The following is a 68106-nucleotide window of genomic DNA, read 5'->3' on the forward strand; positions in this document are numbered from 1 at the left end:
TACGCCAAAAGCTAAATAATTAACATTGTCCTTCATATAGTGATCAGCAATAACCAAAGTACGTAATTTCCAGGAAATAAATCAAGTTTCAAGCCATATTTCAATGGACACAAGCAGTAGCACCTGCAAAAAGTTGAGCAAACATATAAGGTGGTGTTCAGATTCGCATATTTGAAACATACAAGACATGATTTCGACTTGATTAAACTACAACGGATCACCAACAGATCGATAATAATAAAAAGTGATGTGAAAATAATGTTCTCTTGTTAGATATACGTTATTAGACATATACTTATATTATTGGATCGTAAATCAAAATTGCACTATTCAAATTATATTCAACTCAATCAATAGTTTAGATCTGTTATAGTTTGTCTAACAACTAATTTGAAATGACTTCATGATGCGACCATGGAGTTTTAGAATGACAAAATACTTGACTCCGTAAAAAAAAAAATTTCTTCGTATATACTGATTCTAATTTGATGACTATGTATACAATTTTATTTTTGTATTTTTCAAATATTACTTCAGTACAATCAGTATATGACTACATATTTAAGTAATTTAGATCCACTAGTTAAATTCTTTTGAATTGTTCAGTACACATCCAACCATTATACTTGCTGCAATCTATAATGTTTGCTATGACATCAAAAGATATGTAATATGTAGTGCTAGAAGATGAAGGTTGATGCAGTGCATAAGGAGTTTATTCAATGGGGCTTTTGGTATTTTGGTGTTTGGTCATTCCGTTAATTATTAATTTGATATTCATGTATCTTAGGCTATGATTTAATATTTGTAGTAATTTTGATGCATTGTAAGTTGTGTTTTAAATTAAGTGGCTAGGTGGAACAATTGTCATTTAATATGCTTTGGTGGCTTAGGGAGTTGTATCTGCATTGATGAAGATGTTTTGGCACACTAGTATATTAGGGAGGGAGTTTGATATGTTAAAGGAACACAATTGGAATTATAATTTTATGGTAATGAAGAATTGAGCATTGCTCTTCTATCATTTTTTCTATCAAGCCTTGTGTGTCTTTTGACATCTCCTCTATCTCTTTGTTGTTCTGCATTAAAGGTCCTTTCAGGCCATAAACTTAAGGAAAGTCATATTTAAAACATTCATTTTTACCTCTAACACACCCTTGTTAATTTTTGACCTTTGAGCTTCTTCAATTCACTCGATCCAATAGCCAAAAATTAAAAAAGACGTGTGAGAAGTAAAAATAAGTGTGGGATAGCACTACCCTAAAGTTAACACTCTGAAACCATATTTTACATGCATGATCATGCTGATGGATTAGATGATTTCACAATGATTGGATGAAGATTTGACAAATTAGCTCCTTATAGATACCCTTTAGTATTAGCAATTAGTGCTGGAATATAAAACAGATGTCAAGTGGCCACTTTCGAGAGCTATCCCTCTGGAGAACCCCTAGCGCCGCTCCCTCTCTCCCAAAGAAAACCCCAATCTTACCTTAGCCGCGGGTCCTTCCTTTTTGGTGGGGTCGGTGTCAACCCCATTTTTTCTTCCCTGATCCTCATTTTCTTCCTTTTCCTTTTCTCTAGTCTTTCGTAGTTTTGTTTGAGTTTGTCTCATTTTCCTTGAATTTTGCCTCAATTTTCTTGTGTTCTGTCTCAATTGTTGATAAATCTTGTCACTTATTAAAGTTTCATGTCTTTTTCTTTCCAAATTGTTGTTCCTAGCCGCAAGCTGCTGCCCACTTGGTTCGGCTATTCGACTCATCAAGTTATTCCTCCATAGACTTTAGTTTGGGGCGTGCCCTTAGTGTCAGTGGCTGCCAAAGTTCAATTCCTAATATTTGGTAGGGTAATGGGAACGCTTTTAGCATGAGTGGCTTCCCCACCCCCATTTTCATTCATCCTTTCGGTTTGTTGGTTCTTCTTCTTGGTGGCGGCTTGGCGATGGTGGTGCGGCTATTTTGGTAAAGGAGGCTAGTTCTTGTTCTCATATCTAAGTTTTCGGCTTAGGCACTATTACGGGCTTACTTTTTGGACTTGTTTATTTTACTTATGGGTTGCATTTTTACTTTAATGTTGTGAATTATCTTTGGACTTGCCTCACTTTATACTAGTGTGTTTTATTTTTAATGATAGTTGCTTTGACCAAAATAAAAATAACCTTTACTACTTAGTATTATGACATTATAACTATTATGATACTGAAAAGATAATTAGGCCTTTTTTATATTATCGACTTTGGATTATTGTAATTTTCAATGGTATGTAATTTAGTGAACAAAAATATGTGGAAACTTTTTTTTTTGTCCTTGAATTGAAGAGAGTACGCATATATATATATACCTTGAATTGGAAGCAAAGAAACTGAGTCAGAGGCATCACTTTCAACATTGGTGATGAGTTCTACTGCACAGGACTGCTTCAGGCCATCTGATTTGTGAACATTGACATCAAGCTCAGCTGGATGGATCTTCCTCTTCAACATCCTCCTCATCAGCTTTGGCGTTACAAACAATTAATTAGTTACGTTTTGGGGGGTTCCGGAATTACAAATTGTTCATTAAATCATTGAACTGGGAAAAGTAAGACCATTATTAACAGTTAAAAAGTAGTTGCTATAGTGAGTACCCTTTATGTGTATCTAGGACAAAAAATGTGCATCACAATTTCACTTGATAGGAAACAAATGACCCACCCAAGTTCAGTCCCCCTCTAGAGATAAATTCAGTGTAAAATATCACTTGTATAAAAAAATAAAAAATAAAAGAAGCGAAACATATGAACCAAATCATAAATAATCAAAAGAAATGACTCACTCGTTGCAGATTTTTTATTGGACTTGAATCCTCTTTGACGCGAGGAATGAGCTTCTTGGCAAATGCTAGGCCACTCTTTGTTCCCACATTCACCTTTTTCTGCATTTCTGGCTGGACTTTGCAGGAGTCAAGATTCAGTTGACCAACATCATGAACATGATCAGCCTGGAATAGGTCAGCTAGGGTTATTCTTTGACCTCTCTTCTTCCTTTGATCTTCATCGGTGATCTCGGAACAGTACAGATCAGGTGACGCAATACTGATTTCATAGTGGGACCCTTCAAATGGTGTAAGAGGAACACCACCAACGGTCAAGATGGCATGATCATCATCAGCTGGTTTCTCAATGGCATCAGAGTTTGACCCAACGTCCTCAAAACTGTGTCCAAATGTTTTAAACATTAAAGGATTCAGTTCTTCATCTCCAAAATTATCATCATAATGTTCATCATTGTCGTCATCATTATCACTGTGTGGAAATCCATTGTTTTCCTGATCGTCCTCTTCGCTCTCCAAAACAAAATATTCGTTCTGGTTGAAGGATTTTAGAGGATTGAAACCCAAGGTACCTATCGTTAAAATGCCCTCCCTCCAGCCGTCAAGCCCGTCAACATCAACAAGCCCGACTTGCTTGAGAAATGCTTGTGTGCCCTTGTCATTGGTTTCCATTTCCAGTTCAGTCTTTTTCACACTTCCAGAAAATCCATCTGAGGAAAACAAATTATTCTTCAGTTAGCACATAAAATAAATTCATAGAAAAATGATAAAAAAAATTTGTTAATAAAATAAATAAATAGGTACGATAATATATATATCAACTTAAGTGATAATACATATAACAAAAAAATCAAATTAAAGTAAGAAATTCAATTCCATATATAAAGAGAAAAGTTAAGAAATAAAACCTTTGTGATGAAGCCGCTTATGAACCCAGTTGAAGATCTACATACAGAGAAGGAAAGAAGACCAATTAGTGATATTGCACAATTAACTATATTGGTTATAATTAATAAATTCTGTATTAAGTTAAAACATGATATAATAATGTACATGGTTCTGCAACTAGTACGTACTAATTACCTTCATATTTTTCTGAGCAAAGTTGTCAATTATCAGAGCAAAGCCCCAGCGACTGAAACACAGACTGAAGAGGAATAATAATGAGTACCAGAATAAAAGGGCCGGGGCCAAGTGGGTTGCAGAGTATGAAAACGACACGCGTCCAGAGCGGGGCCCTAAACTGCACCTGTGTTTGTGGGTGCATTGGCTTCTTTGACGAGCCACGATGTTGGGTCTCTGTGGCATGATCGATGTGCCGAAATTCTTGATAAGATGTGTTTAATTAATGGGGTTTTTTGAAATAGATCCAAAGTAATTAAAAATTAGATCTATTTTAAAAGTTAAAAGTCACTAAAAATTGGACCTATTTCAAAAGGTAGTTTATAAAATTGGACCTATTTCAAATTTTCCCTTAATTTTAATTACCCTCTCTCTCTCTCTCTCTCTCTCTCTCTAACACGTCCACCGCCGCCTGTCAATGAAGTTCTAAGTTTGCGTAAGAGTAAACTTTCACAATAATCTCTAAAATTTTAGAGCTTTAATGAAAAGGAATTGAATTAACTTTAATTTAATCAAAAATCATCAAAAATTATTATTTAATTAAAAAAACTTAAAATTTAATCATAAAGACACAATTATTCATGTATCAAGCTCTACAAACATAACAATTCATGAACTGCATCAAAAGCCCATACCAACAATAAATATTTTTTTCCAAACTTGCTCCTAGCGGAATCCAACCAAACCAGTTATCTTATTCAAATCCAACTGTGATTGAAAATTAAATTCCTTTTGTTTTTTCCATGACATTAATGCTACCTTGGTTTTTACACCCTCTCTTTCTCTCTTTTTTTAGGTTTTCTTCTCCAACCCTCTCTTCTTCTCCATGAATCTGCATAAACTTGTCACCAATTTGTTTTCTTTTTTTGAAAATTATTACACAGATTTAGAGCAATTTTGTTTTTCATGCCCAACAATCTAGAGGTTGCATACAAGGATTATCATGTTGCTGGTTGTTTTTCGATATATGGAATTTGAAGCGTGGAATCTTGGTTAGTTTTCTGGGAAAAAAGTTAAGTTTGTAAATTTAACAAGGCAACCAAATTCATCTAGGCTTTTGAGATACTTCAAATTTTATCAAAACTTATCAAAATTTCCATCTGCTATGGTAGACGGAGAAGAGGAGAAAAAGAAAATGATAGAAGGAAGAGAAGGCATGAAAATAGAAGAAAACTAAGAAAAAGAAAGTTTGTCCGTTGATTACTTTCTTGGCAAACTTCTAAGGTTGAATTGATTTTTTATAAATATTAACATAACTAGAACTTTGATTGAATAAAAATCAATTCACTCCCTTTTCAATTTATAGGATCTTCAGTGTATAAAATATCTTTTAGGTAGAATTGATTCTCTGCATTTTTTTTAAGAAAAACTAATGAAAATAGTTTAAAATTTTTGAGTTTTAATGATACAAAATAAAGGGTAAAGTGAATAGTACCATGATTGACTTTTTAGTGTAAAAATATGATTTTTCATTAAAGTAAACAATACCGGAAGCTTTTCGTTAATGTTCATTTTTTTTTACCCGTATCGACCAAAAATAAGAATTGACTGACAGAGGCCAAAACAATTTAAATAAGATAATCAAATTTGAAATTAGTTGGAGTGGACATTTCAATACCACTAACATTGTGTTTGGGAGGGAAAAGAGATCAATCGATAATCTTTTAAAAGTCAGAGCCTATCATGTCAGTGGACTAAGGATCTTCTCCGGATCCTCTTTGTGAGGATTTCGAGATCCTCAAATTTTGTTCGTTCATCGTACATCGTGGAGCTATAAATTATTTTAAATACTTTTATTTAAAATTAAATATGTACGGTATCTAATGATTATTGGCCCTCATTCATGTTAGTGCATTCACCTTCTTTACCTAATATGAAAAGGTTAAAGTTTTACCCTTCTAGAATTTCCAAATTTCACTGTGAAACTTAATGTGCTCTCTTTGTAATTGAATCCAACATTGTACGTTCTATTTCCAAGAAAAGCAAATTCCACATCCAGCAGTAGTGTAGGTTATTTTGTTGTAGTTACAGAAATAATGTGGGTTATTTTGCTATAGTTTCAAAAATAGTGTAAGTTATTTTGGTTCAGTTTTCAGAAATAGTGTGTAATTTTGCTATAGTTCCAGAAATAGTAGGTTATTTTGGATCAATTTCAGAAATAGTGTATGTTATTTTGTTGTAGTTCCAGAAATAAGGATTATTTTGTTCTCTTTCATAAATAGTGTGAAATATTTTGGTTCAATCTTTAGAAATAATATGTAAGTTTGCATTAGTTTCAAACATAGTGTAAGTCATTTTGGCTATGTTTCAGAAATAATGTTTGTTATTTTGCTATAGTTTCAGAAATAGTGTAGGTTATTTTGATTTAGTTTCAGGAATAGTGTGAGTTATTTTGGCTATGTTTCAGAAATAATGTTGTTTATTTTGCTGTAGTTTCAGAAATAGTGTAGAATATTTTGGTTCGGTTTCAGAAATAGCATGTAATTTTGCTATAGTTTCATAAATAGTGTGATATCCATTAAACAAAAACACAATTTCAGGCACCCACAAATGCAACACATAGGTTTCATTCACAAATCCATATCTTTGTAATTTATCAAGTCCAAGAATAAAATTCCTACAAGAAAAATAACCAACCAGAAGTAATCAACTTTTGGATCAACCTATATAATCTTGTAAAGTTCTAAAGCAAATGTACATACATGATTCATGGTTTCATCTCACAATAATTTTTCTATGTAATTAGTTTAAAAGACGATTAGAATGTGATGATTCAATTCGAAATTAATTGAACGAAAGACTAAACTAGAGGGGTTTCATTACCTATTTTGTGTTTTAAATATTGCATGAAAACACTAAACTCACCACAAATTAACATATATGTGTCTTGAGCCAAATACTATAACTTTACGTTTGAATATGAGTATACAACCGACTATCAAAACTAATAGTAAAAAACCAACTAATCTTTTTTTTTTATCGGAAAAACCAACTAATCTAAACACAAAATATTGAATCACTGACATAACATATAGCCATCTATGTGACAAAAGTTTTTAACTTTTTTGCCTTTCGGTGAAGAATTCGCAAAAGCTTCAGTCACATCAAATAAAATTTCTCCAAAAAGGTTAATACATTGCACAAGATAATGAGAACGTGTGTCCTTAATTCCTGCTATTCTCCAAGGACCAAGGGCTCATGCTCAACAGCTTGGCAAAAGTTAATCAATAATAAAATGAAAAATCAAACTAGCAACTTTTTATTAATTTAAAAAAAAAAAAAAAGGAAGGAAAAAGACAAAATGAAAGGGAGCTTGTTGGAAGGAGGTTTTTGACAGCTTAATTAGGACGTCTCTACAATTGTCTGCAAGATTCAAGCCAAGGCTTGAACAATTGCGAGACGAGACTTTTCGAAACTACGGCGTCCATCATTGGAGGTCGTTGTTAAGAATCAGTGTTTCTTACGACAGAGGACGACGAGTCATGATTGCTATAGAAGAGAGGGGATTGAAGGAGGGTGACTAGAGAAGAGAATGACTGGTGTTGGGTTGCTAGCAACGATCTCTCATCTTCTCTCCTCTCCTTCTTAGGGAGGAGATCGTTTATCGTCAGTCATGATGAAATGGGGGAGACACAGCATAGATGAGATATCCATATCCATAATGAACAAAGGCTTGCCGTTAGGGACAAAACATGAAACTCATTGTTTGGGCCATTTTAATTAGACTTGTTTAGTGTTGGGCTTTGTCCTAACAATTAAATAAAGTTATTGCATGGTTTTTGGTTAACATTCAAAGTTTTCAAACTATTTTCATTAGTTTTCCTTAATTTTAATTCAATTGGAGCAATGATCTCTCTCTACCACGTCCATCGCAACCTGTTAATGAAGTTCCAAGTTTGCCTTTCGGTAAGAGTAAATTTTAGCAATGGTCCCTTACTTTTAATTCAATTGGAGCAATGATCTCTCAATTAAAAATTCATAACCATTGGTCCCTTAATTCATCAATGCACAATTATGATCCTTTTCGTCAATTCCATTAGAATTTATGTCAAAATTAGTCATGTGCAATGCACATGAGGCTGGGAAAATACGGTAAACCAAATGAAAAAAATTGTAAGAATGACCATTTAACTTTAATCCAATTGGAGAAATGATCCCTCAACAACCTAATTAGAGCAATGGTCTCTCAACTTTAAACCAATTGTAGCAATGGTCCTTTCAACATGACTCATTTTGACAGAGTTCTAACGAAGTTGACGAAAAAAACCATAGCTACATGTTTTGATGAGTTAAGAGACCAATGGTCATGGATTTTTAGTTGAAGGACCAATGGTCATGGATTTTTAGTTGAAGGACCATTACTACAATTGGGTTACAGCTGAGGGATCATTGCTACAATTTTCTCTTTCGGTAAAGAACCAAATACAAGTAAAATTTAGAATTGGTGCATCAACTTTCACCTTAATTTAGATTGGTCTTTAAAAAAAATTCTTAAGGTAAAATTGTACTTCATTCAAGCATCAATCCAAAACGTAACATAAGCGTACATGTAGGTATAAAGACGGCTTTTGAAAGAACCTTAGCCGAGTAAAACCCAATGGTAAAAATGCCAACTAAGGCAAAAGAGGTCACACATGCAAGACAAACTTAATTCCCATTTACAGACTCGGCATGGATACAATGCATTAGCCATGAAGGCCCCATATCCACCCAAACAATAATTCTCGACAATGCAAACTATACCGAGCTAAACGTTGAGCACCGCTATTAGCCTCCCTTGATACATGATTCAACACCACCTGATTAGTTTGTAATAATGCACGTATACCATCCACATAAACTCCTTCAGCAGCCAAACATCCTGAGTAAGCAGTTGGACGGCTCTCAAAGAATTAGTTTCAACGACAAAATGCACGAATCGTAAATCCAGTGCAAAATTCAAACATTTCTTGATTGCATGCAGCTCTACCGCTGGAACCGAGATTTATAGAGGTGCGGGCATAGAAACAACACCTTTAAAATCACCAACTGCGTCTTGCACTACCACTCCTATCCCGCGGATAGCCTCATTGACATCAAACCGACCATCAACGTTTAGTTTCAATTTGCCTTAATTTGCTATCATATTTGACATGAACACCTCCAGAAAGTATTGTTATGTTTTTTATGATCCGGATATAGATATTTAATGACGGAATTAATATCTTTTAAATTATAATGTGTCAATCGAACGAATATTTTTTTTTGCGTTGACAAAGATGGATATACCATATAATCAATGGGGAATCTATTACCCAGTGGCAAGGTTCTAAAAACGCTAGGCCCTAGTCGAGCAACGGGCTGAGGCCTAGCAGCTAGGCAAGGCCTGAAGTAAATATATTATAGTCATATAAATAAGTGTTTGATTATACTTAAAAAAATACATAATTTCATTGAAATACATAAATTCAAAATAGAATAATATAGAGATTATAAAGTATTAGAACATAATGAAAACATGGGGAACACACATATCGTGTGTATTCATCTAAGGATTAAACAAGTCTATTACAATTTATTGAATAAAAATAAAATGCAAAATGAAAGTTATATATTTTCTATCTAAGTGAGAGTCGCGATCTAAGCAAATATCTAGGCAGTCTGGGCAGGCTAGGCAGGTGCCTAGGGGCCCTTTCTTAATTTTCAAACGCTTAGGGATTAATTGGGGCAGTTGCCAACTGCTTAGCACCTAGGCGACGCTAGGCGGGGATTTTTAAAAAATGGGTATGATTATGAATAATCTCTTATGGTTAATTTGCGGTTACAAATATGGTTAGTTTTCATGAATATAGAGATGGATATGACATTTCCGTTCCCAAACTAAACTGTTATCATCCCTAGTACCCACTAGTGAATACCTATGTATTATCTTTTAATAAAAATATTTTTTATTGAATTCAAGAATAAAATTGAAAACTCAAAGGCCTAACGGTCAATACTATTAGCTAATTAAATCATAAGAAAATGGCAATTTGGAAACAAAAGATAATTCTTGTAATCAATTGACTCCTCAACTCATATATGGAAAGGTGCTGAGTGGAATATAACGTCAATGGACTGAGAGGGAACAATGATTGGTGGGGGTTGGCAATGGGCTGTGCGGTGGGTTTTCTTTTCTTCATTTTATTTTATGTGGAATTAGACAAGGTGAGGAGTTTAAATAGAAACTCTTGCCCAAATAGTTTTGGGTTGAATTAAATTTTTATACGAATAATCTATGAACGAAGATTTGAAAAATAGATGAATAAGAATTTTTTTTTTTTAATTTTTGTTATTATTAGAAAAGCAAGGTCGAGAGAGTTCGAAATTATTACAATAATTTAGGAAATGGGAAGTTTCAAACCCATGACACATGGGTAGAAACCCAACCCTATCCACTAAGATGTTGAACCACATGTAGATGAATATATTTGTTATAAAAGAATGCAAATTGACCTCACAAACAATCCGTATTTTTTAATAAAAATGGAGATCCCTCTTCTTAAACAACCTCTGTATCTAGCGAAGAAAAAGTTCCGGATCTTTGGTGAGGGGTGGGGGTGCGAAGGAGCGGCAGTGGACAACTCCGGTTGCTTTGATAATGATATATCTAGTTTTCTTGTTTTGTTTTTGTCATATTACTGGGAACTCAAAAAAAATTAGGTATGGGGAGAAGCTTTGCTTGTCCAAAAGCACCCTAACACAACACTAGGAACTAAAATCGGACGAAGAAGTGGGATAAGGTACTCTTCACAGAACTAAAAAGCAACAAGCTATTAATGATTACTACTAATTTAGAAATCAAACTATACTGATCTCTGATCTTATTGTTTACCACAAAAATTATGAGAAAAAATTCAATTGTTTGCATTCGACAACAAGCTATTCCAATGTTGAATTGAATAATGTAATTGGATCGATTTTGATCAAGTTAAATGTACTAACAAATATGGCAGATTAACAGATACGGTAATGAACTATGCATGGCCGGAATTAGGATTGAAAGGTTCAGCTCTCCAAGACTCTCTTTTTCAGTTCTTGTGATCGGTCATAGCGCCATATAATTCATAGGCGACTTTAATGGAATACCAGATCTCCTCCTCCCATGTGACAATCTATGACTGGGGATACCCTCCTACCATGCATTATTATTTTTATTTTTTTTCCTTTTTATGACCTTTCCTTTTCCAAACCAGAAAATTAAATTCTAATTAAACTTTTAATTAGATTCTTTTTTTCTTTTAGAAAATATTGTCGTTTATATAATATTCCTAATAGAGGAATGGTAGGGACATCAAATTTGTACAGTAAATTAACAAAATTCCTAATCCGTATTAATTCTCAAGCGCTAGTTAACGTTTTAATGAGAATAAATTGAAATATCAAGTACATAATGAAATATTCAGAAGAAAAAAAATAAAATCAATTTAAAATATTAGAAAAATAAGTAATCTAAAGAATATGGTTGTACTCCACAGCTGAATTTTTTGTAAAATTATGGATTTGAGAGTAATGAAAGTAACATTGAAAAATGCCATTTTTAGGGGCCCAAAAAGACTTATGCCTCTATTATTAATTTTTTTAGTATTTTGCTTTTTGGTAGTGTGAAAAAACTTTTGTTTTAATACATATGATATTGTCACTTAGTACTGGTCCAAGGGTATTCCTCTTCACTTGTAAGTGAGAGGTCTTAGGTTCGATTCTTGTTAAAGTCGAATTTGAACTACATTATTGTTAGCTTATTGTAAGGCTAAGTCTACCCCTCCCTCTTGATGTAGATAATATCGTTTATTAAAAAAAAATACATATGTAATTATCTACACTAAGATGTCAAGGATTGTGTTAAGCATCACAAACGGGTTATCCATAATAATTTGGTTTGAATTCGCCTTAGCGAGAATCAATACTAAAACATCTCACTTACAAGTGAAGATGAATACTACTAGACCGTAATATACTGAATAACAGTGTGAAAAAAACTTTAAATAACCCCATGGTTTTAATTGCATTCAAACCTTTTGTCTAGATCCCATAGCTCGAGACCCTCTTTAGAACGACTTGAGCCAATCTAGACATCTCTCGAGGAATATGGCAGCAAGCAAAAATATGACACTCGAGAAAAGAAAGATGAGAATTAGACAAATGATTTGAATGCAATTAAAACTATATGGTCAACTAAGTCTTTTTATCTATGATAAGCAATATTACTTACACAATGGAGAGGAGAAAATGTTTGAACCAGTGAAGCAGCGGATTGAAGAGAAATATCTACCCATCCCTTGTTACACAAGTAAAATATTCTATGAATCTTGAAAGAAACCATTAAAAGGGGACATTTTTTCAAATATGATTCTATAATGCTTGCCTTGTTTCAATTTTGCCTTTGCGTTTGCTTTTCTTTGTGTTTCATGTGGTCTCAAATGTATCCCTTTGGAGAATTAAAGTTGATGGGGGATTTGACCAAGTGTGCCTTTTCATTTGCTCAAGTATCACCAAGTTAAACTAATAAACTACAGGACTTGATTGACAAGGACTGGACTCAAATCGAAATCAAACTGCGGCTCAAAATTGTCATTTACTCTAAGATTTCATGCCTTCTATAATTTTATTTACTTTTAAGATTAGAGAAAAAATTAGGATAATTATACGTATGCATAGGATCTTTGTTCAGTTTGGCCTTCTGATTTATGTTTTCTTTGGTATGAGGAAGGAAATACAAGTTGGCCAGATAATTTATGGGGGCAAATAAGACATTCAAAATTGGAATGTTCTGGGGGATTGAAAAGCTTTAGCTGGAAGAGGTTTCCCAAAAGGGTCTGGCCAAAGGGAAACAAGGACATAGAAGAATCAGATGAGTTCTGTCTTGGCCATTTGCAAATTGTTTGCTTATTCCGAAGGCTAGCTAGAAGCCTAAAACCAATTTCGGATGCTAGCAAATTAAAAGAAAGAATAGGCTTTCTTGGTCTCTGAGTGCTCCTTAAAGCTGAATAAAATGCTTCGGATTCTTCTTAAAGCAACCTCTATCATGTTTTTATCTTTCGAATGTGGGGTTCAGACAAGGAAAGGTTAAGGAAAGGAAACCAAAAAATGTGGCTAATCTTCATATATAATAGAAATTCATGTTCCACTTCAAATCAATCTGACTTTTCTCATGTGCTATTTCCTACAAAATGTCCCACTGACGTATATCTATTAGGTTACTAATGCAACCTACTATTTGCTAAAGATTCATGACAGCAACTAACATTATGCACATGTGCTCGTCAAAAAACTACATAACTCATCTCATTGGAGAAAACTTTACGTACAGTTCGGAGGGTGAGAAACAATTTGTACAACACTCATATAACAGTTATTCTATCATGCCGGTACAAGTACATTGAGATCAAATGCAGTGTAGGCATCCAATGAGGTTAATCATATGCTTTGTTTAACAACTGATCGATAAATATTTACGATGACCTTGGGGATTTCCTAAGACAGATGATGATTAATTTAGCACCCAAGGCTCTTCACGTCACATTAGTTAATTCTTACAACCATGCAAATCCATGCATTAGTGGCCAAACCACCACTACTTAAACTTTTATTGGGACCATACATGAGCATCTCACTTTTGGCATCCCACCTCTTACAAAGTCCTTTTCTGATCACTGGAACAATAAAAGTTGAAATTTTTTAAACGAAAAAGGAGAGCATAAATAATTCTTTTTAAGAAAAAATTGAGAGCCGGGCAATGTTTCCATGGTGATATCACAAAAGTTATAATTTGCATGATTAAATTTATGTTGAAGTATGAATGGTCGAATAGATTGTAGATCATATTCTTCTTTACTGGAGTTTAGAGTTTTGGGGTGGGGGTTACTTGGGAAAGCCTATCCCTTCTTCTTTTTTTCCCATAATTATTTTTGCTTTACAAAAGAGGAAATGGAAAGTTCTTTTAGCACTACCAGAAATTGATAAGCTAACTAGGACCATAAAATTGATGCATCATATCTATCATGCAACGACTTTACACAACACATAGACCCACTGCAAACATGCCATATCATAAGCAAGCCAATGGTTGATATGCAGGTTAAATACATGAATAAGGGAGCTAGTATATAACACATTTTGACCCATTTCTATTGGATTGTTTATGCCTAAAGAATTTAGTGGGATCCATGCAAGTCAAAAAATGAAAAGAAAATAATGGGATATATTTCAGTACAATGTTCTGTACAATTATACTTTATACGTGTAGGTAGTGCCTTGGTGGCCACTCTATCACTACATGTATGTACTCCCATTTTCAATATGAAAAATAATGAAATTACAAAAAGTATCTAACCATTTTTGTCATGCTTCCTGAATGGAGACAGAGATAAATATATGGCTCAAAATATTACCCTAAATTCAAATTGTATTCAATACAAAACACACCAAGAATACCCAAAATGAAGTCGAACTGTTTTGGTAACTAGCTAGGCTCTGTGCAATGCCCAATTTCAGCTACGACTTTGATTTGGGTTGCAAAGGCTTTGACCCCTCCCAAGTGTATACTTTACTTCAGGTTGTGATCATATTGTAGGGTTAAGTTCTTTGTTTTGGGCCTTGGCTTCACATTCATCCCAAAAAAATGTCAACTTTTTGAATACCAAATCACTAGCATGGATTCAAGCCCTATTCACATTTTGTTCTCTTCATTTGAACCTCTTTTGTCTTATAAGTTTAATCCAATTTAAATTAATAATTTAATCAAATCATATACGTCAAATGAGGCATATATCTTGGTTTATAAGTTTAGTGCTACTTTTCTTTCTAATGTTAGAAAATTCTAGTTCAGATTCTGCGTCATTGTTTATCAATAAGGTAAAAGGAAAAAATATAACGTCATTGACACTCTATTTCAATTTAAAAAATGATGTAATGTATAATGTAAGCATAAGAAAATTACAAGCCATCCATTCAAAATGTAAGAAGCTAAATGGAAAATGATAAACCCTAATGCGAGCTATACTATCTTAAGCAAAACTGTTTGCTTCATGAAACAAGTTTGTGTCGTGAAGCAAACACAATTTATTTCGTATTTTTCCTTTCATGAAAATCTCTCTAATTCAACATGAAGATCAAATAGAGTAATTATGTCTGGGCATGTCACTCCACGCATGCGTACTTGTTGGATCATGAGGTTTTTCTCTGTTTAAAATTTTGTTTGTTAGAATTAATTATTTTATTTGAATGAAATGATATTTAATAAGTTATAACCATTCATTAACAAGATTGTGATTGATAGGATTTTTATCACCTGTAAAAGTAGGGATAAAAAACATTAAAATACTTGCAAGAGTATAAGGTAATTGTAGTACAGATGACTCTAGTAAGGTCCTTCTCCACAGGGATTGAATGAATAATTTGTATCAAACCAAATGTTAATTAATTACTTAAAACAAAGTTTTAGAAAAAGGTGATTTTGTGATTTCAAATAATAAAAACGAATTTAATAGAAAATAATTAAATAAAGTGACAAAATAAAATAAACTAAAAGAAAATGGTTTTCGAAAATTAAATTGTAAAAGCCTAAGGTTCCGCCGTCACCTTAAGAATCCTATGTAGTTCTTCCAATTACTTATGAATTACACATGCATATTTTAAAGGTTAGGTTTTCCTAAAGTATGCCTACTTGGACTCTCAACATAGAGCGTATTTTAAACATGCAACCTGTCTAGGGTATTCAGATCAAGTCTAAACATGCATAACTCATTAAGCTTTGTGAAATCTTTTGAAAAACCATATAACCCTTAAGACGTGGTATTCATCCTAAGTGAAATTGCACATATTAACCACAAGAAGCCTTCGTCAATTTCAGGGACTGACCTCCGACCAAAATTGCATCAAATTACTTTTCTAAACACCCTAATGGTAGCTAAGCATTAAGAAAATTAGATAGTTTAAAACAGTGATTAATAATTCAAAACCTGCATGCATAATATCATAAGCAAATTGAAAAGAAACTATATATTCTTGCTAAGGCTCATGGCCTCACCCCTAACAAACGGAATTAGTTACAAACAATCATAAAACAAAATATTATTAAAAATAAGGATAGAAAACACCTTGAAATACAAATCATCAAAGCCTAGCAAAGTTCTCCAAAATATTATGCGTTCTTCTCCTTCCTCTCCCCTAAAAAACCCTAATGGCTAAAAAGCCTTATTTATACTACTACATAATTAAAATCCTTACTAGAAAAATATCTTCTAAAAGCTAGAAAACATAATAGATAAGATAAGCAGGAAATACATTCCTATTCTAACTTTGGGAAATCTGCCCAGTCACAAATCAGCCATGTTTTTGGACTTCCAGGGCTCAAACAGGCCCAAAACAACTTGAATTAAAGCTTGAGATGTCCCCTAGACATAATTGCAGAAGGCCTTGAATCCAAGAGACATCATCTTGGATGCCAAAAAGCCCAAATAAACGCAAAACGTCACTTCAACAACACTACATGCTGCTTCTTTATTTCATCATCATAAATAAACCACTAGGTAGAACATTTATGAAACTTTGATACAAACAAGTTGAGAGACACATGAACGTCTTCCAATTTGAATCACTCCAAAATTCGTCCATTTGATCACATTTTGCTCCAGAGAAAGTCAAATGTCATACATTGAAAATACATAATAAAATATCAAAGTTCACACAAAATAATTAATAAATTAATACTAAGATAAGGGTAAAATATATATAATATAATATCGACTCATCAGTGATTGTTCAAATTCAAATGGAAATGACTTTCGAAAATAAGAAACAAAAAAAATAACTAGAAAAATAGTAACTTGGGAATTTAGCATTATATTCCGACAAGCTTAGCTTGTCGACTGGTCGCTCTGACAAGCCTTGAAACTCTAAAAGTCACGGATTGAACCAATCAGTCAAATTGCGTATGGTCTTATGACTAATCTCTCATTCAACGAACTTCTTCGTTCCATCAATAGGTCGCTCAAAACATAACGAGCCAATTTTTACAAGAACGGTACAAAGCCTAAATTTACAATGGAATAGTAACACTAACTCAAGTGATAGGAATTGATAGCATTGTGATATTCATAAAGAGGGCAACAGCCCGTTTTATTATCAAAGCAAAGGCATTGATCAACAACCTTCAGTCAAACTCCCACCCCCATCAATGGGTAGTGGAAGGCTGACCATGAAGACGTACAAAGCAGAGCAGATCCCATGCCCTCTTTTTCCCAACACTGACATCACGACCTCCATTTTTATTCTTATATCACCAGAAGTTATTTCCATATAACCCTAATATATTCAAAACACAAAAGCATAGTGTTTGACACTTGAATTTAATAATCTTTTTTTATCATCTCTCATCACTTTTTCTCTCTCTCAGTCTAACTGTTGAGGCCATTGGCATGGTGGCTCTTGGCCTCAAACCCTTCTCCGTTGGGCTTCCCGGAGAAAGCTAGGTGGACCCCAGGATCATGGTGAGTGAGAGAACTGTTGTATATAATGGAGTTGTTGATTCCTTGAACATTGCTGTTCATGAAGGCACTTGTAGGCTTTGATGCTGCAGCTTTCCCTGCTCTGTGAATTTTATCTTTGCTTTTGTGCTTGCCTTCTTCGCTGCCACTGTAGCTGCTCTGATCAGATTGATTCCCCATTAGGGTTTTGCCATTGCCCTTCTTGTGAATGTGATGAGAGTGCTCCCCACTTCCATGTTTCTTTGGAGATTTTATGAGTTCCATGAGCGCTCCTCTATTTTCCCCTGCAACGGTGATAACCCTCATGCCAGCTGCCTCGTGATCGGAACTAGACGGAGACTTCTTGTGAGATATGAGTCTCTCTTTTGTTTCTCCTTCGTTTTTTGAGCTGAGGGACTTATTGCTAGGCTTCGGGGACTCGCGAAAGTCTTCGCCTTTCGAGTTTCCGGAGATGAAGCTGCTGAACCATGAATTGGGTTTCTGTTGATCAATGGTTTTCTGTTGGACCAGCACTGTCTTCTGCGCCTCAATGGGAAACTTGGGTTGGTCAGTTTGATTATCTGAAGTGTTCGGCCTTAGCTGAGATAGTGGAAGAGTGAGAGGAGATGGCGGTGGGGCGGTTTGTTTGAGCTTTGGTGAAGGAGGTGGGGTTTGATTAACGGCCGGCCCGATGGTTTTGGGAGATTGGTTGTTGTAATTATTAGCCTCCCTAGCAGTGGATGAAATGGTGGTGGGTTTTGGTGGAGAATAAGTGTGTGGTGGGAGTGGTTTATAAGATGGAGGAGAATTTGTAGCGGAGATGGCAGGTTTTGGCGGAGAAGTGCTGGGAGTTTGTGGTTTGTTGGCTGGAGAAGTTGGCACAGAAGTAGTAGTTGAAGTAGTAGTGGCTTTGGTTCTAGTAGGAGAAGGTACCCCTGAATATGATGGGGCTCCAGAAACCCTGGTTGCAGGAGATGATGGCACTGAAGAAGATGCAGCTTTGTTTACTGGTGATGACGGAACTGATGCTTTGTTTACTGGTGATGACGGAACTGATGAAGTAGTCACACGAGGAGGAGGGGGAGGTGATGGAGTAGCTGCAGGCGGTGGTGGTGACGGCGGAGCAGTGGCGTCAGGTGGTGGTGCCACTGCGGCAGGAGGAGGGGGCGGTGGAAGAGCAGTGGTGGTAGGTGGACGAGTAGGCTCAGGAGCAGGAGCTATTGGCCTCATTGAAGGTATAACCATGGGGGCGGGGGCGGGCGCAGGAGTTGGGGCAGGGGCTGGGGTGCTGACCGGACGGACAAAGGAGCCCAGCCGGAACCACGGACGAGAAGGTTGGGATGCCATTGTTGATGACAAGATTGTATTTCTAATTCTAGATTAGTAATGTAACCCAAATAAAATTGAACTTAGAACAAATGAAGAAACATAGGGATTGGAAACAATGAGATATAAGTTGATGTGTGTGTTGTATTTATAGTTGGGACAAGTTTAAGTACAAGCAATTTCAGGATTTGACACAAAATGTTATGGGAGAAATTTGAAATAATAAAATAAAAAATAAAAAATAAAAAAAGGTCATGAGAAACATGCTGAGAACAGAAAGAAAGGCATCAGGTGCAGAAGAGCCACTTGAAGTAGTTGAGCTCTTTTGTGGAGGGAAAAAGCAACAAATTAAATTTGACATTGGAAGATTGGTATCAATTAATAAAAAAAAGTAGCAACCCCTAAAAAAGTGTCCTTAATAATAATAAAAAAATGTGCTCTTAATTATAAAAATGGTTGTTTAAGAATTTTTGGATAAGCTTTTTATTAATTTTTTTGTACTTTTTTTTGTGTGGGATGACCTCCTTCTTTGTCATAAGGGGATTCTTTGAACCAAAAGCAATATCTGCAACAATGTTAATGGAGAAATTATTGTTACACTACTTGATAAACAATATTAATTGACAGCTAATTGGCAACATAAATTATACCATTTATTTCCAAAATGTTCTCTTCTTCTTGGGATACAGGTCTTCAGTGCTTGAGTGTTGCAAGAATAGCATCTCTCTTTGTTATGAAATCAATTACTTTTTAACCCAACCGTTTCTGGTTTTTAATTAATTGTTTGTCTAAGGTCAGATACCTTTTCATTGAAATTTGGAATTAGCACAAATGTTTAAGAACATTACCAATGTTAGGTGTTATGAGAGCTACCACCAATTTTAGCACTTTTTATTACCGGTTAAATTTCAACCGAAAGAGAAAAGAAGCACGTAAACAACTCGCCGGGGTTGTTAAAACACATTTTTTACATCTTCAAGTTTGGGAACCCTCATTTAGCTCCCCCATTAGAGCAAAAACAAATCATAATGAACTCCCATTTTTCTACCCGGAGGCGCATAGGGATTAAAACCAGTTTTAATTCACCAATTTCCAAGTTTTTTAATGGAAATGTTCTAACATCATGCAATATTGTTCAATAAAGTGCTACGATTGCCTTCCCCAAACACCTTGTGCATTTCTAGGGGGATGCAAATAACGTTGTTACGTGGAGTTAATGCGCTCTTCAGTTTTAATATTAGCATGTCCATTATCAAATCTTATTTGCGATTCAAAAAGACAATCACACACTCTTCTTCTATGAGAGAACGAAAGAGTGTGGAACTAATTTTGAATGTGATTATATATATATATATATATATATATTGCGAATGAAAATGTGATTATATTTATTTATGTTATCTGTTATCAATACAATCACTCTTTTACGTTGATGTGGAGCTAATTTTGAATGTGATTATATATATTGTGAATGGGAATGTGATTATTCGTTTCTGTTATCAATACAATCTAAACTCTTTTACGTCGATGCGTTTCCTAAATGTATGATCGAATACACATTCTGACAACATAAATCTAACAAGAAAATATGACCTTCTAAGTTATTGATGTCACCTCAATTGTCATTTTCATAGATGCAGTTTCGAATGTGCAATTGGCGGCTCACTTTGTTGATTATATTGAAGAATGGGCTGGCTAGCAATTGCAATAGCATATGACCTCTGCGGTTCTCATGAGTCCTAAATGTTGGCTAACAGCAAAAAGACGCACTAAGTACACGTTGTTGGGATTCTTCTACATTCTTAACGATCACAAAACAAAGTAAAACATTACTACTATTCTCATTTCTCACTGTAATTTGATTCTTCAAATCTTCTGACGATTTAATGTCCCATGCACTAATAAATTAACGTCTGCGTCTTGCACTTGACTTTGCTTGTGGTGCTATTGTTGGCTGCTTCTTCTATCACTTTTCATTTCTCTTCATTGTCTCATTAGATTCTTCTACTCACCAAGGGCCTTTCATTACTGTACGGCTGGTTATTTTGGTTAAGAACAATATTTGGCTACTCAAAGATGAGTAAGAACTCCAATTTAAAATTGTTTGTTGTCAATTTATAGAAATTCGTGTTTATAATCAGAACCATTCATATTATAAATCACCCTATAAAGATCGCATATGCAAAAAATCAATTAAAACTAAGATTGTTTAGTCATCAAATTGTTTAAAAATAAATGAATGGTATTGGTAAAAGCATTACAAACCGTCTATGTATTTGCTACAATAAATTGACTAAACGTCTTTAATTTTAATTTATTTTTTGTAGAGATGATATTTACTGTGTGATTCATAGTATGAATGTAACATCTCACATCACCCAAGGGAGTGGATCCTGTAAGCCTATATTCCCATCTCTACCTACCACGAGGCCTTTTGGGAGCTCACTGTCTTCGGGTTCCGTAGAAACTTCGAAGTTAAGCGAGTTCGCGCGAGAGCAATCCCAGGATGGATGACCCACTGGGAAGCTCTCGTGTGAGTTCTTAGAAACAAAACCGTGAGGGCATGGTCGGGGCCTAAAGCGGACAATATCGTGCTACGGTAGAGTCGAGCACGGGTTGTGGTGAGGGCCCGGCCAGGATGTGACAATTTGGTATCAGAGCCAATCCCTGGCCGGAAGTGTGCCGACGAGGACGTCGACCCCCTAAGGGGGTGGATTGTAACATCCCACATTGCCCAGGGAATGTAAGCCTATATTCTCATCTCTACCTACCACGAGGCCTTTTGGGAGCTCACTAGCTTCGGGTTCCATAAGAACTTCGAAGTTAAGCGAGTACGCGCAAGAGCAATCCCAAGATGGATGACCCACTAGGAAGTTCTCGTGTAAGTTCCCAGAAACAAACCCGTGAGGGCGTGGTCGGGGCTCAAAACAGACAATATTGTACTATGGTGGAGTCAAGCCCGAGTTGTGGTGGGGGCCCGGGCTGGGATGTGACAATGAACAGTTCTGATCATAAGCACAAAAGTCAATGATTAAAACAATAAGAGTTTTGAGTAAGAGTTTCATCTTTAAGTAACCAAGTATTGTTCTTTGGTTAAATCCCTTGAGCGGAAAGTAAGAGGCATCTTATTCTCTTGTTTGGAGTTATTTCTCCTTACCACCAAATTACAATTTAACATGTCTGTTGAACTTTTAGTTTTGTTATTTTTGTATGCGTGTTATGCTGTTATTTACATATAAATAAAATTGACTCATTAACCGTAATGACTAAAGAGCCCCACAATCTTCCTTTTTTAACTAAAGACTCTGGAGAGCATGGGGCAGATGAAGAAAGACAGCATTCTAGTTGCTCAAGAAGCAAAAATCAATGTTCAGATGGCGACTGATTCCCACTATTGAAAAAGTAGGGAGTAAAAGGTAAAGGTTGTGATGCCCGTAAGAATATCTGTCTTTGCCTTTTCGTTTTCTTTTTAACTAGGTACTTTGGACGACAGTTCTGTCAAACTCCATTGTCTTCGCCGATTTCTTCCCGAATTTGTAAGAAATTGTCAAATTTTCTCTGAATTTTAAGTTTAGTTAGTTACTCAATTTTTATAATTGGTCAATTTCCTTTTTAATTTTAATTTTAGTCAAATACCCTTGAACTTTTATAATTTGCCAATTTTTTTCTTGAACTTTAAATTTAGCCGATTATCCTCTGAGTTTTTTTAATTGGCCAATTTCTTATTGAACTTTATTTTAGCCAATTACTCCTTAAACGTTTATACTTGACTAGTTTCTAATAATGAATTTGTTGAGATGAGTAATTACTTTTGCCATGTGCTGTGCACAACGCACGTGACTAAGATGGATAAAAATTGGATGAAAATTTTCAAAATCTAACTCCAAAGGAGAACTTGGCCAATTGTAAAAATTCAGGGAGATAATCGACTAAAATTAAAGTTTAGGGGTAAATTCGTCAATCACAAAAATTCAGGAGGTAATTGGTTAAAATTAAAATTCAGGGTAGGGGTGGGTTCAAAAAACCGAAAACCGAAAAAAACCGACAACTGAACCGGACCAAGGCCGAAAAAAACCGAACCGCAAAAAAACCGAACCGAAATTGTCAAACCGAACCGAATCGAATCTGACTAGTTCGGTTTCGGTTTTTGAGGCTCGGAAACCGAACCGAACCGATATATATATATATATATAATTTTTTTGAATATTTATAAATAGTTTAGTCATACAATCATAACAAAACAGAACTTGTTGCCAAGTTGGTTTCAATGAAACTTTACAAGCTGGAGGCATGGGTTCGAACCCTCATGCCTCCAGGATTTGTGAGGTTATTTTTAATTTTTTAATCTTTTTAACAAAACCCTTAAACCTTTATTGCATTTGATTTTGTTAGATTATTTTAAATAACATTTTAATTAGTATCTTTTCTTTTATTATTTCTATGTAGAAATGGCAAGTGGAAGTTCAAAAAAAGGTGATATGTTGCCCCTTAGGCCACCCAAGCGTTAGCAAGCAAATTGTCGTTGAAAAAGTACGTGGATCACTCTCATTGTGGGGCACTTGAAAGTTGAAATTTGGAATGTTTATTTTAGTCTTTTAGATGTGGAATACTTGAACTTTGATGTTTATTTTAAGTTTGGACTTTTGGAAGATTTAAACTTTGATGCTTATTTAACTTTGGACTTTGGAACACTTGATTATAATTAAACTTTGAATTGAATGTTTATTTTCATTGTCTTTGAGTTGAGACTATGATTAGATTAGAAATTTGGAATGCTTATTTTGAATCTTGACGATTATGTTGAAATAGGACTTATTACAAAATGGATGCAAGTTGTTTTCATATACTTTTTTTAAGCTACTTGGGGAAAAAAGCAAAAAAAAAAAAAAAAAAAAAAAAAAAAAACACAGAACCGGGCCGAAACCGAACCGAATACAAATCGAACCGAACACAAACCGATAGAAAACCGAACCGAACCGAACCGAACAGTAATTTCGGTTCGATTTCCAGTTTTCGCAAAAAACCGAACCAAACGGAACCGAACCCACCCCTAATTCAGGGCACAAGTACCACTTGTCTAATTAGACGAGAAAAACTCCCACTGAGACGGTCACAATGCACCCTGCCCTTCATAGAAATGGAATATAAGACCTACAAACTTCCATAAATCCCTTTTTTTTAACTGATGTGATGGCTAAAATGTGATCATATGTACAATGCCTGAAATGTATAGAAGTGGTAATGGAATTAGGCAAAGTATAACATAATTTTAAGCCAACATCCTTTAGGAACTTCTCCGATACTACATTATTTTGGAATAGGGTGAAGTGCCGATTTAGTCCTTGAATTACCTGAGTGAAAATTAGGTCATTGAATTATTTTTTCGGTAAGTTAAGTCCCTAAATTCATTAAAAATTGCTAATTTTATCCCTAATATTATATTCAAAGCTATTTTATCCAATTTATCATCAACTTAAGTCAGTTGATGCACTTTAGAGTGTAATACCGTCATTTTCTCGCCTATAAGCTCTAAACATTTCATATAGGCTACGAATCTAACGTCTAATGTATCATTCAAAGCTAACTCCATACACTATTTTTTTATGAAAAATTACTAATCTACCCTACAATATATATTACATGCAAGTAACATGACTTAAATTGACAAAAAATTGAATATAGTAGCTTTAAATCTAATATTAAAGATGTAATTGGCAAATTTTTATAATATTAGAGACTAAAGTGGCAGTTCACCCTTCGGAATATAACCTAATATCCTTGCCTTTGATCTGAGGGAAAGGCACAAACTGCATCTGCATGCTAGGAATACCTTATACGTACGTTATACCTTGATACCTTGAACCTACTCATTTATGTATCCGGTAACCCTGCTTGAAGAAACGACGTAGTTCAGATGTCATATTTCCACCTCTCTAGCTATTTGTCGTTCTTGCGTTGCAAGATTATAAACTCTCATTCATAAACATTCACAGCCTAGTTATTGAGAGTAGAAAAAAAGATGTAAATATGCTCATAAATTGAAAACTAATTTCAAGCAGTAAAGAGTAAAAATGGTTACCAATATGCTACAATGGAATGATTTTGCACTCGATTGGTAGCAGATTCAACTGTGCCGACTTATGTGATTTAGCTAGAACAAGAAGCGTGTCAGGAGGAAATGAAGTGAACTATGAACATGAATGCAGAAGATTACGTTGGTTCCGGAGTTTCTTTGGATACTAGGAAGAAACAAGCCATTCCCAATGCTGCAGATATTAAAGGAAACACACTACACGTTCATTTCATCGTTGATGATTTCGAATGAAGGTTGAACATAAGGGTAAGAAATCGAAAAAAAGAATATAATGTCGTTACGGTAGTCAGTCAATACTCTGCTCTCAAACGTAAATCGGTACTAGGCAAGGGAAATATATCTTAGTGTATTTTGTGGCACTGTAAAGCATAGAGTGAAATTCTCCTTAACATATACAAAAAATTAACTGGAATGGACACGGCATCCAATGCTTAAAAGTAATTCTTAGCACCTAATGAAGATAATTTTAGGCACAAGGCTATGAAAATTAGCAGAGGAAAAAGGGAAAGAACATAGGTTGGGCGTGCAGATGGTAGCTGAAATAATAATCTCACCCTTTGGAATGTCTGCAATTCAAGGCCATGTAGTGAACTCAAACACTCTCAGAAGTATCTCCCATCCAGTAGGTATTTGCCATACGAAAAGCAGAACGTTTATCGTATTCAATGCAATGTGAAGGCTTCTGGCTGTCTCACTTCCCTTTTGCATTGCAGGCGTAAGAGCTGCCGCCGCTGCCCATAGCACCGTGATAGCTGTTGACAACAAGGAAAACCAACTAAGGTCAATGACGCCTTTACTTGTGATGTTCGGGCACATGATTTCTTAGAATTATCTGTTTGAGCTTTCCAAGCAGAAATACAAACTTTACCTGCTCCAGCAAACAAATGGGGACCTGGAAATAGCTTTCCTGTCCTAAACCAAGTGTTGAGTCCTCCACCAACCGACTCAAAAACTCCGAAAGCTAACAATATCGATCCTGCGTTGAAGTGTTTATCCCGGTAAGACCCTTTCATCAACTCCTTCCTTTCCTGATAAGGAAACACGGATACATCAGACACTTCCACGGAATAAAACATTTCATGACAAATGCCACTAAATTATGTGGAAATACCAATTTTTGTGCACCAAACTTTGCACAATAACGAATGCCACACACATAATCAAAATTAATTTACATGTATATGTTAAAATTGTTCTCGGTTGATCTCATTAATGGACATGGTTGATTGTTTTAGGGTATAAAACCTTATACTATAGGTTCTAGTCTCTAGCTGGTTGATCGCTTAGATTTTAAGTTTAAAACCGCCCTAAATTTGATACTTCAAATCTAAAATCCAAGTCATAAGTGAGGTTTTCTTAAGGAGCCCCCGTTTTTCAAAAAGACAGGTGTTTAAGACAATGCGTCCTACCTCAGTGAGCTGCTGAATTTTGAGTGCCAAAGGAGATGGGGGAGCTTCCGCTGGAGTCCCCTCGGGTGTGACAGGGGTAGCCTTCACCTGCTTCTTGAGCTCATTAATTTCTTCCTGGATTGTCCTCACTCTCCTCCATTGCCAACCCAAGTAGCCTGCCCACAATGTGTACACAAACAGTCCTCCCATCACAATTGGGTGAATCAGCGCAAATGTCCTTCCCTCCAGTATCCCAAACTCCCCACCTGCAGCAAGTGCATTCTAATCCACACCCCAAAATTGAAAAGAAAACAAAAAACCTCTCAAAAATCCAAATTAGAAAGGAAGAACATGCGAAAATGACATGGGAGATACGAATAAGGAGAAAACGGTGTGCCAAAATCACTTCCTATACATAAACAACATTGGGAAAGTTCTCATCTTTATTTAATTACTAAATTGCACTTGCCTTGGTGTCCAACAAAAAGGGCAATGTGAGAGCTGTAAGTGGGAGAGAAGTTGACTTAAGGCGGTCAGTGGTGGTTGTGAGGAGTTTTGTTGAGTCCTTGGCATTGCTGGGTTTTGTTGGGATTGATGAACTCTGTTGGATTTTTGAGAGGCATTGAGTGGACTTTTGGGGAAGAATGGGGAGTCTGAGGAGGCTGAGTGCGGCTGCCATGCTTCTACCTCTGTTTGCAGGGCAGAGAGAGGACAGCAGAGCAGGATTCTTAAAGTGGTCTGCCCTCTCACTTCTTGTGCTATTTTGTTTGTGTGGTCACGGTTAAATTACGTTAATATTTTATATTACTATTCTTTTTTATCTTATTATTTTTATAAAAAAATAATATAAAATATTAATGTGACTTAATCATGACCACACAAAACAGAAGAACACGGAAGGGCAAGAAAAGTGAGAGGGCAGGGGGGCGAAGATAAGGAAGTGAGATTGCAAGATGGGGATTGTGTCCATTTGGTTTGCTGTGTTTTGCAGACCGTGTGGAATGGGCCCCACTTTCACTTTCACTTTTATGGAAGGAAGGAGTACGATCGATCCACAGCCTCAGGAAGAAAACTTAACTGGTGATTACTTCTTTGTTTTGTTTACCTTTTACATGTGGTCACACTTGAATCTCATCTCCATCTTCTTTGACTACAAATTTTGAGCATGCGACCATTAAACACTTCCATCTTCAGTATTTGAAAAGGTTTCGAGGTCGACTAGCATGACCATATATGTTCATTCTAGTCTTCAATCATTATCCACGATAAGTTGATAATTCTAATTGCGTATTTTTTTTCTCTTCATTCAAAATCGAAAATACTCAAGTTGCATTACGTGGTCACGAATGACAGTCAAAGTGATGGTCTAGGTCAATGCTCAAACAATTTAATAGGTTGATTTCTCACTCGTACTCGTGATTAAAGCAAAAGATGCGTCACTCCATACATACCTACTGCCCCCGCTTGATGCTAGCACAAATTTTCGACAGCCCAACAAGATCCTCTTCGGGTTCTTTTGGTGAGAATCTTGGGGATTTGTGAATCGTGTCCGTTCATCGTACATCATGCGGTCAATTTTTATCAGGTACTGTTTGTGTTTAATTTTAAATAAAAATATTTAAAATGATTTCTAACCGTACGATGTACGATGAATGAATACGATTCACGGATTCCTAGAATCCTCATAAAGAGGGTCAGACGAGGATCCGGAATCTTCAACGGCGAACATGTAGTGGCGTACCTCGTGAAAATGTAACAAGGGCCGAGCCGGGCCTAAAAGATCATACTGGATTCTAAATTTTTGGGCCCTATAAATTAATGAGCCGAGTCAATCCTATGTCCATTATGTGAGGCCTTGGGCCAGCCCACCGGCTTAAAAAATTTGGGCTTATGAGCAGGCCGCCCATCTCGGCCCAGTTTTTGGCCATTCAACTATTTGATTTTTGTTTGGTTAACATAGTATAGTCAATTAAGTAAGTATTAAAATAAAGTTAATTATTTTAAAGAAAGTTCAAAAGTATTTATATTACGTCGGATCATATAAGGTCCAGCCTAAGAACATGGTCTAAAGGCCCAAGCTTATGGGCCGACTCAGAGCGTAAAATTCAAAGCCCTGAGCCTAAACCCATTTAAAACCAATCCAGATAAAACTCATATTGAAAGAACCTTACAAAAGGGGCATGATTTTTTTGTACTGCTATAAAAGCTTTTTTTTTTCCTTTCTCAACAAAGCTACAATAGAAAACTAATGAAAGAGTCTCAAGAAATAATTACCTAAAATCACCTAGTGAACTTTATTTAATTGCATAGACAATAGAATGGTGGAAGTATCGCAAGTAAGTCAAAGTTTAGACACGATGATAATATTAGAATTACATTTCAATGTAAATCAAAGTTTAGACACGGTGATAGTATTCTTAACTGCATTTCAATTTAGTAGTATGGGCAAGCATATAATCATTTCATATGTCGCAAAAGAAAATATGTCCGGTGACCGAATCAAGAGCCAATGAAATTGAACAAGCATTTATTAGGGCCACCTTGATGGATTGAAAAGCCTAGGGAACAAGTTGTGTGAAGCCTTGACAATACCCAATATTTTCCAATTCTACCTCACCAAAATGAAAAACATAAAATTAATATCCAAAGGTTATAGTTCAACCAGGTGAATCGCACGATAGCAGTCAAAAAGAGGCTGAAATATCTTTATGAGTCTTTTCGGCTCTCGAAAATGTAAACTGTCGTGTCAAAGCCACCAGCTAATCTTTTTTTTTTTAAATTAAAAAAAATAATAGTTTAATCGAGAATGTCAGAAACCTAAAAAATGCGTACGTTTATTGGTTCAAGAAGTTCATGAAGCCTGCAATGTGAAAGCTACAGCACGAACCCTTAAGCCAACAAATGGTGTGTTCCTCATTGCATACACGTAGAGTATATACAACATAAAACTGAATATACAAGAAATAATTTTAATTTGTCTATAATATATACGTTGTTTCCTTGTTGGTTATTTTTTTGTTTTGTTCGTAAATTCCTAATGTAATGGTATTGGGTAGGTAGTATTTGGTGATCATTCTACATCCACAGCTACTCCAATTTCGACAACTCCCTTTTACCATATATATTATATATAACAACAAGATGCCAACCTCACAATATATGATTTGTTTTTTCATCAACTATGTCATTAACTAACTTCATTAATATCGGCTTAGTTAATTAATTTATCAATTTTCTTGAATTAGTCCAATAATGCAAGTGTCAAGACGCTCTAAACTCCAACCTAACACTTGAGATTAAGAGCTTATTTGAATGTGTTTTAATTAAAGCGCTTGTGGTGAAAATATTTTTAAAACCAATATTTAGTAAAGATGTAAGTAAATCATGGAAAAAAGCACTTTAAGTGCTTTTGAAACCTAAAAACATTTTTTCTAAAAACGCTTTCAGTCATTTTAAAAGCACATTCAAACGAGCCTTAAATCACACTGTGTAAATAAATTTCTTATACAACCATTGGTTGCATGTAAGAAATTTTTATTAGCAAGTACCCAAAGTTATACATGTGAAGAGAGAGAAAATCTATTGTGCCACCGAGGACATATGTCTCAGTTGTAACTTGTAAGGCAAATTCTTTGGTAAAGTTATAGGGTAAACTCTTTCGTTCTCTAGTAAAAACGATTTACATGTTACGCACAACGATGTTGTCAGTATTAACACCAACAATTACAAAAAATAAGTCAATAATTCAACAACTAAAGTAGGAGAATAGTAGGGGTTGAACCAAAAGTATAGTTCACCAAAACTAACAAACAAAGAATGAACAAAAACAAAACAAAAAAACAAAAGTATATTAAGTTGACAAATAAGGATTCTTGACATACATAATGAGATTAGATCCAAAAGCAAATGCCGTAAACAGTGAAACGGAGGAGTTTGAAATTTTTGCATGGAAAGCTTGTGCCTTGTTTGTACCGCATGAACGACGTCTTGACTGTTATTAAGGGAGCCACACCAAGTCTAAAAACGTGTCTAGTCCGCGTCTAATAAGATAATCAGTGAAATGTACAAATCAAGGGATTTGGATTCTATCCGGATTCAAATAGTGGGGATACTAAAAATCATCACATTTTAATCATTCATCGTACATCATGCGATTAGAAATCAATTGAATATTTATATTTAAAATTAAACACAAATAATACCTAACAAAAAATAATCACACGGTATACAATAAACGATTAGGATGTAAAAATTTCAAAAATCCCTACAAAAAAGATCCGGAGAGGATCCACTTTCGAAATCAAGGCTTTACCAAGTCAGGCCCTACTCCTACTCCTAGCATTTAAAAAAAAAAGAAAAAAAAGAAAGAGCTCATGTTTAGTTATTTAAGCATATATCCTTGTAAAGAATATATCTCCTTAATCACATGCCATATATTAATTGGAAAAAGAAAAGTAACACACTGTAGGAAATTATTTTACCATATGGCGTCAAATTTTTATAGCTATTTTATAAAGGGATACTTTGATCGAGGTCTAGACATTTGAGCTAATGTCGGATTTAGTCAATTAATTATCTTAATTTATGTATTTTTACTCAAATTCTAATATGAATAAAAGAATCTAACGACTTTCATGACAAATAGTTAAAAAAAAAAAAAAAAATTATATGTCATTAGATGTGGTAGCTATATCATATGTTTATAAATACATTTAACATGTTATGGAGGAATTTATAAAAATAAATAAAAATTAATCTACCTATAATTCATAAAAATAGTTCAAAAGAAAATTTTCTTTTATATATTTATAAATCCATACCATAGTATATATACAGATATATATAGTACCTACAACATAGATTAGTTAACATGGTTAATATGTGATGGAGGTGGAAGAAAAAATTGAGATACGAATTAGGAGCAGTAAAAAGGAAAAACGATATTGAATTCTTTTAATTAAAGGAAAACTAATGAAAAAAGTATGAAAACTGTGACATCCCACATCATCCAGAGGAGTGATCCTTATATGTATATTCTCATCTCTACCTAACACAAGGCCTTTTAGAAGCTTATTGGTTTCGGGTTCCATTGGAACTCCGAAGTTAAGCGAATTCAGGGTGAGAGCATTCCCAAGATAGGTGACCCACTGGGAAGTTCTTGTGTGAGCTCCCAGAAACAAAACTGTGAGGGCATGATCGGGGCTCAAAGCGGACAATATCGTACTACGGTGGAGTCGAGCCTGAGAAGTTGTCTCGCCCGGACCGAGATGTGACAATTTGGTATCAAAGCCTAACCCTGGTCGTGGTGTGCCGACGAGGACGTCGGGCCACTGAGGGGGGTGGATTGTGACATCCCACATCGCCCAGGGGAGTGATCCTTATATGTATATTCTCATCTCTACCTAATACGAGGCCTTTTGGGAGCTCACTGGCTTCAGGTTCCATTGGAACTCTGAAGTTAAGCAAGTTCGGGCAAGAGCATTCCCAAGATGGGTGACCCACTGGGAAGTTCTCGTGTGAGTTCCCAGAAACAAAACCGTGAGGGCGTGGTCGAGGCTTAAAGTGGACAATATCGTACTACGGTGGAGTCGGGCCCGAGAAGTTGTCTCGCCCGGATCGAGATGTGACAATTTGGTATCAGAGCCTAACCCTGGTCGTGGTGTGCCGACGAGGACGTCGGGCCACTGAGGGGGGTGGATTGTGACATCCCACATCGCCCAGGGGAGTGATCCTTATATGTATATTCTCATTTCTACCTAATACGAGGCCTTTTGGGAGCTCACTGGCTTCGGGTTTCATTGGAACTCTGAAGTTAAGCAAGTTCGAGCAAGAGCATTCCCAGGATGAGTGACCCACTGGGAAGTTCTCGTGTGAGTTCCTAGAAACAAAACCGTGAGGGTGTGGTCGGGGCTTAAAGCGGACAATATCGTGCTACGGTGGAATCGGGCCCGGGAAGTGGTCCTCCCGGGCCAGGATGTGACATAAACTTTGAGTTTTAACTATAGGACAAAAAAAAGGGTAAAGTGAATAGTACCATGATTGACCTTTTAGTGTAAAAATATAATTTTTCGTTAAAATGAACAGTACCAGAAGCTTTTCGTAAAAGTTTCATATAATTAATCATAAAAATGAGTAAAAGATAAACTTATAAATAAAGGATGACATTTGTCACAATTTAATAAAAAATAGTAAAAAAAATGAGATGAATAATCAATGAATAAACCTAATCCAACAAAATGCATTAAAACTTTTGTCGTAATTATTTTTTTCTTCAATATGGTTGTATCACCGTAACCTGTTATAACAGAACTTTTTGAACAAGAGGGAAGTAGTCAAACACAATGAAGAATTGAATAATTCAATCCAGCTTCAAAAATACTAATCCATGAACTTTTTCACAGGTAAAAAGTTCAACGCGAGGTTTTTCTTTGCATTTTTTTGGCAAAAATACTAGTTATTTGCTCAATTCAATAAAAAATGCTTACAATTTCAAATTTAACTAAATGTCTTCACAATTGAAGATGGGGGCCTATCTACCTAGACTAAGTCACCCATCTCCGCTCCATGATGTGTCACGATAAAGTGTGTCGCTTCATTTTCCGATCTTGTAATTGCAAACTTTACCCTTGATCGCCCTTCTTCTTTTATAACATACCATTATTCCAACAATATTAAATACACTAATCAAATACTAAATACAAGCAATCTTCACTTTTGGTCTTTGTCTTCTTCGTCCCAGTCTCCACGGAGAGTGAGCGACAGAGACAATAAGAGGGGTTCCAGAATACGTGAGCTTTGAATTTTGTGTTTCAACAAATCAAATTTGAGGGGATGGAGGCGTGGAATTATTTAAAAGGAGGGCAAATTCGTAAAATCATATGTCAAAATGAGTATGTTTGGTTAAATTTGAAATTGTGATTTTATTTTCCAAGTGAGTATTTATTATTGAGTTGGAAAAAGGGTGAGTATTTTTGCCGAATATCCTTTTCTTTACGCAGTGAGATCATTATTTTCACACAAAGTCAATTAAAACTTTGGCGATCTATTCAATCAATTATAGTAAATAGATAGACATTTTGTAATACTATAATTGATTACCTAAATAAACCGTTTATCTACTTGCCACAGTTAATTGACTAAACAATATTAGTTAATATTTTTTTACACATATTATCTTTATAGACTATTTATAAAATTATGGGTTGCAATCATAAGTATGAAGTTCTATAAATCAATCACAAAGAGTTTTGAGTAAGAACTTCTACTCATCATTCGGTAGCCAAACATCAGATCATTTTATAAATCACTTTACAAATATCATCTTTATGGTTTTCGAACTATGTAAGTTTAGAGATGAGATTTTTTAGAAAGAACCTAAAAGTGAGTCAGTGGATTTTTGAAACACAATTTGAAATAGGGAACTTTAACGAAAAGCTCCCGGTATTGTTCATTTTAACGAAAAACCACATTTTTACACTAAAAAGTCAATCCTGATACTATTCACTTTATCCTTTATTATGTCTTTTTCGTTAAAACTCAAAGTTTTTAAGTCATTTTCATTAGTTTTCCATTTGAAATAATCCCTACAACAGCACTTCCCAAATAAATCCTTCAACCAAAGCACACTATATATACAACATATTTATATTATACTAGCATATGACCACACACAAAGTGTGTATGAAATTTTATTTATTTATTTTTAAAATAGAAGGAGGGAGGAAGACAGTGAGAGAAAATGTGGGAGTGGGGAGAGAGGAATGAGAGCTTTAATTTTATTTATTATTTTATTTTTATTTTTTAATTAGATATATTAGAATCACATGTCAGTGAGGCTTTAAAAAAAAAGGCAAAATTTTGGTTGGGCCTGTAAAATTACATTTCTACTTATATTTCTTATTCATGTTTAGTTTTAATTAGAAAGTTAAAATGAAAATTTCATAGGATTTTGGTTAACAATGAGAGTTCTATTAATATTTAGTGTAGATTAATTATTAATATATATATATATATATAAGAAGAAAATGGGGCAAAAATCAAAAGGAAAGTTGGTGACTACAAATTTTGAGCATGCCACCATTAAACACTTCCGTCTTCATTATTTGAAAAGGTTTCGAGGTCGAATTTTGTGAGAGTGGGGAGAGAGGAGAGAGAGCTTAAATTTTATTATTTTATTTTATTTTTTATTTTTTAATGTGATATATTATAATCACATGTAGGTGAAGTTTAAAAAAAAAACAAAATTTTGGTTGGGCCGGTAAAATTACATTTCTACTTATATTTCTTATTCATGTTTAGTTTTAATTAGAAAGTTAAAATGAAAATTTCATAGGATTTTAGTTAACAATAAGAGTTTTATTAATATGTGGTGTAGATTAATTATTAATATATATATATATATAAGAAGAAAATGGGGCAAAAATCAAAAGGAAAGTTGGGCTAAATTGGCTTTTGGAAGTCTTCAAAGTGTGTAAGTTAGATACTTGTTTGTTTGGTTGTTGACACGTTACATATACAAGTAAAAGATCATACACTTGTATATAAATTGGGATATTTTTATTAAACTTGCATAAGAATCTCCACAGGTTGGTATCTCCAACTAGCTAGGGACACTTGGCTGATGATCTTCTTCGAATGAATCGATCAACCGAAAAACAACATTCAAAGGCGGCAAATTATGTTAGGTAATGTGATTATGTCACATCCCGGCCCGGGACGGATCACTTCCCGGGCCCGCTCCACCATCGTAGCATGATATTGTCCGATTTGGGCTTACCATTCCCTTACGATTTTGTTTTTGGGAACTCACGAGCAACTTCCTAGTGGGTCACCCATCATGGGATTGCTCTAACCCCCTTCTCGCTTAACTTCGGAGTTCTCACAAAACCCGAAGCCAGTGAGCTCCCAAAAGGCCTCGTGCTAGGTAGGGATGAGAATATATATTTAAGGATCACTCTCCTAGGCGATGTGGGATGTTACAATCCATCCCACTTAGGAGCCCGACGTCATCGTCGGCACATCACGGCCAGGGTTAGGCTCTGATACCATATTGTCACATTCCGGCCCGGGACGGATCACTTCCCGGCCCCGCTCCACTATCTTAGCACGATATTGTCCGCTTTGGACTTACCATTCCCTCACGGTTTTGTTTTTGAGAACTCACGAGCAACTTTCCAATGGGTTACCCATCATGGGATTGCTCTAGCCCCCTTCTTACTTAAGTTCGGAGTTCCTACGGAACCCAAAGCCAGTGAGCTCCCAAAAGGCCTCGTGCTAAGTAGGGATAGGAATATACATTTAAGGATCATTCCCCTGAGCAATGTGGGATGTTACAATCCACCCCACTTAGGGGCCCGACGTTCTCGTCGACACACCACAGCCAGGGTTAGGCTCTGATACCGTATTGTCACATCTCGGCCCGAGGTGGATCACTTCCCGGACCCGCTCCACCACCTTAACACGATATTGTCCTCTTTGGGCTTACCATTCCCTCATGGTTTTGTTTTTGGGAACTCACGAGCAACTTCCCAGTAGGTCACCCATCATGGGATTGCTATCCCCCTTCTCGCTTAACTTCGAAGTTCCTACGGAACCCGAAGCCAGTGAGCTTCCAAAAAGTCTCATGCTAGGTAGGGATGAGAATATACATTTAAGGATCACTCTCCTGAACGATGTGGGATGTTACAGGTTAGCTGGTAAAAGAACAAGAAAAGAATATACGAATACATATACATGTAGCATAAGTTTGAATCAACTTTGGGGCGTGGCATCAATGCTACGTAGCATTTAATGTTACGAGTGTTTTAGTCGTTATATTTGATTTTCACAACTATTAGATCATTTATTTCAATTTCAGCTATTCATTTTCAGTATCACTCAATGCTGCATATGCATAAAAAAAAGTGTAAGCCTTGTTTCAAATAATGTTTCTATTGTTTTCGTTTTTCCATTTCTTAGTTCATCTAGATAAAGAGTAGCCTTATACATTTTACGCTACTATGCACTGTAAACTATCTCTCATGTTTTTTTATTTTGAGCGACAAGGATTGTCACTATTATTACCGACTAAGTATCAGCATCGCATGGGTTGTGGGTTCATGCATCTCATGGCTAGGGTTGTGGGTGCAAGTTGGAAAGAAGTTTTCCGATCTCTCCATGATAATTTTTTATCCAAACCTACAAAAAATTAATCCCGAATATTGGAAAATATAATAAAAATTAGAGTGCATTTATATCCTCTGAAAATTACGAATATTGAAAAATATAATAAAAATTAGAGTGCATTTATATCCTCTGAATTTTCGTTTCGATATTTTCCAAATTTATTTCAATAAAAATATATGCCGACTTATTTCAATTTTTATAGTTATTTGTTGATTGAAAACTTTGGTCAGTAGCAATAATGTCTCCTTTTCAACTAAAGATGAGTAGATACGCTAGTGAAAAAAAAGGAAAGAAGTGAGAAAGAGATATGCAACAATATACACAATAAATTAAAAGTAAAAACTAATTATTCCTATCAATTTTCTTGGAAGGTGAGAAAACTCATTGTATTATTATTAACCCTTTTTCTTTTGGAGTGATTAGCATCTCAAATCAATTTTTAATAGCCAATCTGGTACGAACCAACAATAATTACAATTCGAATGCGAATAAGATATTGTTTTAGTACGTAGTCTGAGTTGGAAATTTAATAAATTTGTGGATTGATAAAAGTTATTCCCTATATATATAGAGAGATAGATTATGGTTTCTATATTGGTACTAAATACATGGTAGAGATTAGAGAGATCCATACGCGCACACACGAAAATGAAAATTTTAAATTAAATTTGTATTTTCCGAGCTTTGTAGTGTGAACTTGAAATTAAGTAGAAGATTAAAATAATTAGTTGTATGAAAAATCAAGTGAAAAACATGATAAATTCATTGTCACTTTAAGCACGCCCTGAGTCTTAAGGTTAGTAGCAAACCACATTGTTATCTCAAATTAAAAAAAATAAACTTGTATTTAAAAAAAATTAAAAATAAGTAAGTAAACAAAAAAAGTCGCGTTTAGCTAATAAAGAAAGATTAAAGTTAAAGATTTTTTTTTTTTGAACAATTTTCATGGTGATTAAGAAGGTTAAAATTAAAATCTCATTATTCCATTTATTTATTAACTAGCCTCTCCTCACACGCTCACGCGCATGTAAGAGGCATTTTTTCATCACAGGCGCTACGCGCCCCTTAAGGATGGGGTCTAGTTTAGTTATGTTTCTTGATGTTTAACATTGTTGTTTCATAAGAAATTGTTTAATGAATTGTGCATGAGAGAGAGGCTTTTACCTATTATTGATAAGTGCCCCCTAAGATATGTACTCTCTCACACACAGCCAGTGCCTTTACCTATCTTCTCTAACATTACCTTCGCAAACATGTTATATTAACTTCTTTTCTTTAATATTACCTTCGCAATCATGTTCCTAACCCTTCGAGACTATAGATCTTGAAATGCATCTAAGTTTCAAATAATGAGAAGATATGTGACATTTACTGACATTTAACAAACAATACTGTATATATTTACCATGAACGTAGTACAATATAAGCTTACACCTTAATCCACATGATAAGGAGTAGTATTTTACAATATAAAGCTATCAATCTCATTGTTTATTTGAACCATCTCTCCATAATTGTTTCCTGTACAAATTTATGGATGATTCTACAATTGAAAACCCAAATGTGCAGTAAAAACAGCCAAGAGAAAACAGAAGCTAAAGATATCACACTAAAAAAAAATCAATTGAAATTAAGCAATCACTGTGCACTTGATTGACCCTAAAGTGACGTACAACTGCCAATTGCCAAAAATTTTAAGAAACCATTTTGAAATGAAGCAGACATTGTTATAATAAGAAAAAACCTCAAATGTGCAGTATAATCGAAATTAACTCCATTTGGAGGGAATTAAAGAAAACCAAAACGACAATAACTTCGTATTACATTAAACATTTTGACTAATATGTTATAAGCACAACCAACTCATCCATGTTAAGAACCCAACAGAAACAGAAACCAAATGATGCAATCTGCCAATTAATTGTTTCACACATCAACTTGTGAACGAAAGGAAAGATATGAACAGAAAATAAATTCAACAAAACTGGAAAAATCAAGAGAAGAAATTCCACAACCGACCTGCGTATTTATCCTATACAACATTCGTTGTCAAACTCTTCAGTTGAAGCTCTACACATTGCTTATATTTGTGAGATGAATATGACAAACATTTGAGGTTGAATTAGTGAATCTCAAATACATTGGAAAAGAGAAAATGCAAACCACATCTTGATCAACAAAATTACAGAAAATGGTAGGTAAAAAACAGAAAGGGAAATCGATTAGGTACTCATGATTAAAGGAGGATTAGAAATTTCATTAAAATAAAAAGCAAAATTGAAAGCAAAATCAAATGTAGAAGAAAATTTCATTAATTGATAGAACACTCACGATTTGTCCAAATTCTTACAGCCGTACATGAAGTTTTACATTGTGCACTTTTTTTACCCGAAGCAACAAAAGGCCCACTCCTCACATCATGATCTGCCACAATTTAAAGAAGTTGAAGTAGTAGAAAGTCTTGGCAGAACAAAATTGAAAACATAAATCATAAACCCAATAAGAGTCATAAACTAATGAAGAAAGAATTTGAAAATTTTCAAACTACTAACCCTACAATATTGTCTCACCCACACAACACACATCACATTTGTAACATCCCACATCACCCAGGAGAGTGGATCATGTAAGCTTTATATGTATATTCTCATCTCTACCTAGCACGAGGCCTTTTGGGAGCTTACTGGCTTCGGGTTCCATTGGAACTTCGAAGTTAAGTGAGTTCGCGCGAGAGCAATCCCAGGATGGGTGACTCACTGGGAAGTTCTTATGTGAGTTCCCAGAAACAAAACCGTGAAGGCGTGGTCAGGGGTGCAAAGCGGACAATATCGTGCTATGGTGGATTTAAGCCTAGGATGTGGTAGGGGCCCAGGCGGGGATGTTGACAATTTGGTATCAGAGCCAATCCCTGGCCGGATGTGTGCCGACGAGGACGTCAGGCCCCTAAGGGGGTGGATTGTAGCATCCCACATCGTCCAGGGGAGTGGATCCTATAAGCCTTATATGTATATTCGTATCTCTACCTAGCACGAGGCATTTTGGAAGCTCACTGGCTTCGGGTTCCATTGGAACTCTGAAGCTAAGCAAGTTCGCGCAAGAGCAATCTCAGGATGGGTGACACACTAGGAAGTTCTCGTGTGAGTTTCCAGAAACAAAACCCTGATGGCGTGGTCGGGGCTCAAAGCGGACAATATCGTGCTACGGTGGATCCAAGTCCAGGATGTGGTGGGGACTCGAGCCGGGATGTGACAACATTTATCTCCATTGCCTACACCGATGCAGATGATTTGAAACCTCATGGAAAAAGCACGATAAATAATTGGAAAATGGATTAATATAAACAAAAACTCCCCAGAGCCAGTTTCCTTGTAAGCATAAGAAGCTCACCAACATGCTTCATTGGAATGTAATGAATGTAGAGGGAAGCATAAAGACACATGGAGAAGAAACAAATCCAACTTTTTCACTCAAAAGAAAATAACCAACAATCATACATGAAAATAGAAGGAAAAATGAATTTGGTTAATGGTGGACAACCACTGGAAAGAATGCAGAGATCATGGAGAATCTGAGATTGAAAGTTACCTGCGATAAAAATCAGTCGATGTAGAGGAAGAATTTTTGTCATTATATCCATCTGTCTGTTACTCCCTCCCCCTCGTTGTCTTCTCCTTGATTTCTGCACGACTATAAATAAATTGCCAAAATTAATATGAAACTAAACTTACCCAGTGAAATTTGAACACAATGAATTACTTCTCCAGTAGAGTTCATTTCCAAATCCTACTACTTTGAGAGGATTTAAAAAAACCCCCCTTTTGTAAAAATTTGGAATCTCTAATAATTGAAGAATCACACTATGCAAAACCCAAGTCATTTATTAGGACAAAGAATCACAAAGGCCCTGGAATTTGAAATCTCATATTTCAACGTAATTTCTCTAATTGAAAACCCAACAATAATAATCCAATTGAAATTGATTGTAAAGACAAAAAGCGAAGGATTTTAGGAAAAATCCCATGAAATCTTGTCTAAATCAAGTGTGGATGCTGAAGGAACTTCGAAAAAACACGAAGAAAGGTCTATGCGTAAGACAAAAGTGGGTTCGTTTCTTCCGATGTATGACCTGTTGTTCACTTTAGAATGTGTAGTAGATGGCAGCTCCATCTCCTCTGGTGTTTACAACTATTGTGGTTAGATGTGGTGTTTGAGAGTCCTACTCTTTCATGGAGGTTTTTTTTTTTTTTTTTTTTTTTTTACATTTTTTTTTTTTTGGAAAGATAAGACACAGTGCAATATTTGTGGGAGGATTAATCCAAGGGTCAAAATGAATTTGAAGTGCAAGTATTTTTATCAGGTGATTGTCAATTGTTATAGTTAAAGATGGGCGTTTATATTATTAGCAGCGGATAATTTCACATTTTATAATAACTTCTAAATTGTACGATATTATAATTTTGACCCTAATTTTATTGGACAGTTAATGTTGGTATAAGTAAGAAGTGAGGGCATTTTTGGCATTTTGAAAAGATTCACCTATTTGGGTTTCTCACTTTATATATATACTAGCATATGGACACATACAAAGTGTGCGAGAAATTTTTTTATTTTTGTTTTTGAAATAGAAGGAGAGAGAAAAAGAGTGATAGAGAATGTGGGAGTAGGAATTTTTTTTTAATTAATTAATTAATTAGAGATATATTAAGATTATATGTAGGTGAGACTTTGAAAAAAAAAGAGCAAAATTTGGTTGTGTGAAATTACATTTTTGCCCCTTATTTCTTATTTATGTTCTATTTTAATTAGACGGTGAAACTGATATTTTCATAGGATTTTGGTTGACAATAGTGTTTTATTAATTAGTAGAGATATACTAACATATGAACACACACAAAGTGTGTGAGAAATTTTTTTATTTTTGTCTTTGAAATAGGAGAGAGGAAAATAGTGATAGAGAATGTGAGACTAGGAAGTTTTTATTTTTATTTTATTTATTTATAATTAATTAGAGATGTGGTAGGATTACATGTAGGTGAGCTTTGAAAAAAAAAAACAACAAAACTTGGTTGTGTGAAATTACATTTCTGCCCCATATTTCTTATTCATGTTTTGTTTTAATTAAAGAGTTAAACTGATAATTTTATATAATTTTGATTGATAATGAGTATTTTATTAATTAATAAATATTAATTTTAATGAAAGTACTTATTTATTTAATTATTTATAATACTCGATTCCAAACATAACGCAGCTTCGCCCTTAACTTCGCTTAATCTGCTCGACTCTTTGCCATTGACCCATCGAGTTGCAGTCTCCTAATTAAAAACTCCCTTCAAAATTCAATACCCTTCCCTCTGATTTCTCCTCTTCCCCTTATCTATAAATAAATTTCTCAATTTTTTCAATTTTCTCATCTTCTTCTTCTCCAACACCCAACTATCTGTAGTTGCAAACTCTCCACCTGATCCGCCATGATTTCCCTTTCGGAAAGAAGGAAGAGGCCCATCAAAATCCCCTGCCCTCCTCAAAAATCCCATCTCTAATCACCAAATTCCACACCGTATTGGGGAAAATTGAATTGGGTTTTCTCCCAATAATCCAAATTATGATTCTTTCCAATCCAATATTTCTTGTAATCGTAACAATCTGTATATTTGTAGCAATCCGTGTGGCGCTGTACAGAACTGGGCTTGTTTACATCGTGAAGAAATGGTGGTGGTGGTTCGAGGACTGCTTCCATGTCTACCAATCGTTCAAAGTCCCCAAATTCAACGAGAGCATGCAGGAGAATCAGCTCTACGGACGAGTCACCGACTATCTCAACTCGCTCACCTCCATTGAAGAATCAGACTTCACTAACCTCGTCACCGGGAAAAAACCCAATGAAATTGTCCTCCAGCTCGACCCCAATCAGACTATCGAGGACGATTTCCTCGGCGCCAAGGTCATATGGCAAATAGAAGGCAGCGGCGCCGGTGGGAGTAGGAACTTAGTGTTGAAGGTTCGGAAAGCTGATAAGCGGCGGATTCTGCGGCCCTATTTACAACACATCCACGTCGTCGCCGACGAGCTTGAGCAGAAGAAACGGGAGTTGAGGCTTTACATGAACGTCGACGCGCCCGACAGGGCATGGAAGCCAGTCCCCTTCACTCACCCGTCGACCTTGGAGACCATATCAATGGAGTCCGACCTTAAATCGAAAGTCAAATCCGATTTAGAGTCGTTTCTCAAGGCGAAGCAGTACTATCACCGACTGGGTCGGGTCTGGAAACGGAGCTTTCTGCTTTACGGGCCGTCGGGCACCGGAAAATCGAGCTTCGTCGCCGCCATGGCCAATTTTCTCGGGTACGACGTGTACGATCTGGATCTCTCGCGTGTCAAAGACGACTCGGAGCTGATGATTCTGCTGTTGCAGACGACAACAAAATCGGTCATTGTGATCGAAGACTTGGACCGATATTTAGCCGAGAAACCCGCGGGTCTGAGCTTTTCGGGTATATCGAATTTCATGGACGGGCTGTTGAATTCGTGCTGCGCCGAGGAGAGAGTGATGGTTTTCACGATGAATTCGAAAGACCACGTTGACCCGGCCTTTCTTCGACCGGGTCGGATCGACGTCCACATCCACTTTCCACTCTGCGATTTCGGAGCATTCAAAAATCTGGCGACGAGTTATCTCGGGTTGAAGGAGCACAAGCTCTTCCCGCAGGTGGAGGAGATTTTCCTAAGCGGGTCGAGTTTGAGTCCGGCGGAGATCGGCGAGTTGATGATCACGAACCGGAACTCGCCGAGTCGGGCGATTAAGTCGGTCATCACGGCTTTGCAGACGGACGGCGATGGGAGGGGCGCGGGATTGTTCGGAAGGCGGGTTGGGTTTGATACCGGGTCGAGAAAGTCCGAATCGGGTGAACCCGGCGGGGCGTTTTGCGGGGAAGGCGGTGTTCCTGCGGTTAGGGATATTAGGAAGTTGTATGGGTTCTTGAGGATGAAAAGCAGCAGGAGCCCCTCTCATTCTCAGTCGTTCGATGCGGATTCGGCGCACAGGGAAGGTTGATCGGAGGGCCTGAAATTTAAAATGTTTGGGGGGCATTACGTGACGATATGTGATTGGGGGTTATAGGGAAGAAATGCAGAAGTATAGAGCATATAATTGAACAGAGAAACCAATTTGTTTTGATAATTTGGATAATTGGTAGTTGGGATTTGGGTGCTTTGTGGATAGATTAATTGATGATTCTATCTTTCTTCTGTTCTTCTTCAATTTTGTGTGGTTTTTAATTAAATTATTAATCAATGTTAATAGGTTAAGTAGTTTTAGGGTTTTGTTTTTTTTTTTTTTTTGGGTTGTTAAATTGTGTATCTCTTGTACAAAATTGTGTATATTTCCTTTTTTTTGTTCAATACAGGCGATGTTGAGTAGAGATACATGACCCTGGATGCATGGATAAATGATACGCTTAACTATTTGAGCTATGTGGCTTTTGTAGCAAGCAATGTATCAAAACACAAATGTTACCATACTATCATTCACCAACCAAGATGTAAAAACAAGTAATTGAATTAAGCCTTCATCCTAAGTACACTCGACCCGAAAAATCAGTAATGAAATTAGTCCAATACCAAGATTAAGTAATTAAATTAATCTGTTACGCAAGTGCCCTTTACCACAGTGGTGGAAATGTGTTTAGCCCTTGCATGACAGCGTGGATTTAAACCCCGTCGGTAGCTGATCTAACATCTAATCAAACAAAACCTAATCAACAATCAATTTCTCAGATTCCGATTACACATTAATAAACGCGACATTAACACTTAACAAAGTCAACCGCTTGAAGTGGTTTTTGTTTGATTCCTAAGCTAAATCCTTATATTACAAATTGTAACACTAGAATCGTATTCTGCAAATAGAAAAGAAATAAAAGATTCACAGAAAAAAAAAATGTAACAAACTGACAAACACATAAACCGCAATCCCTTGTCTATGTGGTGTTTGGTGTCAAACGAAAGTGTAAGCTATTCTTACCATCTAGTTATATCATTATTTATACTGTTTTTCTAATAAAAATAGAGTTCATCAATACATTTAAATCTCATCTCTATTTATTAGAAAAATACTACAAATGATGATGAGTAATATTTTGCTATAAAAATGAGATTCTATTTTTATTCTGTAGCTAATATAAAAAGCTGTGCAACTGCCCACATTTCCTGCACTCATGATTAGTCATTATTTTTTTTTTCATGTCATTTTTGTCTTTAACCGCAGAATGAGCCAAAATTAGAAATTAGCAATTTAGCATGCACCAAGTGGCTCATTGGCTGCGTTTTTCCCCTCAAAATAATCGTAGCTAACACGCATTTGCTTGTCAATTCTTCAAGATATGATGCTTCAAATCATCGATAAGTGGCTGTAAATTTGTAATCTTGGGAATTCTGAATTGACTGGGGGGAATTTGTGTCTGGCCAAATGCTTATTTTAAGTGGTTTTTATTGTACCCCAACTATATGATTTTGGACACACAAAGGCGTGTTATCTCTAAGTCATTGAGGTTTGTTGAGTGGTGAAGGTGAGTGGGGTTATGAATATCAGTGGATTAGATATTTGGAGTTCAAAAGTTCAAAAGTTCAAAACTCCCTTTTGTAACTAAAAAATTGTGTGTCGTATGTGCTATCAAATAGGCTAATTTTTTATTCTTGTAAAAGAGTTCATTGTGGTTCTATCAATTTTTCAATTGCGGAGATAGAGATTATATTTTTTGTTATGTATCAATTACCTTTTAAGAAATCAAACATGTATCGATGTATCTTAATTTTGACTTGGTACTCACTTTTTTCTCGTCACTCGAACTATCATGACATATATTAAGATTATTTTTGAATGTGTGATTATGTATTTCAAAATAGTCATGATTTTTCGTTTCTTAAAAGCCTAGGTTAGTTGGGAGAAAGTCCTTCCTTCCCTAAACGGCTCTAGCGTTAATTTTGAGAGTTGAAGGCCTTGTTGTCACTGGGGTTTTGCTCTAGGGTTTTGGGTCTCTCCATTGCTCTCGTTTTCCATTTCTTAGTTTACCTACAAATCTTCCTACATATTTTTGCGTGCTTTTTCTTTTGGGGGTCAGCTATTTGTGTTTATAATCTGTTAAAATAAGTCTTGAATTTAAAGCTTATGACCATTTCCATCAATGCATGATTGTTGTAATTTGCAACATTGTGAATGTTTTTTTTTTTTACAAGAAAATGATAGAGTGGTATTCCATTGAACTTCACAAACAATTATAAAAGTTCTCACAAACAACATGAGTGTTCAATCCAGTAGTAACCTTACTACTCTCTTTACAAAAGTTCTCACGATTGATTTTATTTCTTTTTTCTTTCTCAAGATTGATTTGGTTTGGTTATATTTTGCAAATATATATTATATATGTATGTATGTAGGTATGTATGTATGTATGTGTGTATGTATGCATGTGTGCGTGTGTGTGTGTGTGTGTGTAGATGTATAAGCTGGTATGTTGTGAGTCAGTCCAGCTGGTTTCTTTTATCATGAATTAATAATTTTAAAGCTGGATGCCTCCTGTGGAGTATGTCTGGTATGGACGTGGACCAAACTGCCCAGACAACATGATCAACCCAATTCCTTTTGCCACCTACACAGTCTCGCACCACCTAATTAAAAGAGCCTTTTGAAATTATTTAGATGTAATCATACAGGTGCATGGTAATGATTTTCTCTTTTCTTTTCAGCGTCGAAAGAGCTAAGCTTGAATTCTTCTCTTCCATCGACAAAAAGAAAATTAAAGTTTTACAATTAGCAGTACAAATTGATAATTATTGTTAAGCAACAGATAGTAGTCGTAACATAATGAAATGCTAAGCTAAGCAAGTCTCATATCATATATATTAAGCATGATACTTGAAAAGGGAAATAATTGCCTTCTAATTTTATAATGTTAGTTGTATGTTAAATTGTTGTTTTTATAATTTGAAAGTTGCTACCCACGGAAAGGGATCATCTCCGGATCCAATCAATCAATCCGGATCTTTGAAATATAATCCAACTATTACAAATAAAGGATTCTTTAAAAGTTATTAACTTTAACCGTTTAATCAAATTTCAAAGATTTGAATTAGGTATAATTGGATGGAATTGATGGAAGGAATTCAAAAATGATCCTTTCCGCTACCCACAACGTGGCTCATGATTGTGTCTCTGGCTGTTTTCCTGATAGGACAGACATGGGGTAAGTCCAACAAACGTCTACTTTGCCAGCATAAAGAAAGAAACAAAAAGGAAACTTTTTATAGAAAAGGAGATTTGATGGGTGTAGTTTTTCCTATACCAACACTGCCCTGAGCATGGGGCATGCATATGTAGTACGATAAGAAAAAGATGAGTTTCGTTATATAAAAAAAAAGAAAAAAAAAAAGACAACAATGTCAAATTCATTCCAGCATAATTATCACAAGAAGACATTATTAATATATTAATAAGCAAAATTTAAAAGGTAAAATAAGTTAGGGGACATGGAAACACAATTGAAAAATGGAAGAGCGAGAAAGACTGATCCCAACGCAAACCAACAAGGCAACACCGAAACTTAAACATAGAAGATGAGAAATTCGTTAAAACTACTCTTAAAAGAAGTGGCTGTTCAGAAGAACCGAAAGATCATGAACAAAAGATGCAAAAGCAATTGCAGGGCAAGAATCCCACAATGAACGCCCATCATATAAACATCAAAGGTTGCTAAACAATCAACCACTTGATTACCATTACGATAAATATGAGAAACTGGTTTCCACATGGAAGAGAAAATGGTGCAAAGGTTAGACCAATCAACCGATAAATGCCAAGGAATCCGACATGCATGATCAGTTATAAAGAAAATGCATCGTTAATGCAAAATCATATTCAATCCAAAGGAATGTCCACCCTTCTCCAAAGTCATACTTACTACATGAATAATTTAATGGTTGTAAGCTTCGCCTCCAAGGTAGTTGAAATACCAAACGATTCTGTAAAGCATCCTACAAAATGACCCAAAAAAAAACCACCAAATCTCACCTGGCCTAGAGAACCACGAGTCGCACCGTATTAAACTTGGCTTCAAAAGCATAAGGAGAAAGCTGAAGAACCTCATGGGTTTTGGGTGCCCTTGAATGCCAACCATGCACTCCAACCACCTGACTCATCAACAGAGTTTATCCTTAAACCCAATCGCCAGGAGTTCGCTTCAAAAATTTGGAATATCACTAACCAAAAATATCAATTGTAAGCAATTTTTTTTATCTTTTCAAACATATAAATTTTCTAGCCTAACAAAGGGAGTAAAACATGACCCAATCATGCCGCACGGCCAATGGCGGAGTTAGGAATTTTTCACTGGGTGAGCTAGCTTGAAGATTTAAATCTTTATAAACAAAAAAACTTAATTGATATTGTATTTTTCACAATATAAGCTAGCTAGCTTTGGATTTTTTGTTATTAAACAAATACTTGTTGAAATTCAAGCAAATCCAAACTTGTATATGTACCAAAAGGGACGAGAAAGAGGATGTAAGAAAAAGAGATGGTTGTATATTGTACTATATAATTTTATTTAATTAAATCAAGAGAATTCCGATTAGTGACTAAATATAAGGTGGGCTACCCCTTAACGTGGCTCCACTAATGCGCACCGCTACGGCCTAGTGATATTTCTTTTTACTTGTAAGTGGAAAATCTTAAGTTCGATCTTGCCGAAAGCAAGTTCAAACCAAATGATCCCACTGAGAGACGACATGTCGTTTGATACCCTTTGAGGAAGGTCTCCCAAAATAGTGTCTCAATGATCCAAAACAACCCAATATCCGTCCCCTGCTTCTAGCGTAACAAAGAAAGGCCCAGTATATGGTCCATGCTACCTTCTGCCTAGGGTTCACATTTGATATTCTAGCTACAGAGGACTTTTTCTTCAATGATCCAAACCAACCGAAACAAGTGCGGAGTTTTGTGTGTATATAAAGAAGGGAAAAACAATTTACGTAGAACGAGTTTACAATTATTATAACTTATTAGTCTAATAATATAATGTTATGTAAAGAGAAAATTACACATAACATTATATTATTGAATTGCGATGTCACGATATCTGTAAACGCAATCCATGTTAGTTCTTCGTCATGCAAAGATGCCAATTCAGGAGCTGATGTCCACAATTGAGCATCTTCTTGGCCATTACATGATATGGAACAAACCCAAAAACACGCTACAATTTTCGGAGGTAAGGCAAGTACCATACCATATGTTGTTGCAATAATGCTTGTCATAGTAATTACAATCACAACGCCAATTGAAAAAACTTATAACTCAAGTAGTAAAGTACTTTCACTTTTACACATTTGCCCTAGCTACCCAAAACAAAACAAATAGATGATACATAAATACAGATGGCGTACAAACCCAAAAGAATATGATGAGACCTACGTTTGGAATTTAACAAGAGCAAGCAGACAGTTTCTTCATCTCACCAATTTCCAAATCAGACCCATAAATAACATCAATTTTAGTCCCTTTAAGATCAACCCCATTGGATTTTATCCCATTGCTACATTCCAATGCCTTCTTAGACACCACACCATATATTTCCTCAAGAACCCTAAAGAATGCAGTGTCCACATTGTCACCACTGAAGGCTGATGTCTCTGAGAAGAAAAGCCCTTGCTCCTCAGCAAACTCAACTGCATCGTCTGTGGGCACATCCCTCTTGTCCCCGAGATCGGCCTTGTTCCCAATCAGCATGATCACGATCGGTCGGCGTGGGTCCGGAGCTCCTCAACCCATCTAGCTACATGATCAAAGGTCTGCCTCTTGGTGATGTCGTACACCAGCATTGCTCCTAATGCACCTCTTTAGTATGCACTTGTAACTGCCCTATACCTACAAGGAAAAGAAAAGAAATTTAATTTTAAAAACTCATGGGTTTGTCCCGCAGAATTATATTGTAGTTGGTTATATTCTGTTAGGAATTTCTTTTTGGAAATTAAATCTATCAGTAAAGTTTTGAATGTATTGTTGCCGTACATTTAATGGTGCAGCTGGTACATAATTATAGCACCAGCAGAAAATCAAGGATGTTTAACATTTATGCAGATCCCTTTGCAGCTTTGCACATGCATGTCTGTCATGTAGGGCAAAAATAGAAAGCGAGGAGGATTATCTACTCTCCTATTTCATCTCCTTCCATCATCTCCTCTCATATATTGTTTTTGTCTTATTATCTCTATATAAAAAAAAAAAATCAATATAAGATGTTGACGTGGCTTAACCGTGACCGTTCAAATAGGAGGGGATGGAAGGGTAGAGAGATTAGAATGGTAGAAAATCCTCCTCCAATAGAAAGGAAGAAGAAATGAGCGTGTTAATTGACAATTAGAGATAAACACTTTAATTAACATTTAAATAATAGGAAAGTGTTATTGGCACTCCAAAAATCTCATTCTACACTCCTCACAAGTGTATTTTTCTTTTCAAATATAAAAAGTTTGGAGTGTAGAATGAGCTTTTTGGAGTGCCAATAACAATTCCCAAATAATAATTCAATCATTAATTTTCCTGTAATTTAATTTACAAAATTTAGTTTCTTTAGCATTACCCTTTATATTAACATTGGATAATATTAAATGTCTATGTTTAGCACGTTCCTAAAGCTGCATTTATACTATAGGTGAAACATTAGGGCAGGGAAAGCTGGTCTCTTCTTCATTTGGCACACTGCCACTAGCTAGATCCCGAATCTCAAATAGCGAAGGCTTCTTAATAAGTAATTGAGTATCAATGCATACACTAATTTTATTCGTCAAATGACATGACAGTGTTTGATTGGTTTAAATTAAAGTAACTTTTGTCATATTTATTGTTAAAAGTAAGGTAACGACACATATATTGACATGTAATTTGAGAAACAGATTTGATTACTCAAGTATTGTTGTGCACATTTTAATTACATAAGGTAAGCCAAACCAAATAATACATAATCTATCTTTTCACGTCCATTCATAACACTAATCTCCCTCCTCACCCTCTCACTCTCTGCCCTCTCCGCAGCCGTCAACTCCGCCTCTACCCCATGCATTTCTTGGTTCATTTTGATCTGAAAATATCGAAGTTGAAGGCTTGGTCTTTGTTTTGGTCTAGTGTAGGAAGTCAGTGCTGGGAGTAAGTGAAACCAACAGGAAAAAAAAGATCGAGAAAATAATGGTGCTGTCCTTTTCTGTCTTTTAAAAGCTTTAAGCAATATTGGACGTACCAGCAGCATTATTAAACCATATGGTATAATGGTCTGTGACATGCATAATTTAGGTTAACACTGTCACTTAAAAGCTGTACACGTTTTGTTTATTAGGTTTTTAATTGGGATTAGGTAGCTATTAATTATACTGATCCAGTAAAGCAGCATACATACTATTTTCTTTGGAGAAAAAGACATTTTAAATTACTTTAATATGCATAAAGATTCGAATTTAGATGCAACGAAAGCATCATTTATACTTTTGAACTTCCACAAGGTTGATGTTAATTTAATTACATAATAACAGCCTAACAAGGATCTTATAATTATAAGAGCTGATTTGATCATGATAAAACAAGCAAAAGTGGGTTGGTGTTTGATAATGAACCAACTCATTTTAGGCGATCATGCAGTCTTTGTGCTTATTTTAGTTATAAAGTTAGATGCCCTCATTTCAATTTTCAAGCAAAATGAAGGGAGGTTTGTAATCAAATCATAACTTTTAATTTGTTTTTCTATCTATATTACTTTAAGATTTAACTACTCAAGAAGAATCGGTTCTGAGATTTTTGAGGTTTGAAGTGACCCCCAAAAAATGTGCCCTAACTATATATAAGAAAAATTATTTATTTTTACTTGTAAGACTTCGATAAAATTATACTTAGAGAAATACTTTAAACTCAATAATTTACAAGCACGGAAAAACTAATTTATTTTGTATTGAGAGAAGGGAACCACAAAACCCGGGCTTATAAGTAGATAGATGATGAGTGTTGTTTCCCTTCTATCTGAATTTTTAAAGTGTTTTTATGTAAGTCGTGAGGTGTTTTTGCTTATTTACTAACCTTGTCAATATGGGACTAAAAATATAATCATATTTTTGAGTCTTTAATTGATATTATAAGCAATGAATTAGCACTAAAGTAAACCTAGTATTGGTAAAGACATACATACATTAATTTCTTGAAGGCTAATGCTAAGGATACAAAATTTATGAACCAAATTTTGTAGACTATATGATGTGATTGATGATGATTGAATTATTACTTAAGTGTCGATGAATGTGTTTATTTCCTATTGGTGACACGTCATATGGTTTACAAATTTGGTCTAAAAATTTGGTCTAAGTATTACTCTTTGTTGAAGGTTAGACTTGAATTGGAATGAATTTCTAAAAAGTACAACTCACATAGCAACTAGCTAGTAATTAAAAAGAAATTAACAACCAAACAAAAATTCATAAAAAAAACACACAACAATTCAAGCTCAAGACCTTTAGTTAAGTTTAAACAACAAAAACCTTTGATATTGATTAAACTTCTTGATCATTTAACCAAATAGAGATTATATTCACACACCTCAAATTAATTCCCCTACACCTTTTTGTTTTTTAATATTTTTTGACACACCATTAACACTTGATAGAAAAACATTAAAAATTAAAAGGGTGTGGGGGAAGTAATTTTGGGTGTGTGAATATAATCTCTCAAACCAAATTTTATAAATTTATACTCTTATAAGAAGAAATTCGTAAAAACTGGAAAGAAAAAAAAATCACATAATGATTTGAACCCAGGACCTCCTTGTTAATTTTAAACAAAATAAACCACCATTTCTAGTAAAACCTCTTAATCATTTGACCAAATTTTATAAATTTATACTCTTATGAAAAAAAATTCGTAAAAATTCGAAAGTAAATAAACACACATAGTGTTTTGAACTTGGGAACCTCCTTGTTAATTTTAAACAACAATCACTAGTTCTGGTTAAACTTCTTGGTTATTTAACTAAATTTTATAAATTTATACTTTTATGAAAACATATATGAATATGTCATCCTAACAATTTGGTACACCAAATTTTTTTGGGCCAGGGTGGTTGCCCAACCCGCACTTGGCCTGGGCTTTCCTTGTACCCAAGTGGATTCAAATTAAAGCATTGCTCTAGCGGGACTCAAACGATTATATTTCTAAATCTTGAATGACAAAGCTACAAATTTTCTCTATTAACAATGTATCATGAATCAACTCATCTTAAAATAAAAAATAAAAATAAAAATAAAAACCCTCAATAAGTGACCCAGTGGTAAGGGTACGGACTCCATCTCCCCAATAAACAAAAAAATAATGTGAGGTCTCGGGTTCAATGCTACAAGCTACTAAGTCTGCTTCACTAAGGCCATGGGTAGGGTGAAATTCCCATAGCCTTTCCAGGCCCGGAAGGGGTGGGTAACCGTGGCTTACCACCAGTTGTCCCCCCCTTTTTAATTAAAAAAAAAAACTCATTTAAAAAGAAAATTAGTATGTATCAGTGTATAAAATTTTCAACTTGTCACATACAAACTTAAAACAACACTGGATAATGTATTCGTCGTTTATCATATACTTGTATTTCCACATTTCGTATTTGTGACCCATTGAAATTCCGACATGAAAATCTTCTGTATGCTTTTTCTGTCTACACTGAAACTACTATACAAGTGAGTGACCTCAATTTGTGATGTTTGCACCGACAAAATGTTTGGTAAAGTGGAGGAGGGAACATAGGCCAATGCTTAATAGTTATTACTATATGATAAGTGCTTATAAAGTTATTGCAGATATCGAAATTTCGGTGAAATGAATGTTGACCAATAAATAAAATTTCAACGTTCACGTGTCACATAAATTTTACATGTAACGTGCGACTCAACGAAAAATCGAAATAAATTGGAAAAGTCATCAAATAGGACACGTGTCAATACCTGGCAAAAATAATTTATTTCATCTGATTATTTAAATCCAAAAATCAAGCTTTGGAATTCTATAAATAGGAAGCCAAGGCATTCATGAATGGGGGGGAATTGATATCACACCAAAACCTTGACGCTTTGAAACTCTAAAGCTCTCAAGCAAATCCTGAAGGATCAAGAAAGCTCTCTTCGTTCTTCATCAAATCCTCCTTTAAGATCAAGCCTCGACGACCCTTGAAGAACTTCCACCAACTCAAGATCAAGCCACAACGACCCTTGAAGAAAGTGTTCATCATTCTTCATCCATTCAACCCAAGATCAAGTCCCAACGGCCCTTTGGATCAACAACATCAACAAATCTACACATCCAACCGTTCTTCAAGATCAAGCCCAAAAGCCCTTGAAGATCCGCTCATCCATCAACCTTCAAGATCAAGCTCGACGACCCTTGAAGAAATCCGCACAACCATTATTCAAAGATCAAGCCCCGACGGCCCTTGAAGAAGCTCCCACCTGTTCATCCTAAGATCAAGCCCCAACGACCCTTTGGATTAACAACTTCAAGATCAAGCCCAAAAGCCATCGACGATCTGTTCATCCCTATTCTTCAAGATCAAGCCTCGACGGCCATTGAAGAAACTTCCAACTGTTCATCCAAGATCAAGCCTCGATAACCCTTGGATCAACAACACGTCAACAAACCAACATCTTACGAAGATCAAATCAGAGGACCAAATTACAAAGAGATTGTAACCCCAAAATCATTAATACAAAATATTACTTTGTACATGTGTTCTTGTTTCGTTCGTCATCAGGAAAATTCGTGTTTACGAATTTGGCACGCCTAGTGAGACAATCTCTATCTCTCATCTCTTTCTCCGTTCAAGAAAACTAAAGCACATCTCCAAAATCAATGGCATCAAGCAAGGGACAAGCCGTTCTTGCAACCATCAAGGGAAGAAGCCTGAGCACTTCCTCCGCGAATGGAGCATCCATTGGCGCTACAATCACTCCTCAACATGCCACTTCAAAGTTGATACGACTAAGCAAGTAAGAGGAGCATCAAAGGCGTAAGTCGGTCATCAACCTGACCTTGCTGGGAACACTAAAGTATGCTGCTGAGGCGCACAAAATGACATCCCAAAATGGTCAATGGGGTTCTTCGTCAGCACCCTGAATGTCTGAAGGAAAGTCGTGTCTATTGGTTGCACAAGTCATGACCATCGGCGTCACCTCTGTTGAAGAACAACTGGCTTAAATGAGTGAAGCAATTGCAAGGCTCACAAAGACTGTGGAGGAAAAAGACTTGCAAATCACCGCACTCATCAACCGACTGGAGATGTAGGATAACGAGAAACCCGACCTAAAGGTTAATCCACTAAAAAGAGGAGCTAATGAAGAAGAGGAGCCTCCGGTGGAGAAAGTCAAAGAAGAGCAGGAGCCAGACTAAATGGCAACACTTATAGGATCTCTTTTTATCCATCAGCTGCAGGAGATGATCACCGACACCATCAAGTCACAGTATGAAGAGAGCTCACACATCTCCATGTTGTACTCGAAACCCTACTCCAACAAGATTGACGCCTTGAAGATGTTGAAGGGTTATCAGCCGCCAAAATTCATGCAGTTCGATAGGAAGGGAAACCCAAAGCAACATGTCGCCGATTTCATTGAAACTTGCAACAATGCTGGGATGGAGGGAAACTACCTTGTTAAACAGTTCGTGTGCTCGCTGAAAGATAACGCCTTTGACTGGTACACCGACCTCGAGCCCGAGTTTATGAATAGTTGGGATTAGCTAGAAAAGGAATTTCTCAACTGCTTTTACAGTACTCACCGCACTGTAAGCATGCTGGAACTGACCAGTACGAAATAGTGGAAGGATGAACCTGTCGTCGACTACATCAATAGATGGCGTTCATTAAGTTTGGATTGCAAAGATCGACTTTTTGAAACCTCCGCCATTGAGATATACGTTCAAGGAATGCAGTGGGGACTACACTACATCCTTCAAGGCATCAAACCACGAACCTTTGAGGATTTAGCCACCCACGCCTATGATATGGAGTTAAGCATCGCCCATCATGGGAAGAAAGAATCGATCGCCGACTACTAGAACGACAAAGTTTTGGGGCCAAATGTGGATAAGGCTGTGTGGAAACCCACCAAGGAAGCAATGAAGGTCAACATAACTCTAGTCAAAATCTCTACAGGAGGCAATGCGATTCAAACCGAAGCTTTTCGTGATTAAGAGATGCGTAGACGCACTTTGAAGGAGCTTGAGGAGAAGACTTATCCATTTCCCGACTCTGATGTGGTTGCCATGTTGAAAGACTTGCTTGACAAGAAGGTGATCGACTTACTTGAGTGTAGACAGCCGGAAGAGATGAATCATTCTGACAGTCCAAGGTACTGTAAATTCCACCGCTTCATCAGTCATCCGACGGAAAAAGTGCTTCGTACTGAAAGATCTCATCATGAAGCTGGCTCGGAAAGGAATCATCGAGCTAAATCTTAACGATGTGGTGAAGTCAAACTATACCACCGTCACTTCTAGCTCTTTCGACTCAAAATCTTTACCTTAACTGTTGGGGGCATGCTCTAAAACCATGTCAGTCAAGTTAAGTGAAGTTGAAGGATGAACTCATGTCACTTAAAAGAAAATGCACAAGAAGCATACGTCTCATCCACAAGTTCACCAATCGGAAAGGGGGCAAAACAGCTCTTATCAACCTCCATATCTACATGAAAGTGTTGAGGATGATGAAATTGTGACATGAAGATCGTTCGTTGCCATCACAATGTGCAATTTCTTCCCCAAAGACTTCTTCAATTACTCAGTCAAGACTCTTTGCTATGAAGATTGCAAGGAATACCTCTCCAAGATTGTTTGACAAATCCACAAAGCTCCTCGTTCGGACGAGCCTAAAAGGCGACAACAAACGCTCATTGCCTGCACGAGCTAAAACTGCAAACAGCACCAAAAGCTCCTTGTCCGCATGAGCGTAAAAGACGACAACGAACGCTCCTGGCCCGTAAGAGCATAAACTGTGTACGGCAAAATCATCATCAAAACCATCACTTATTTGAACTACGTCATGACTTGATCCCTCCTTAAGCGAGGGACGATGGACAGTGCAATGGTGTGCAGCGAACAGTGCAACAAGCTCCAAGCAGCGGCAAGAAGCACATCAACATCACCACCGAGGAAAGTTGTGACCAAAAGACACTACACAACATAAACTTGCTGCAATCTTTTGCACATCCCCACACTGGTAAAAGTGACGCACTAGAACAAGCTCCAGGCAAGCAGCAAGGTCAATGGGCACGGCAACGTCACCACCGAGGAAAGTTGTGACCAAAAGGCACTACACAACATAAACTCGTTGCAGTCTTTTGCACAACCCCACACGGTAAAAGTGATGCACTGGAATGAGCTCCAAGCAGCAACGACAAAGAGCCCACGGCAAGTAGTAAGGTCAGTGTGCACGACAACATCACCACTAAGGAAAGTTGTGACCAAAAGGCATTACATAGCATAAACTCACTGCAGTCTTTTGCACAACCCCACACGGTAAAAGTGACGCACTGGAACGAGCTCCAAGCAGTAGCGACAAAGACTCACGGCGGTGGCAGCAAGGACAATGTGCACGATAAAATAGAGATATATGTAGAAGATGTACAATTCCTCGTACATTTGGTCTTTCTTATATAGGAAAATGAAGATGCAAAATGACAAATCAAAAACCTCCACTTACTTCACCTACAACCCCCACTCGTTTCACCTATAACATCCACTCATTTCACCTACATCATCCACTTACTTCACCTACAATCTCCACTCATTTCACCCACAATATCCACTCATTTCACCTACATCATCCACTTACTTCACCTACAATCTCCACTCATTTCACCTACATCATCCACTTACTTCACTTACAACCTCCATTCATTTCACCTACAATCTCCACTCATTTCACCCATAACATCCACTTACTTCACCTACAATCTCCACTCATTTCACCCACAACATCCACTTACTTCACCTACAATCTCCACTCATTTCACCCACAACATCCACTTACTTCACCTACAATCCCCACTCATTTCATCTACATCATCCACTTACTTCACCTACAACATCCACTACATAGTCGGCATTCATTTACCATCCATTCACCATCCATTTTCACAACAAATCTAGAATTTACATAACCAAAAAAAAATTAAAAATAATAATAAATAAATAAAAAAAGAAAAAAAATGTGCACTGAGTCAAATAAAAGCTCATTTACTGATATCTCTGAAAAAAATTACAGAAATGTGGATGTACATGAGTTAAAAAAATAAAATAATTAAAAAAAAAGAAAAGAAAAGAGCCTTTATTGATCAGGTGGAGCCCCATCACTCGGCGGAACTTCAGGAAGAAAAGACGCCGGAGGTTGATTGTTTGGAGCCTCAACACTCGGTAAGACTCTAGAGGTCGAAGGCAATAGATGCTTCTGGAGTAAAGCCACAAACATCTAATAGTCACTTTGAATCCGACTTTCAGATTCCTGAAGCTGGTCAAGCTTTCTCTTCATGCTCGTTGAGTAACTATTGGCAAGTATGTGCAACTCTCTATTCTCGTGCCGAAGCCCTTTAATCTCTTGCTTAAGGCTCACCACCTCAGCTATCAAGGATTCAACCTGGTGAGTTCGAGCAAGAAGGCGTTGACCCATGTTCGATACAGAGCTCGCACACTGAACACTGAAAGCCAAAGAGTCTTGAACAGCTAGCTCATCAGACCGCTTGGAAATGATCCTGCTATCTTTTGGGGTGAGAAGATTTTTAGTAACCACTCTGGCGGTTATGTCGTTCTTCATCACAGAGTCCCCAACTATTAGAGGATCGCTAGGGAATAAGAAGGATTAGTGCCATATGTTGTCTTGAGAAGACGTGTCAGCGTCTTCCTCAACACTTAAATCAAGACAACGGTTAGATGGGCAAGCTATTTGCAGGAATGATGAAGGAAGAAGAGGTCGTGTAAATCGAGTTTTTAGAAATACAAAAGGAGGGAAATTCCTACAGGTAACAACTCTTTAAGTGTGTTTTTGGAACACGATTAATGCCTTTATAAAAAAGAAGAGGCAACAGGGCCTGTTTAGAAATCGAGGAGGCAGCATGGTCGTTCAGAAATCAAAGAGGCACCTCTTCAAAAGTCGGGCCGTTTGTTTAGAAATCGAAAAGGAAATAAGGCCACTTGTTCAGAAATCGAAGAGGCAACAAGGTCACTTGTTCAGAGATCGAAGAGGCATCGCTCTCCGAATTTCAAAAGACCGGCTTTTCTGGATTTGTTATCACCTTCCACTCGCAACCTCAGTTTTGCAGAAATCACGGGCAACTTTGTCAAAGATTTCTGACAAAGTTGAAAACGCATGAATCTTACTATTTCAATTACCCAACGATTGCTGACAAGAGTAAAGGAATAGCGCCACTACTGGCTGTTGGGAAATTCCTATATATGTCGACCTTCGTCCTCCACAACAAGGCAGACCTGCAAAAAAATGCCCAACCCTTCCTTACCTCTGAGAGTACACTCCCAGCAGAGCTTCTTGAAATACTTAGTTTTCTTCCTATCTGGGAATACCCTTGCAAACAAATGTCACATATCATCAGGGTTGAAAGCAAAAGTATCTCATATCATGCTTTCTCCTTGTCTTTTCCTTTGCCCTTGCTCTTACCTGCAGAATAAGGGGAAAGAGAGTAATCAGTCGGAACCTGAAATCAAACTTCTAACCTAGAACTGATTGCCTGGAACCTTTGCCTGGTTGCTTACCTTGCATTTCTTTCGAGTACTCATCGTCGTTGAGAAGTAATGTTCTGAAGCATCATTTAAATGCAAAGGTTGCATTCAACTCCTGCATCAGGAACAAATACGGCAAAAGATTGAAGCATAATGATCAATGATGAGCTAAAACAGATCACTATAGCACAACACCCTTCCCTGCAGAATGGCATAATCCAGATGGAGAAGTTTAAGTCAAAACCAAGCTCGGCATCGTTGCTCTAATCAAAGAGCTCGAAAAGCTTCACTAACTTTTCACTAGCACCATCGCCGAAGAGCAAAGCTTTGCTGTGCAACACTATCAAATCACCACCACTTCTTCGAAAGCAAGAGTATCTCATATCATGATTTTTCCTTGTCCTTTTCTTTGTCCTTGTTCTTACGTGCAGGATAAAGAGAAGGAAAGCAATCATTTGGAATTTGAAGTCAAACTTCCAGTCAGGAATTGACTGCATGGAACCCTTCCCTGATTGCTTACCTAGCATCGCTCTGCTGGGGAAATAGACAAGGTAGCAGAAGATACCACATCTGCCTGGAGAACAAATGAGGTAAGCGAAAATGATACATTGAAGCATGTGGAGACAAGCACAACAAAACACGTGCCAATTCATCTCCTAACCCTCTTCAATATGAATTGGAAAGATTGAACAAAGAAACAGGCCATCACCTTCACCTCGTGCTTGCCTGCCATGTGTCCGAATCATAAGACCGTTTGTGGTCCAATTCCATTCAAGAACAAGCCTTGACGACCTTGGAAGAAATCACAAGTCCTGTTCAAGATCAAACGTCCACCACCCTTGAATCAAGTTCAGCTCCAGATAAAAGGAGTAAATTCAGACATTTGGTGCAACTCTAGCAGAAGAAACCCCCCAGCCTAGTTCAAGAATGAGCCTGTGGAAAGTCAACGATTGGAGGAAACCAGAAAATCCTCCAACCTCGTTCAAGATCAAAGCTGTGGAAAGTCAACAAGCGCAAAGATCTACCACGTGAAGCTCCTTGTGGTCCAATTTCAGTCAAGATCAAGCCTCGACAGCCCTTGAAGAAATTTCAAACAAAGTTCAAGAACAAGCCTTAACGGCCCTTGAACAAAACTTTCAGCCCAATTCAAGATAAAGCTTCAAAAGCCCTTGAAGAAATTTCCAGTACATTTCAAGATCAAGCATCGACAGCCCTTGGATCGACATCTACATTAAGGGGCTTCAAAACGCATCTCCAACACGGGACAAGCACATGTATGCGACGTGCCTTGAAGTGAGGGCATTTGTAAACATTGAAATTTCGGTGAAATGAATGTTGACCAATAAATTAAATTTCAACGCTCACGTGCCACATAAATTTTACATGTAGCGTGTGACTCAACGAAAAATCGAAATAAATCGAAAAAGTCATCAAATAGGACACGTGTCAATACCTAGTAGAAATGATTTATTTCATTTGATTATTTAAATCCAAAAATCAAGTTTTGGAATTCTATAAATAGGAAGCCAAGGCATTCATGAATGGGGGGAATTGATATCACATCAAAACCTTGAAGCTTTGAAACTCTAAAGCTCTCAAGCAAATCCCGAAGGATTAAGAAAGCTCTCTTCGTTCTTCGTCAAATCCTCCTTTAAGATCAAGCCTCGACGACCCTTGAAGAACTTCCATCAACTCAAGATCAAGCCCCAACAACCATTTGGATCAACAACATCAACAAATCCACACATCCAACCGTTCTTCAAGATCAAGCCCAAAAGCCCTTGAAGATCCGCTCATCCATCAGCCTTCAAGATCAAGCCCGACGGCCCTTGAAGAAATCCGCACAACCATTATTCAAAGATTAAGCCCCGACGCCCCTTGAAGAAGCTCCCACCTGTTCATCCTAAGATCAAGCCCCAACGGCCCTTTGGATCAACAACTTCATGATCAAGCCCAAAAGCCCTTGACGATCTGTTCATCCCTGTTCTTCAAGATCAAGCCCCGACGGTCCTTGAAGAAACTTCCAACTGTTCATCCAAGATCAAGCCTTGACAGCCTTTGGATCAACAACACGTTAACAAACCAACACTTTGTACACGTATTCTTGTCTTGTTCATCGTCAGGAAAATTCGTGTTTACAGTTATTGCTTTACATATAATTTAGGAAGCCTACAAGGCTAATAAAGTGGACATCAGTACATATGCATGACAATAATCCATTAAGGATATGTCAGAATTCGCTCGTACATTTATTTGAAGTTAGAGAAGTCATGAACGAGGTAAATAAAGAATAGAGGAAGAACGAATAAGTATATGCCTTCAATAGCCAAAATTCATTTGTTGACATGTATCCTCATCACTTCATTCTCCTTCATGGATACCTTCTCAAGCTCTGTCTCGATCCTCAATGTCCCCACCCTCCATTCCACCACATCTCGCGAGCCTTATCAATTCAGTCCTTAAAGTCCCATAAAAAATCCACAAATTTTCTCCACAGCCTCCACTCCACCACCACCACCAAACCTAGCAGCTTCATCTCGACCAAAACCCCATCTTTGGTGGATTTGGTGAAGATGTTGGTGGGAAAGAAGAAGGTGGGGATTGCGAAAGAAGTTTTAGAGGAGTTCCTGAGAATTTATAGTGACTTGTTTGGGAATGTGAAGGTTAAGTTGGTAAGGAATTCCTTTGATGTATGATTTTTGTAAGAAATGTACAGATTGCAAACTTCCTTTGATGTATGATTAATGTAAGAAATGTAAAGATTGCAAAAATTTGCAATCTGTAAAAAATGCAAACTTTGCACAAGCAATGGTGTATACAACCCAAAAAATGATTTTCTCACGTCATTTTTCTTTCTCCTGGAAATTTTTATTGATTGTTTATCTTTTAAGTTGAGAATCAAGAAGAGACAAAAATAAATAGAGTATTGAAAAAAAAAATAGTGTGTAAAAATAATTTCCGTTAACTATATCTCTATCCAAACATTGAAATTGGATAAATGAATAAGTTTGTAAGCTCAACAATGGTCATGTTTTGTATAATGTCTTCGATACTTGGAAATGATCACTAGAAAGAATTATTGGGCAAGAGGATAATAATTTACTTATTGTCTAAAAATATAATATAATGGTGGATAGAGAAGAAAATGGAGATAATCTTGTCTTGGGGGATTGACAAATTTGGCCAATCACAACGTGTGCACTAATTATGAGTGCCTTGCTAGTTGCTACATTTGGAGGGTGTTCAAAGTCTATTTGGTCAATGCTTTCTTCATTGCATCTTGAAGATGGATTTACTAAATGTGTGGTGCTCAAAAGCTCATTAGGCATGGAGCGAGGTGAACATGGTGACTGATCTTTTTCTAGTGAAAGAAAGCACTAGAAAAAGTCATTTCCACTTGTCCACATGCAATTTCTCTTGGAAAATGATAACCACACACTAAGGACCATTTGAAACTGAAAACTGCAAAAAAAATTTGGTAACTACTTTCAGTTTTCAAGAGTTCAAAAGGATGTAGAGTTCTATCAGGAGTACCAAGTCTCTTAACTATATCTCATCTGCATGATTACAAATATCTTGAATTTAAACTAAAACAAACTTATGGAACTGTTGTGGACTCTTTGTTAACAAGTTTATGCTATTGAAAATCCATCCTTGGTTCTCTAATAGTTAATCTAAAGGAAAAAAAGAAATAAAACTTTGCAAAGAATAAGAGATTTCAAAAAGTCTCCCCTTTTTATCCTTGGTTCTCTAATAGTTTAACAAGTTTATGCTATTGAAAATCACTTTTTATCCTAGTTAGTGTCAATAATAGCTCTTAGGAAGGATTTCAAAAAGTCTCCCCTTTGCTCTCTCTAAAATTCTCTCTATGTGAAACACAAACTCAGGAAACTTTCGTCATCGGCCCTAGCTTTTGGCTTGGGTGCCGGAGGCATCCACCCCTCATTCCTTCCTCAAAAAAGAAATAAAACTTTGCAAAGAATAAGAGATTTCAAAAAGTCACCCCTTTTTATCCTTGGTTCTCTAATAGTTTAACAAGTTTATGCTATTGAAAATCACTTTTTATCCTAGTTAGTGTCAATAATAGCTCTTAGGAAGGATTTCAAAAAGTCTCCCCTTTCCTCTCTCTAAAATTCTCTCTATGTGAAACACAAACTCAAGAAACTTTCGTCGTTGGCCCTAGCTTTTGGCTTAGGTGCCAAAGGCATCCACCCCTCATTCCTTCCTAAAAAAAGAAATAAAACTTTGCAAAGAATAAGAGATTTCAAAAAGTCACCCCTTTTAATCCTTGGTTCTCTAATAGTTTAACAAGTTTATGCTATTGAAAATCACTTTTTATCCTAATTAGTGTCAATAATAGCTCTTAGGAAGGATTTCAAAAAGTTTCCCCTTTCCTCGCTCTAAAATTCTCTCTATGTGAAAAAAAAACTCAGGAAACTTTCGTTGCCGGCCTTAGCTTTTGGCTTGGGTGCCGAAGGCATCCACCCCTCATTCCTTCCTCCCTTTCTTCTTTTCTTCTTTTTCTCTCGTTTCTCTGTTTCCCCTGAGTTTCTCTTTCCTTTGCCCTTTCTCTCTTTTCTTCCCCTCTCATCTCCTCTACTTCTTCCCCCTCCCTGCATCCCTTATCTTCATCCTTCCCCTTTTTCCAGTTTTCTCCCTTCCTTTTTAATTCTCAATTCTCTTTTGAGTTTAATCTCAATTTTCCTTGAAGCGAGTCTAAACTATCTTGGCCTTCATGCCCTTTATCTAGCATTTTTCGCCTGCTTTTACTGCTTTTTGTCTTTTGACTTTCCTTCCTCCCTTTTTCTTAGCCATGTTATTCCATCCCCACCCCAACCGGTATGCCAGATCCCCATTGAGACCAAGTGTTCTGTGGCCTTCGCCACAATAAGGATATTTTACGGACCCCCTTATCCTCACTTTCTACCTATAAGATACTTTATTTGTATATATTTGCAGGGATTCGTGATAGGGACTTGGATATGGTGTTTATTTTCTCGGTTTGGAGTTTAGTTTCCTCCGAGAATGTGGCGGTGACGGCAATTTGGTTTATGTTTCTTGAGATTAAGGTTTTCTGTTGTTTGTTTTTTCAGTCTTCAAGACTAAGCTTATGTGGGCCTCCTGTTGTATCTTGGGTTGCGGCTCTCGTTTTGCTTGGACCTTTTACTTTATCTGTTGTTATTTACCTGGTTCTTTTTAAGCTTTGTACTTTTTTTAATATATTAGAAGTTCTTCTTAATAAAAAGGGTAAATTACAAAAAAATATCTTAACTATTGGGTCATTAACAATTTCATACCTCGTCTTTAAAAAGTTTCAATGTTATACCGTATCTTTCGAATTTGTTGCAATGTCATACCTTACGTCAATTATTTGTTAATTCCTCTGTTAAATGCTGACGTGGCACACTTTTTATTAAAAACTAAAAAAAAAAAAAAAAAAAAAAACCAACCCCCTGCAACCTAGAAGAAGAAGAAAAAAAGAAAACCTAAACCAAACCCAGTTCGTCCCCCACCCCCGTGCGCCCACAAACCCAACTCCCTGCAACCCAAAAAGAAGAAGAAGGAAAAGAAAAGAAAAACAACCACCCAAACCAAACCTAGTTCGTCCCCCCCCCCCAACAAACCCAACCCCCTACAACCCAGAAAGAAGAAAAAGAAGAAGAAAAAAAAAAAAAAAACCCAGTTTGTCCCCCCTAACCCAACCTCCTTCTCCCCCATCCAACCTACAAACTAGAAGAATAAGAAGATGGTTTTTTTTGTTTTTTTTTTTTTTTTGGGTTGCGGGTTGGGCTCGGGTGGAAGGGGAGGAAGATAAGAAAGATGGGTGTGCGGAGGAGGTGGAGGATAGGTTGCGGGTTAGGCTTTGGTTTTGTTTTTTTCTTCTTCTTCTTCTTCTTTTGGGTTGCAGGGGTTGGGTTTTTTTTAATTGTATTTATTTATTTTAATTTTAATTTTTTAATATTTAGTTAATATTTAATTATTTTTTTATGTTTTTAATAATTTTTTTAATAAAAAAGGGACCCCGCCTCATGCCACGTCAGCATTTAATAAAGGAATTGACAGTCAACTGATTGAAGGTATGACATTGCAACAAATTTGAAAGATACGGTATGACATTGCAACTTTTTAAAGACGAGATATGAAGCTGTTAATGACCCAATAGTTGAGGTAGTTTTTTGTAATTTACCCTAATAAAAAATATAAGGTCTTTTTTTTTTTTAATTTATTACAAATGGTCCCTAAAATTTACCCTTACCATCAAGATGGTCCTTGAAAGTAAAAATCATTTAATGTAGTCCTTAAAAATAGGTGTCACAAATCAATGTGGTCATTCCATCACAATTCTGTTAAAAATTCCGTTAAGTGCTGATATGGCGCATAAATGGGCTTTACAAGATTTACGGGTTTTTATCATAAATGATCCCTGAAATTGACTCACACCATCAAGATGGTCCTTGAAATTGTCTCACACCATCAAGATGGTCCATAAAATTGAAAACCGATGAATGTAGTCCTTGAAAATAGGTGTCGCAAATCAATATGATTCTTCCTCCACAATTCTGTTAATTTTTTTGTTATGTGCAGATGTGGGTTTAATAATTAATTAAAAAAAGTTGTCTAAATACTTTTTTGCACAATAGATTTTTTTTTTCTCATAGTAGGACCTACTCCAAATAGAATTCCCTTTCATAAATTCTCAAAGGTACAAGGCTTAGCCAAGGTCTAAGAGAGGGTTTGAAAATATTTTTCAACCAACAATAGACGCACCTCGGTTACAACCTCATTATCCCACGGCGGACCTCGAGTTCTTTGAGTTAGCAGACCACCAGGAAAGCACCAAATAAGATCTCCAAGATTAAGGTTGTGTGGATGTTGATCACCTAAATGTTAACAGTGATGTCCCAAAAGTCGTTGCCAATCAGCCAAGACGTCACCTAAGGTGATCTCGATCCAGGTTCAATTTGGTGAAGGGTGTTGAAGGGTGTAAGGATGGGAGTATAGAGATTTTTTTTTAGAGAATAGACAGCGAAGGAGGTAGAGGAATGTGGACTGGGATCGGAGATGATTGCAGGAATGAGTTTTTGGGTTCACAACTTTTTATTAACTATTAAATTATTAAACCTATTTGTAATTTTTAATTTAATTAGACTTTTGTGATCTATTTATATGTCAAATCAACACATAACATAATTTTTTACAAAATTGTGATAGAAGGGCTACATTGATTTGGAACACTTAGTTGCAGGACTACATTGATCAATTTTCAATTTCAGAGACCATTTTGATATCGTAAGTCAATTTTAGGGACCATTTTGATGTCACGGGTCAATTTCGAGGATTATTTGTGAGAATAAAGGATTTATGTGACTCATTTATGTGCTGCATCAGCACTTAACGGAATTTTTAACAAAATTGTGACGGAATGACCACATTGATTTGCGACACCTATTTTCAGGGATTACATTGATTGATTTTCAATTTTAGGGACCTTAATGGTGAGGGTCAATTTCAAAGACCATTTGTGATAAAAACCCAAAAAAAAAAAAAGCTCTTAGATTTTCAAGACCAAAAATAAACTATTAATTGCAGCAATTGATAACATTTGATTTGCTACCTACCCAACTTGATTTTTAATGAAAAAAAGTGAAAAGCTAGATTAATCAAACTAAATGAATAGAGCCTACAAATGAACTTTCTTAATTAAATGGGAGGGTTATTATACAAATGGTCCCTAAGATTTGCATGATCAATAGAAATGGTTTCTGAGATTGTCCACCATCCATGATTTTGGTATTTCCGTTAAAAACGATTTTTGGCAATTTTCAAAGTTTTGTAACTCAATCGTTTCTTAACTATATTCGACCCATGATATATCAAAATGAAGATAGGAAAGTGTAGAATAAGATTATACCTATTTGGAAGCCCAATGGTTGCTGGAGATGGCCGAAAAATAGCTTGAAAGGTGACTGGTCCGCGGGAAAACTGGAACACTAGCCAGAAACTGGGTAAACTTTAAACGTTCAGAACTTCTTCAATACTCAACCAAATTGAGTGATTCAAAAATGAAAATAATACTTCTTGACAAGATGAAGAGAATGGTACCTTTTTCTAAGTCTTAAGGAACTTCAAAAACATGTTATAGATGTTTGAATTCAACTCAGATTGAAGAGACATGTTTCATATGAAGTGGTCCCTCATAAACCAAGTGATACATGGTTTTGAATGTTTTCTATATTAGTTCAGAAAAGACACTTAATCCTCTATATGGGGACTTCTTTTGTAGGAAATAATCACTTGAATTTGTTCTGTACATTCTCCATTTATTTCCAAATGCCAAAATAACTCTAGAAACCAAATTCTGCAATTTTAGTTTCTAGAAACCTCGAGTACCTTGTCTATCTCTTCTTGTGTTTGGTTCAACTTTAGTGCATAACATTGTTGAACAACGGAGTAAATTCGGGCTTTATTTTATCTATAAGGCATATTTGCGGTTCTCATTTTTAGAGAATTTGGATTTTGAAAAGAGTTTCTCTTTAGAGAGCAAAGTACGATAAAAGTTGTAAGCTGTGTTCGGGAAAGGGGAAGTTATTGCTGTGTTTAGTGAAGGAACTGCCTAAGCATACTTTTTTGGATCAGTGTACCGCTTTGTGGGTACAAGATCGAAAATACATTGCATAGATATCGGGGCATTGAGAAGGAAGGATGCTTTCAGATAAGAATAAATATTATCTTTCACCTTTTTCATAGCCAATACCAACATAAGTGCTTTTAGGATTACCAATTTACAGAATTGTCATTAAAGACATTATTAGCTCTTTATCAATTAAAACGTTGTTAGCCCCAATCTGGAGAGAAAATAGAAAGAAAAACACCCCAATCTGGATCTGAAAAAGAGTCGGAAAGTTAATGATTGATCTAGGTGACCGGA

General features: G+C 36.2%; 4 protein-coding genes and 1 pseudogene across 6 annotated transcripts in view; 1 reads left to right on the forward strand and 4 right to left on the reverse strand.

Moving 5' to 3' along the window:
* Positions 1 to 4015, reverse strand: part of LOC103927208 (protein TILLER ANGLE CONTROL 1) — a 4140-nt gene extending 125 nt beyond the window's left edge. The window contains exons 1-5 of the mRNA XM_009336107.3: positions 3894 to 4015; positions 3719 to 3755; positions 2814 to 3520; positions 2341 to 2494; positions 1 to 123 (exon numbers count right to left, since the gene is read on the reverse strand). The exon at positions 1 to 123 is cut by the window's left edge and continues 125 nt beyond it. Of these exons, the coding sequence (XP_009334382.1) occupies positions 101 to 123; positions 2341 to 2494; positions 2814 to 3520; positions 3719 to 3755; positions 3894 to 3899 (927 nt within the window). The 5' untranslated portion in view covers positions 3900 to 4015 and the 3' untranslated portion in view covers positions 1 to 100. The remainder of the gene's footprint in view (positions 124 to 2340; positions 2495 to 2813; positions 3521 to 3718; positions 3756 to 3893) is intronic.
* Positions 4016 to 17347: 13332 nt separating this feature from the next.
* Positions 17348 to 18763, reverse strand: LOC103927207 (vegetative cell wall protein gp1). The gene has a single exon (XM_009336106.3). The coding sequence runs from the start codon at positions 18761 to 18763 to the stop codon at positions 17348 to 17350; it is 1416 nt and encodes a 471-aa protein (XP_009334381.2).
* Positions 18764 to 24315: 5552 nt separating this feature from the next.
* Positions 24316 to 26966, reverse strand: LOC103927213. Of its 3 annotated transcripts, XR_007251114.1 has the most exons (6): positions 26694 to 26966; positions 26246 to 26506; positions 25705 to 25864; positions 25391 to 25588; positions 24822 to 25008; positions 24316 to 24630 (listed from the first exon to the last, which is right to left on the reverse strand). XR_007251114.1 is itself a non-coding variant. In XM_048565054.1 (5 exons), exons 1-4 carry the CDS (start codon positions 26901 to 26903, stop codon positions 25410 to 25412), a joined length of 810 nt encoding a protein of 269 aa, XP_048421011.1. In that variant the 5' UTR covers positions 26904 to 26966; the 3' UTR covers positions 24316 to 24630; positions 25391 to 25409. The 3 variants fall into 3 exon arrangements, 2 of the variants coding, with proteins under 2 accessions (XP_048421011.1, XP_009334387.2); XM_048565054.1 differs by lacking the exon at positions 24822 to 25008; XM_009336112.3 differs by lacking the exons at positions 24316 to 24630; positions 24822 to 25008 and having other exon boundaries at positions 25159 to 25588.
* A 14662-nt stretch (positions 26967 to 41628) lies between these two features.
* On the forward strand, positions 41629 to 43649 carry LOC103927206 (AAA-ATPase At2g46620-like). Its single transcript, XM_009336105.3, has one exon. The coding sequence runs from the start codon at positions 41994 to 41996 to the stop codon at positions 43440 to 43442; it is 1449 nt and encodes a 482-aa protein (XP_009334380.1). The 5' UTR covers positions 41629 to 41993; the 3' UTR covers positions 43443 to 43649.
* A 5212-nt stretch (positions 43650 to 48861) lies between these two features.
* LOC103927205 lies at positions 48862 to 50514 on the reverse strand (annotated as a pseudogene).
* Between the last annotated feature and the right edge of the window lie 17592 nt (positions 50515 to 68106).

The sequence above is a fragment of a genome, unplaced genomic scaffold, assembly GCF_019419815.1.
Source record: "Pyrus x bretschneideri cultivar Hongxiangsu unplaced genomic scaffold, Pyrus_bretschneideri_v1 Contig4, whole genome shotgun sequence".
In the NCBI taxonomy this organism is placed as follows: domain Eukaryota; kingdom Viridiplantae; phylum Streptophyta; class Magnoliopsida; order Rosales; family Rosaceae; genus Pyrus; species Pyrus x bretschneideri.

What these genes read in the sequence shown, in the direction of transcription:
- LOC103927207 (XM_009336106.3), bottom strand. Translation starts at nt 18,763, where the DNA reads ATGGCATCCCAACCTTCTCGTCCGTGGTTCCGGCTGGGCTCCTTTGTC.
- LOC103927213 (XM_048565054.1), bottom strand. Translation starts at nt 26,903, where the DNA reads ATGGCAGCCGCACTCAGCCTCCTCAGACTCCCCATTCTTCCCCAAAAG. An exon ending in CCTTTTTGTTGGACACCAAG is followed by an intron (nt 26,507 to 26,693) that starts GCAAGTGCAATT and finishes GGTGTGGATTAG; the next exon opens with AATGCACTTGCTGCAGGTGG. An exon ending in CCATTTGTTTGCTGGAGCAG is followed by an intron (nt 25,589 to 25,704) that starts GTAAAGTTTGTA and finishes TGTTGTCAACAG; the next exon opens with CTATCACGGTGCTATGGGCA.
- LOC103927206 (XM_009336105.3), top strand. Translation starts at nt 41,994, where the DNA reads ATGATTCTTTCCAATCCAATATTTCTTGTAATCGTAACAATCTGTATA.